The 63,900-nt window shown below is 47.9% G+C and overlaps 4 protein-coding genes across 6 annotated transcripts; 3 read left to right on the top strand and 1 right to left on the bottom strand.

Moving 5' to 3' along the window:
• The first annotated feature begins 17,438 nt into the window (after positions 1-17,438).
• LOC102568960 (olfactory receptor 52K2) lies at positions 17,439-23,989 on the top strand. The gene is made up of 2 exons (XM_006274197.3): positions 17,439-18,367; positions 23,866-23,989. The coding sequence occupies exons 1-2, from the start codon at positions 17,445-17,447 to the stop codon at positions 23,987-23,989; spliced, it is 1,047 nt and encodes a 348-aa protein (XP_006274259.3). The 5' UTR covers positions 17,439-17,444.
• A 3,749-nt stretch (positions 23,990-27,738) lies between these two features.
• On the top strand, positions 27,739-34,879 carry LOC102569188 (olfactory receptor 52K1). 2 transcript variants are annotated; one of them, XM_059726965.1, is made up of 3 exons: positions 27,739-27,770; positions 31,576-31,587; positions 33,973-34,879. In XM_059726965.1, exon 3 carries the CDS (start codon positions 34,040-34,042, stop codon positions 34,877-34,879), a length of 840 nt encoding a protein of 279 aa, XP_059582948.1. In that variant the 5' UTR covers positions 27,739-27,770; positions 31,576-31,587; positions 33,973-34,039. The 2 variants fall into 2 exon arrangements, with proteins under 2 accessions (XP_059582948.1, XP_006274260.3); XM_006274198.3 differs by lacking the exons at positions 27,739-27,770; positions 31,576-31,587 and having other exon boundaries at positions 33,941-34,879.
• A 13,674-nt stretch (positions 34,880-48,553) lies between these two features.
• On the top strand, positions 48,554-51,680 carry LOC102567554 (olfactory receptor 52K1). 2 transcript variants are annotated; one of them, XM_059726967.1, is made up of 2 exons: positions 48,554-48,717; positions 50,764-51,680. In XM_059726967.1, the coding sequence occupies exons 1-2, from the start codon at positions 48,624-48,626 to the stop codon at positions 51,678-51,680; spliced, it is 1,011 nt and encodes a 336-aa protein (XP_059582950.1). In that variant the 5' UTR covers positions 48,554-48,623. The 2 variants fall into 2 exon arrangements, with proteins under 2 accessions (XP_059582950.1, XP_006271529.3); XM_006271467.3 differs by lacking the exon at positions 48,554-48,717 and having other exon boundaries at positions 50,742-51,680.
• Positions 51,681-55,054: 3,374 nt separating this feature from the next.
• Positions 55,055-56,137, bottom strand: LOC102567787 (olfactory receptor 52K1). The gene has a single exon (XM_006271468.3). The coding sequence runs from the start codon at positions 56,107-56,109 to the stop codon at positions 55,159-55,161; it is 951 nt and encodes a 316-aa protein (XP_006271530.3). The 5' UTR covers positions 56,110-56,137; the 3' UTR covers positions 55,055-55,158.
• Between the last annotated feature and the right edge of the window lie 7,763 nt (positions 56,138-63,900).

A 63,900-nucleotide genomic window follows, 5' to 3' on the forward strand; every position in this document is an offset into this window, starting at 1 on the left:
GCTGTTCTCTTTTATTATTTTGGAAACCTTTCTCATGCCCCGCCTCAAGTGTTTCTTTTCTAAACTGGACAAGCCTGGCCTCTTCAATCTCTCCTCATATGAAAGCCCCTCCAGACCACTCAGCATCCTTGTTCCCCTTCTCTGCCCCTTCTCGAGTTCTTTTATATCCTTTCTGAGGTGTGGATACCGCAACTGGGCACAAGATTTAAGCTGTGGATGTACTGTGGAGTTATAAAGGGGCATCATGATACTTTCTGTTCTGTCCACAGTTCCTTTCCTAATCATCCCTTACACGTTGGTTGCCTTTCTGACAGCTGCTGAGCTGATGTTTTTAGCAAAATGTCCACAACAACATCCCAGGTCTCTTCACTGTGTGGTAAGAGCGAATGTAGAGCCCAGCACAGTGCAGGTAGAGTTTGGGTTGCTTTTGCCCATGTGTGTCACCTGACACCTGCAGTCTCAGTGTCTCAGCAACACTACACATAGAAGTGAAATCATCGCCTGTCTCATGCCCCTTGGCTTCTACATACCAGGATCATGTCAGCCCTTTGTGCCACGGCATCACAGGGGAGCCCGTCTCAACCTGCATGCCCATGAAGGCCCCTCCACTCTTTCCAGAGTCCCTGCTTCCCCGATACAGACTTCTGCTCTGTAGCTCTGCCCTGATCTCCCTGTTCCTACATGCAAAGCCTTGCATTTTGTCTGAATTAGCCAGTCACCAAGAGATCCAGATCACCCTGTAGGTCTCCCTTGTCCTCATAGTTGCTTGTCCCTCTGCCAATTCTATTTAATACCTGCAAATTTTTCCAGCAGTGCTTTTTTATTTGATGACAGGTTGCCGATAAAAACTTAGGATAAGGCCCATCCTAGATGTGATCTCTGCCTGTGAAATCCCAATAGATGCTTGCACTTTCCAACTACTTTTGGAGATTTGTCAATTAGCCACTTCCTAAACCATTTAGCAGATGCCTATATAGTGCCTGTTGTAATCAGAAAGCTATGCAGCAGACCCAAAAGTCTACTTATACTGCTCATTTGAATGAATCAAGGTTGGTTTGACAGGATTTATTTCCTAAAACACTGCATTAATTGGCATGAATGTGACCTCCTGTCCTTTAATTATGTATTGAATAATATCAACTTGATTCCAGTCAGTGTCTCCTCCACCCGTTTACTAGTTTTAAACAGGTTTTAATGATTACTTCTAAATTCCAGGAAGATTAATTCCACCAAGTTTCAGAAATATGAGTCTGGCTAATTTTTAAATCATTATGAGAATTTCTAGATTTCATTCCAGACTTCTAGCATTGGTACAGAGGAATAAAAACCATCCATCCATCCATCCATCCATCCATCCATCCATCCATCCCCAGAACATATTTACATCCATCCATCCATGATGGGTTTAGGTTAGATATTAGGAAGAACTTTCTGACTAGGAGGATAGTAAAGCACTGGGTCAGGCTACCCAGAGAGGTGGGGGAATCTCCATCCTTGGAGGTGTTTAAGACCTGGCTAGACAAAGCCTTGGCTGGGATGATGTAGTTGGGGCTGGTCCTGCTTGGAGCAGGGGGTTGGACTAGGTGTGACCTCCTGAGGTCCCTTCCATCCCTTGTTTTCTATGATTTTATGACCTTGAAGCTCATCACCATAGTATTAGTACATTCCCCATGTACAATATGTTGCCTATAGACAAATGCCTAGTATATTTAGAGTCTCTGACTTTTCGCACTTCATGGAAAGTGTTGACATTGCTCCAAGTCAAGTCAAACCAAAACAAGTCAAGTCAGTGCTGAGGCCTCTGCAACCATTGGGGCACCTTAGATGCTGTAACAACTTTCCTCCGCTCAGTCCTATGTGCTTAGAGGAGCATTTACTGTGTTGTTGTTTTTTTTAATTAACGTTGTTGTGCTTTGTTTTGGGGGCTATCAGATAATGATCATCATCATTATAATGCTTTTCTAAACTTGGTAATCTGGTTCCCTTAATTATGAAAACTTTATTTTAATTTCGCGTTACATATTTTAATACTATTTCTTTGCTATTTTTCAAGTCACCTCTTAACTACACCACTTATTTTAGATCTCTTATGAGCCATGTACGATGGCATTTCTCCCAGGGCAGGCAGCACTTTTCCTATATGTTGTGAGTACAACTGGTGAATTCCTTTGTCAAAACATGTTTTTCCCAATGAAGAATGCCCTCTCAGCCAATGTGAACATTTCTGCAGATAATGCCCATCCTGCTCCAAATTCTGATGTGTTTTGATGAAAAGCAGAAGTATTTTTTTCCGTTTAAATGTCAAATGTGGTAAAAAAATGATTTTTTTTATTGTTATTGGCTGTGGCTTTTTAACTGAAATCAAACAGTTAACTGAGATGGATTTTGAAAACTGAGGTTTTTTTTCCATGGGATTTTTCATGGAGGGTGGGGGGAAGCTTTCACTGCAGCTTTTGAGGAAACAACCATTTTTTTTGCGATTAAATTTTCCAGCAAAGCTATAATTGGCATTGCTTGTTTTAGCCTGATGCTCATTCCTCCCAAAATACAACCCTCTGCAATGATCTGCTTAAACCATCCCCTGCATTCACTGACCTTGCAGCTCTCCGCACTGGCTCTCCTTCGGTCTTTGAGGGCGTTAGTTCTGCATGGTGTCTGCATCTCTCTCTTGATATAGCAGTCCAGCCTTGCAGGAGACTTTATAAATCATGCCAGTGAGCTCCCCTGGGATGTCCCCATGAGCTGGGAGTCCCTGGTGAGGGCTGTCTCTGCAAACAAGCAGTACCATGGTTTAGGGGACTGAGGGGTAGATGCCAAGAGCCCCAGATTAATTCATACCTACCTGCTTCTGCTCTCTAATGCTCTGAACTCTATAAGCCACCAGCTTGTAGAGATGCAAAGAGCAACTTTACCCTCTTATCTCGTAGCAAACCCCCCGAATTTTTCTTTTTTTTTTTAAATGCATTCCCTCCCCTTCCCTAACCATTTCCAACTTTCTTTCTGATCTCTCTACCCCTTACAAATAGTTATTAGTAGTATTAGGTAAGTTAAATTCTTATATTCCCTTATGACAAGACCCCACCCCCCATTTTTTTATATTGTAAATAATGTTTTGTTAGGTTTGTATTGATTTTTACTGTTGTATATTGTATTATTATCATTTTTGTAATTGATGTTTATTGTTTCATATGGATATTGTATGGTTTAGGCCTGTGTTTGTAAGTGAACCAAAGTAATGTCAAGTTTCTATTTTGTATGTCAAGCCTCCATCTTATGTCCTCTGTCTGGGCATCCCTCGTGTTGTAACTGTGTGACTCATGTACCCCTCCCCTGTCAATTGGTTCCCGGATGAATGGGAGCGATTGGGAATGATTGAAATACAATGGTAGCAGGCCTCTACTGAATGGCCTGCAAAGACCGAGCCATCACCTCGCATTGATTCATCCAGGAACCACGGACCTCATCCAGGAACAGAGACAAGAACCCAGCATTTGAAAGACAAAAGATCCTGCAGAACCAGCAACACTACCATTGTACCCCACCATTACAGACACCCGAAACTGCACATCCTGGCATGGAGCACACATGCTCAGTATGCCAGGGGCAGACCCTTGCCTGGGCATGCCTCCTGTCACTGGGGTCACACAAGGTCTTCCCCTATAAAAAGGGGCAGTGAAGACAGACCCAGTGGGAGCACCATTTCTATCTGAACCAGATCAGCTCCACATCACGCTGCCTATCCACCCCAGAGGCCTTGCTGGCAACCCCCTCTGGACAACACCGAGCTGAAGGAGACCCCCGACTGGCCATCGAGGACCAACTTTCAGCCTGGGATAGGTAGACATCACCTGCACATTTCCTCCTCCAATTTGGACTCTTTCTCTCTCCTCCCGGACTTCGGCCCCTACACCAAGCCTCTTTAACCCCTGCTGCCATTGTGTGTGTACGTGTGTGTGTATGCACGTGCAAAGGAATCAATAAGATATTGTGTCACCATCTCCCCTGTTCAATAAAACCACTGTCATTTGTAACCCCAAGTTGGGTTGTATTTTACTGAGCCCCAGTCCCTTCCCCATCTTAAATTCCGATCTTTGTCTCTCTCTCAGCTTTCCTCACCTTTTCCCTGCCACCTCTCAGCTCCTCCTCCATTCCCCTGGTGCAGCCTCTTGGCCCTGTTGCTGTCTGCTGTCTCTCAGCCCCGCTCCTGCTGCTTTTTGCCTTCTCTCTGTCCCTTCTCCATTCCCCTGCTGCAGCCTCTTGGCCCTGTTGCTTTCTGCCATCTCTCAGTCCCATTACTGCCATCCACTGCTTGCTTCCCATGTCTTCCACAGCCCTTACTGCCATTTCTGATGCTTCTAGCCTCCTGGCCCCATTACTGCTGTCCACCGCCTCCTTCTCGTGTTTTTCTGCAGTCCTTCCTGCCACTTTTAGCCTTTCAGCCCTGTTCATTTCTGCCTCCTGCTGCCTCTCCCTATCTTTCTCTCTGCCTTCTGTTCCCAATCTTTCCTGCCCCACCTGTGTTCTCCTGCTTTCCCCCACACCCTCTCTAGCCACCTCCTCTCCCTCCCTCCACAGTCCTGTGGTCTGCCACCAACTTTCCTGCAGCTTCTTCGGGCTGCTCCACAGGTTTCCTGGCAGCCAGAGCCCTTCTTCAGCTCCTGGCACTGGCAGCCCCTCTCCCTGTAACTTCCTGAGATCCCCAGCAGTCGCTCTCCAGCACCCTTGGTTCCCAGAGCCAGCCCTCAGTTTCCTCTGCACCCTCTCTAGCTCCCCTGCACCCTCTGTCCCAGTTTCCCTCTCCTTCTACCTTTTGGCTCCCCTGTAGTTCCGACTTCTGTCCCAGCCTCTGTGTTGGCTTCTCTCCGGCATCACTCCCCTGTTCTGCAGGCTTTGGGCATTGTCCTTTAATCAGTTAAGGTCAATTAACCTAAAGTAACCCCCAAGCCTCAGTTCTTTAGCCCAGCTCTCTCTGGTCTACTGGTTCTAATCCTAGTCCTGGTAACTTTCACTCCCTACACTTCTACTTTCTTACCTTAACCTTTCCCCAGGTATCCCAAGTACACCAAGCACATACATACATACACATCACAACACCCTAGTTAAGAACTCACCTGTGTGTGCGTGTACGTGAGTGGTATATATGTGAACTGATATTCATATATGTCACTGTGTGCATGATATATGAATTAGTGATCTGTGTGTGTGTATTGGGTGTGCAGGTATTGATAGTTGATTCTGGTCTAATTTTTGGTCTGTATAGTGTGTGTAGGTGTTTGAACTGGCAACAGGTGTGCATCTGCCTTGGCTAATTGACTGTGTGTGTGTGTATGTACCTAATTGATTTCTGTGTTTGTGTATGTGCAATTATACACTGCACCCTCCTGTCTAGCAGTGCAATTTTTAGATCCTGGGAGTTGGCCTGACCCCATAGGGCAACATTTTCATCTGGTCTCATCTCTCTAGGCCTTGTTGCCTTCACTACCTGAGCCTAAGTGTATGGGACTATTGATATTGCTCTCATCCTGGAGTTTGAAACTGCCTCAAAAATACTGCCCAAGGCATTCGGCTGTGCCCCAAACTGGAACATGCAGTAGGTTTCTTGTCTCAATTGTGCCCACCAGGTATGAGGTGCCAATGAGAACTGAGGTCTGTGTTTCAGTTAGAAACTTATTAGACTCTGCTGGGCAAAGGGGCTCCTGAAGTGAATCAGTTCTCTTTCCAGGGCAGGCCTGGAATAACCCATCTCAGTTTCTTATAAGCCCTGGTGTTGCCTTTCGCACATGAAGGAACAGAGCCCCTGATAATCATAGAAACCTAGAAAATGAAGGTTGAAGGGACCTCAGGAGGTCACATCTAGTCGAACCCGCTGCTGAAAGCAAGACCAGCCCCAACTACATCATCCCAGCCAAGGCTATGTCCACCTGGGTCTTCAATACTTTGAAGGATGGAACTTCTATCACCTCTCTGGGTAGCCTGTTCTAGTGCTTTACTACCCTCCTTGGGAGAAAGATTTTCCTAATATCCAACCTCAACTCCCCTTGCTGCAACTTGAGCCCATTGCTCCTTCTTCTGTCATTTTTCCTGGTATTCAGCCTGAAGCAGCACTCCAGGAGTTGGTATTCATTGGTCCTGGTCTTCCCCTTTTCAACATGTTCATCAATTATTTGGTTTCAGGTGTTAAAAGCATACTGGTAAATGTCACAACCCAAAGTTGTGATTTTTGTTTGTGTGTGTGCTTCGGCACCGCTAAATTATTTCCCGCTATTTGTCGCTTTCTTTGCACGGTAGAGTTCTCTGCTGCAAGAGAGAGCTCTGGTGCAACGGGGGATTTCCCGCCAAATTACAGCTTCTTTGCAGGGTGCATTTCTTTTGCATCATAGTGATACACGCTGCAAAGGAGTTCCCGCCATTCGTATTCGGATTCGCGCCATATTATTGGCCCATTCCTAATATAGGCACACGTGGCGGCTAGCGATTGGCTTGCTAGCCGTACAAAAGGCTTGGGTAGTTTCCACCCAAGCCAGAGGAGGGAGGACGAGAGAGATTCCGTGTGAAGATCTCCAAGCGCTGCGGACCCTCGCGGACCCAACGCGCCTCCCCTAAGCAGGCAATAGAGACAATAGAACCGAGTCTACGGAGCTTTCGCTTCTTGCCTCTCCCCGTCGCCGAGTGCAATCCCAGACATATCCCTTTCCTGTAACTTCAGACCCGCGGAGCCTAAGTAACTCCGGGGAAACTTTTCGAACCTAACCGAACAGGACCCACGGAGCCTGAACAACTCCGTGGGAGCAATCGATTTGTCGTGTTCCTCTAGCGAGGATCTAAGCGGGAGCTGTGCCCGGAAACCTGTCCAGCCTACACCAATACCGTCTTTGGGTGTAAGTAAACAATCTTTTCAATCAACCATTATGCCTCCGTAACTAATTCTAACTCGCATGCGCTAAACTGCCCTGCTGTTCTCTCCAGCCCCGAGTGCCCGGGCTGCCGGCCACAGCCTGCGTGCGATGAAGACGGGCCCGGCTCACCCCCGGCTCACACATGGCAACGAGAATGGGATCGGAATCGCTGCCGTACATGGCGACAAAGGTGGGATCAGGGCTCGGCCCGCACATGGCGACGAGGATGGGATCGGGAGAGAATGCACACGTAGCGACCTGGACGGGATTAAGAGAGAATACGCTAGAGTTAGAATTGGTTAGGAACTGCCCTTGGCGCAATAACCAACGCCAAGTGAAAAGCTTTGAAGAATTAGAGATACATATCGCTTACCACTGGGTGGGCGGAATGGGTGAAAGATTTGTAAGCGGCCGTCTGTCGCTAAAGGGAGAAGAGGGAATCTCCGAAGACAGAGCCCCGAGAGAAAGGGAAGTGTACTTGCTCCCTGCGGCGTTTGGGTGTATAATGAGAGATGAGCGGGTCCTGTTTAGGCCCCTCGATACTGTGTCCCTCGCCGAACCCAACCCGGCGGGCGAAATGAACTTGACTTTCACCCGGGAGTGTGCCCGATGCCTACGATATGCTCGGGAGAGTGAAGAACCAGAGCCAATCGGCCCGTTCTCCCCATGTATGGTAATGTCTAGATTACGGGGTCGCGAGCTTCCATCTGAGCGAAGATCTGGAGACGGAGGAGCGCCCCGCGAATGAAAGAGTGGCCTTGTGGTATGACAAGGGGGGAGAAGGTAGTGCAACTATTCATATTATAATGAATCTAATGCAGAAAAATTTAAGTTTGAAAACCCAGCTGCAGATGGCGATCCGATCAGTCAAAGAAGCGGCTGAGAAAAAGGAGCCTGAAACGCCAGTTCAAGATGGCGCCAAGCAAGAGGGAGACCGCGTGGAAGAACCGGAAAAGAAGGGTGGAGCTTCTAACGAACCGTTAGAAAACGTTGCCGGCAACCCCGCCTAGCGACGCAGTGATGCCTCTACCGACCACGCCTTCCTGCCGATGAAGGAGAGAGTCAAGTGGAGGAGAGCATCCGCCCTTCCTGCCTGAAGCAACGACAGCAGCAGTAACCCCCGCGGCAGCAGTTCAGCCTATGACAGCATCGACTCCCGAAGGGGCAGCTTGTTCTACAACAACAACTAACCGAGTTGCTACTACTTATTATGCTCGCACCAGAACTGAGTTGCAGGATCTATGTAGAGCATCAAAAATTCAACCTGAAGAGACTCTAGCTGTATGGTTAGGACGTTTAGTCATAGAACTTGGATCCGACCTGCTGAACCAAGAAGAAGCAAGCTTCCTAGTTAGACAAGCTTTGTGGAGTAGAGGACATGTCACCAACAACGACATGATAAAATGTAATACTCACTGGCCTATTCCACTGCCAGCGCTTGTCTCAGGACTGATTAGTCAAAAAGCCCACGTGTGGCATGCAGGACGGCCAGAATATATCGGCGCAGATCACCTTATGCTGGCAATGATTGATGTCTCGTATTGTGCTTGGAACCCGAGATCATGTGCGCTAGGACTAACATCACTCCAGCAAATAAAACCATGGCCTCACCATCATTTGCGAGATCCTGGGACCGTTCCACTAACCTCTCACAGCCTAGGCAGTTGTCTCGAGATCTATGGACAAAAGAACATCTGCACAAGGCGGGCGTGCAGCAGTAACCAGAAGGAGCCTCCAGCAAGAGAAAGTGGGAGATGCACAGCTCCATGGACATGGTAAGGATGTGGAGTGCAGTTGCTAAGGCTCCCTACCCAATGGTGCCACCTACCCTGAGCTCCTCTGAGGCCTCTACGCAGATGGAGCTCATGGTGGGGTCAGTGGCCCCCTGCCCCCCTGTCTGTGGGGATGGCCTGGTGGGGACCCAGAGGCCAGTGGTGGGAGAGGGGTCTGGTGGCTCCCTCATCTGCCCCTCCTGTGCTCGACTTTGAGTCCTGGAGTTGCAGGTGGGGGAGCTCCAGGCTGAGGTAAGCAGGCTATGGGGGATCAGGGCTGCAAAGGATGAGATTGACGCCTATTTGTGTTCACTGCAGGACCAGTTTTCCTGTGTACAGACCCCCCAGGAGAGACACACAACAGAGGAGTGGCAGAAGGTGCCCACCAGAACCAGGGCTGCTCGGGCTAGTGTGGTGAAGGCTCCCCAGGTACAACTCAGGAACAGATAGGAGGCCCTGGCAGCCTTGGAGGAGAAGGATGAAGAAGATGTCTCCTGGGGGGACGGTGCCACTCCATGCATGACACAGATGGCGCAGAGAGGGAGCACCAGGAGGAAGAAACGCTGAGTCCTCACCATCGGAGATTCCATCCTGGGGGGAATGGAGGGTCCCATCTGCCAACCCAACCCCATGGCTTAGGTCTCCTACATGCCTGGGGCTTGGATTCAGGATATCACAGAGAGGATCCCATTCAACACTCGGACCAGTACCCCATGGTCCTAATCCACATGGGAATGAATGACATGGCCAGGGGCAACACAGACTGCATCATGAAGGACTACAAGGCCTTGTGGGACAAGCTTAAGGAGATGGGGGCACAGGTGGTATTCTCCTCTATTCTTCCAGTAAGTAGACGTGGATGGTGACATGAGGCCTGCATCAATGAGGTCAACTGGAAGCTTTGGAGTTGGTGCTACCAGGCAGGCCTCAGGTTCCTGGACAACGACCCACATTTTCGTACGAGGGCATGCTCGGGTGGGATGGGCTTTACCTCTTCCCTAAAGGCAAGTGTGTCTTTTCTTCCAGGCTGGCTGATCTTGTACGGCATACTTTAAACTAGCTTCACCAGCGGATGGGGCCACAGGAGGACACAAGGACACCTCCCATCCAAGACAAGTGATGAGCACAAGAAGTACCCAGGTAAGTGACAAGGGCCCAGATAATCCTAGGAATCAGTGGGGGGTGCATGCACTGATAGGAGGCCTTAAATGCCTTTACACTAATGCTCAAAGTATGGGAAATAAGCAGGAGGCACTCGCCCTTTGGATAGCTAGTACAAACCCAGACATAGCTGGGCTCACTGAAACCTGGTGGGATTAAACCTATGATTGGGCAGTAAACATTAGGGGCTACAGACTATACAGGTGGGACAGAATGGGGAGGAAAGGTGGGGGTCTGGCACTTTACATCAAAGAGCAATATACATCCTCAACTAACAGGATGGGGTCAGAGGAGGGGCAGACTGAAGTGCTCTGGGTCAGAATACAAGGGGGTCATGGGGAAAAGGACGTAACGGTGGGGGTCTACTACAGACCACCCAACCAGGGGGAAGATCTGGACCGGGAATTCTCAGGTCAGCTTGTGGAGGCAGTTAAGTCAAGGGTGGTAGTCATGGGTGATATAAACTACCTGAACATTTGCTGGGAGGAGCAGTCAGCCAGGTCTGACCACTCACGTAGGTTCCTAGCTGAGATACAGAACCTCCACCTAACCCAGGAGGTGCACAGTCCCACCAGGGGAATTCCCTCCTGGACCTGGTCCTGGTCCTGGTCTCAGGCAATGACCTGGTGAGGGGACTGTGGGTTCTCTACCACATGGGTGATAGCGTTCATCGCCTGCTGGAATTCACCATCCAGTGCAGGGTGTCAAGGGCCTGCAGCAAGGCAGTAGCCCTTGACTCCAGGAGGGCTGACTTCAATGTGTTGAGGAGATTGGTGTGTGGGCTGGGGGCGAGCCGGGTCCGTCTTTGCGCACGCGGGCTGTGGCCAGCAGCCCAGGCATGCGGGGCCGGAGAAAACCACGCGGCGGCAAGGCACGCGTGGGCTAGAATTAGTCACAGAGGCGTAATGGTTGATTGAAAGATTATTTACTTACACCCAAGATGGTCGTGGTGTAGGCTGGACAGTTTCCAGGTGCAGCTCCGCTTAAATACTCGTTGGAGGACTACGACAAATTCGGTTCTTTGGCCCCGGAGTTGTTTAGGCTCCGCGGGTTTGGCAATTCTTTCCCACGGAGTTGTCGAAGCTCCGTGGGCTATGTTTGGTTCCCAGGCCCCGGAGTTGTTAAGGCTCCATGGGTTCGAAAATTGGGTATATAGGAAAGGGATACGTCTAGGATTGTGCTCGGCGACGGGGAGAGGCCAGAGGCTGATCAGACCTCTGTTGCCTGCTTGAAATGCGTTGGGTCTGTAAGGATCTGCAGCGCTTAGAGATCTTTACACAGGATGAAGTCTCCTCCTCCTGATGTTCGTGAAGTCCTCCAACTTGGGCGGAAACCACTAAGCTTTTTATCCGGCTAGCAAGCCAATCATTAGCCGCCACGTGTGCATATTTTAGAACTAGCCAATAATGGGGCTTGAATTATAATACGAATGGCGGGAACTCTTTGCAACAAGCACTTCTCTGCAGCAGAGAAATGCACCTTGCAAAGAAAGCTACAAATTGGCGGGAAATTCCCCATTGCACCGGAGTTCTCTCCTGCAGCAGAGAACTCCACCATGCAAGGAAGCTGCAATTTTAGTGGGAACATAATTTAGCATTGCCGAAGCACACACAAACAACAAATCACAACTTTGGGTTGTGACAATTGGTAGGAGAGGCGTTGTGGTCCCAGAGTGTAAAGGAACTAGGTGTCCAAGACGAGTGGTCATTCCTTAAGGAGATGATCCTCTGAGCCCAAAGGGTGACAGTCCCAATGCGAGTCAAAGGGGGCAAGAGTGCTCAAAAGCTCTCTTGGCTTGCCAAAGGCATTCAGGAACACCTGGAAGCCAAAAAGGAAGTGTAGATCCAGTGGAAGTGAGGGGCTATCACCAAAGAGGATTATATCTCCATCGCTCAGGTCTGTAGGAGGGCTGTTAGGAAGGCTAAGGCAGAGACGGAACTAGGGCTAGCAACAAGGATCAAGGACAACAAAAAGTCCTTTTTTAAATACATAGGGAGTAAAAAGAAGGCACCAGACAATGTGGGGCCCCTGCAGGATATGCTTGGCAATCTGGTAGTTGCACCAGATGAAAAAGCAGATCTTTTAAAGACATTCTTTTCCTCCATTTTTCTGGGCAGGGACCAGGACATCTCCCACACTGGGATTCAGGATGGTCTCAGGAGAGACTCTGCCAGGTCTCAGGTCAGGGAGGACTGAGTTAGGGAACTTCTGGAGCATGTTCAAATCAGCAGGTCCAGATGCTCTCCACCCCAGGGGGCCGAGGGAATTGGCAGGGTTCATCACGGGGCCCCTGGCATGGCTTTATGAGCACTTGTGGTGCTCTGGCCAAGTGCCAGAAGACTGGAAGAAGGCCAATGTGGTTCCCATTTTCAAAAAAGGGAGGAGGGAGGACCCAGGCAACTATAGGCCTGCTAGTCTTACCTCAGTCCTTGGGAAGCTGTTTGAGAAAATTATCCAGGAGCACATCTGTGAGGGACCAGCAGGGGGGATGATGCTCAAGGGCAACCAGCATGGGTTCATTAGGGACAGGTCATGTCAGACCAACCTGATTGCCTTCTACAGTCATGTCACAAAATCTTTGGATGCAGGTGTCGTGGTGGATTTAGTCTTTCTGAACTTCAGGAAGGCCTTTGACACTGTCTCCCACCCCATTCTCATTAAAAAGCTAGGCGACTGTGACATTGATGCCTACACAGTCAGATGGGTCACAAATTGGCTAGGGGGCTGCACCCAGAGAGTGGTGGTGGATGGGTCATATTCAACTGGAGGGATGTGGGCAGCGGAGTCCCCCAGGGCTTGGTCCTTGGGCCTGTGCTGTTCAATTTATTTATTAGCGACTTGGACGAGGGGGTGAAAAGCAACCTGTTCAAATTCACTGATGACACCAAAATTTGGGGCAAGGTGGGCACACTAGAATGTAGAGACAGGATACAACTGGACCTGACAGGTTAAAGGGGTAGGCAAATGTGAATAGGATAGGATTCAATACTGACAAGTGCAGGGTACTTTACTTGGTCAGGAAGAACCAGCAGCACACCTACAGGCTGGGGAACTCCCTTCTCATCAGCACAGTGGCAGAAAGAGATCTTGGAGTCATTATCAATTCTAAAATGAACATGGGCCGCCAATGTGAGGACGCGGTCAGTAAGGCTAACTGCAACTTGTCATGAATCCACAGTTGCATCACAAGCAGGGCCATGGAAGTGATCCTCCCCCTCTATGCAACACTGGTCAGGCCACAGTTGGAGTACTCCATCCAGTTCTGGGCACCGCACTTCAGGAGGGATGTGGCCAATATGGAGAGGGTCCAGAGGAGGGCCACTCACATGATCAGGGACAGCAGGGCAGGCCCTATGAAGAGAGGCTATGGGACCTGAACCTGTTCAGCCTTCACAAGAGAAGGCTGAGAGGGTATCTAGTGGCCATCTATAAACTTACCGGGGGGATCAGCAGGGAATTTAAGGCAGGGTGGCTAGGATCTGGAACCAGCTTCCAAGGGAAGTGGTGTTGGCTCCTACCTTAGGGGTCTTTAAAAGGAGACTTGATAATTACCTAGCTGGGATCAGATGAGCTTAAACTTACCAGGGGTCAGTATTCATTCCTGCCCAGGGCAGGGGGTCAGACTTGATGATCTGCTCAGGTCCTTTCTGACCCTACATCTATGAACCTATGAACCTATGGCCCTAAGGAAGCATGCCCTGACAGAAAAGCATGAGGTTTGGACAATAACATGGAGGCTAGGGGTCCAAGTTTGGGCCAGAGGCTGAGTGCAGCCTAGCAATGGGGTCAGGGAAGTAATAGGGGATAATTTGGACCAGTGGTCTGTTGCAACCCAGCAATGGAGCCCAGAGGGCTAGGAGTGATCTGGATGGCATCTGAGAGGTATGGGACATGGCAAAGGGAGGGTTGGAGCCATGTATTGCACCCTTGACATCAGGGCATTAAATGGGCAACCACCTGCATTTGTCCATCAGTTTATTTGAATGCATCAAGGCATGGCAGGAAAGGCAAAGAGGACTGCCCTGTGACCAGCCCCTGGGACAGCCCCCTGCCACAGAAGATTTGGACAGTACTTGAAAACCCAGAAAGTTTCAGCTAGATAGTTTCACTCTTCTCCTCAGAATTGGGGTTGGGAAAGAATTTACCCCCTGGGTCAGATTGGCACAAACTGTAAGTTGTTTTGCCTTGCACTGGCTGCATCTACATAAGATGCTGACTGCACAGTTGTTACCGTGCAGTCATTTAGGACTTGCATACCCAAGTCCTAAATGACTGTGTAGTAGTCAGAGTTATGGCACAGTCACATCCCAGAATGGTTGTATCATAACTCTTAATGCAGAGTAGCTCGTTACTACTGCACAGTAGCATGATGTCATGGGTCATGCCACACAATGCTACTGTGCAGTAGTAACAAGCTACTACACAGTAGTAATGAGCTACTGCACAGTCAGTATGTGATGTAGACACGGGCTCTGTAATGTTGGGTCCAAGTGTTTTCTTAGGATTTTCTAAGCACCAATTAACCAAGCACTTCTTTGTCATTGCAGTGACAGGGCAAAAAAGTTGCAGCAAGGGAGGTTTAGGTTGGATATTAGGAAAAACCTTCTCACTAGGTTGGTAAAGCACCAGATCAGGCTGCCCAGAGAGGTGGTAGGGTCTCCATCCTTGGAGATCTTTAAGCCCCAGCTAGACAAAGCCTTGTCTGGGATGATGTAGTTGGGGCTCGTCATGGTTGGAGCAGGGGGTTGGACTAGATGTGACCTGAGCTCTCTTCCAACCCTCATTTTTTATGATTCTATGATTCTAAGCCCTCATTTCCCTTGCTTTTACATATGGTAGTTTCTAGGTCTTCTTTGTGAGTTGGATTTGGTGTCTTGTGGTTCTGTACAAGGGTTTAACATGGTGATTTTAGTGGTTCCTTAGGTTAATGACTGCCTATGAACCCAAGATGATGGAACTGATGCCTATTCCAATCCTACATCCCTAGAATATGAAGTTCTTGGGTGACTTTTAGGACAGGAGGGATCAGGGTAGATTGGTGATACCATGCACCTTTCACTTATACGTCTCAAATGTGAAATGAATTCCCATGTGAAATGCTATGCAAAGGAGGGGGTGTCTGCCAGGGGGCTCTGCCTCTTTTTGGCTCTGAGTGGGCCTCAGGCTGCAGGATTTATTGGCCTCAAAATCTCAGAGGGAAAATAAAGAGAAATGGAAACTTCTCTTGGCTTCTTCCATGTATGCCATTACTCCTGCGGGTTATAGGTACTTGCTGTATAGGAAAGTTATTCCTCAGTTATCCAATCTGGGGCTTTTCGCCCCAGATTCTTCTGACAAATTTAAAGCTGCTTGGTAGCTGAAGGAACGATGCAAAAGTAGACATAGCATGGGTCCAAAAGTCTCTGGGGATGCCTGTCTTTCTGGGCCTCACATTTTAAGAAGGTGCAGAGACAGCTGGCAAGAGTGATAAAGGTGTTTGAAAGCAAGTGGTCTGATGAAAGGTTGAGAGAATGTGGCATACTTAGCTTGAAGAAGAAGAAAAAATGATTAAGAGATGACATGATATTAGTTTTCAAATATTTGAAAGGTTGCCATAAAGAAAAGGGAGACCCATTGTTCACCCTTGTCATGCAGGGTAGGACATGAGACAATAACTTAAAATAGGAGCAAGATTTAGATTACATCACAAGAATAACTTCCTTCCTGTTAGAGCAGGGAGGCAGTGAAATAGACTGCCCAGGGGAAGTTCTGAAATCTCCTTTACTGGAGATTTTCAAAGAGGAGGCTGCATAAGCATTGGTCAGGGTGATTTAGGAGTAGCTTTCTGCATTTGTGGAAGGGTTAACCAGATGTAGAAGGGATAGCCAGATGTAGAAGGGATAACAATATGTAGAAGGGATAGCCAGATGAACCTTGAGGTCCCTTCGAACTCTATGATAATATGATTTTATGAAAATAAATGGAAACTAATAATTTCATATGGAAGTGATATCTATGCATGGCTCTTTGGAGATATTATATACCTAAATAGCTGTCCTGCCTCCCTACCAGCCAATGATAGCCCCTTTCTTGGGTGATATGTGGGTGTTTTCAATCATAAACCTTGAAGTTGGACCAAAAGTAAAAACAGATGAGTTTAGTGTACGTTAGGTAGGGAAGAATGTATCATTGGTTGGGGATGGACCTTTCTTTCATCTAAGACCTGCAATTCTGATGAGAAGAGTGGGAAGAGGAAAAGCAGGATCTGGCCTGTAGTTAACAGACACTTGCTTAACTGAGTGTTAAGACTGTCCTGCAAAAGTTTGTTCCCTATTGTGTATGTGTGTGTGCACATATGCGTGTGTGTCTATGCCTTTGTTGCTCTCCTCTAGTCGAGGGACCCCTTGGGGACTGCATCATCATGAACTATAAATGCTTGCACAGTGCCAAGCCAGGCAGATTGGAGATGCATAGACAGTGAGCCCAGCTCTGGGTTCAGAACCAGGGGAGAAGAAGAGCCAGTCAAGGCCACCCCTGCAGGGGCCGGGGCTGGGTGAGGTGTGTGTGCACAGAGGGGTATGGAGTGAATCAGAGGCAGTGATCCAGGTGTATCATTCACTGAGATGGCACTGTAAGTAGAAGAGACATTGTTGTACTGTGCTTCTGGGTAGAGCAGCTTGATGCTTTGCAAGTGTGTGTTTTCAACATATATATGGGAAAATAATGCTGTCATGCCCTTGTGGGCAGATTGTCCTTGCTAGGCTCTGAATATTTCCTCTTCCTGCTTACTGCCTTGGCCTTTCAAACAGGAGCAATCATTGCTGCCATGTCCCAGTGATATCTAGACAAAGAAGCCAGAAAAACAACAGAGTTAGAAACAACAGAGAAGAAAGGAAGAAGAAAGAATGCTACAGTTGTTTGTAGGATGGCTCTGAGCCACCAGTGTAACACACCATGAAAAAAACCTTATTGTCATCCTAGGATGAGCCAGGTGAGGTATCCAGCAGAGAAAGAGAAGTGTTTGCACTCCTGTACAAGGAATCAGTGAGACCTCTTAACGCACTGCTGGTGCCTACGCTTAAAACAGATGAATTCAGGTAAGAAGAAAGGTAGCAAGGGCAACTAGAATAAGCAGAAGAAGAATGCATCTATTTTCCAGAAGACCAAATGATCTTGGCTTATTTAGCTTAGCAAAATGATGTGGTTGGCCATGATAACAGGGGGTGGGATCTGATGATCCGTGGGGTCCCTCAGAGTCCTATGGGTGTGTGTGTGTGTGTGTGTGTGTGTGTGTAAAAGATGCGCAGAGATGGGAAGAGAGAAAAAAGAGAAAGTGGGTGGAAGGGCTATTGCTGCATGTGGTAGTGATCAAACTGGCCTGCAGGGACATGGCTTTCAGCACCGCTGACAGCATCTCAATCTCCACCTATGTGGGTGGAAGTGACGCCTTGCTCATGTGGATTGGATGGGTGGATGGATGGGTGAGTGGATGGGTGGGTGGCTGTGCAGATGGATGGCTGGCTGACTAGATCATTCACCCTTAGACCTGGAATACAGTTTCCACCTTGCAAGTTCTATCATTTGTATGTCTCAATGCAGAGAGAGCAGCCTTGGCTGATGGGTGCTGGCTCCCACTATGCCCAGTTCCAACCACACCAATGTCACGCTGTCAGAACTGCACCTGATTGGCATCCCAGGGCTGGAAGCCCTGCATGTCTGGATCTCCATCCCCTTCTGCTTCATGTACGTGGTCACGCTGGTGGGGAACTGCACCCTTTTGTGGGTGATCAAGAGAGAGCCCAGCCTCCACCTGCCCATGTACCTCTTCCTGTCCATGCTGGCTCTTGTTGACCTGGTGATGTCCACCTCCATCACTCCCAATATGCTGGGCATCTTCTGGCTCCACTCCACGGCCATCAGTGTGGATGCTTGCCTGGTCCAGATGTACTTTGTCCATGCCTTCTCAGTGATGGAGTCAGGTTTGCTGGTCGCCATGGCTTTTGACCGCTACGTGGCCATATGCCACCCTCTGAGGTACAAGGTCATCCTCACCGGCCCAGTCATCGCTGCCATTGGGCTGGTGATGCTGGGAAGAGGTCTGGCACTCATGACCCCACTGACCTGCATCCTCCGGGGCTACCCATTCTGCCAGGATTCAGCGATTTCCCACTCCTATTGTGAGCACATGGCAGTGATTAAGTTGGCCTGTGGGGACACGACACTTGGCACCACCTACAGCATTTTGGTCTCCACCTATGTGGGTGGTGTTGACTCCCTGCTCATTGCCCTGTCCTACGGGTTGATCCTCAAAGCCGTGCTAGGCCTCTCCTCTGCTGAGGCACGCCACAAGACCTTCAGCACCTGTGCTTCCCATGTCTGTGTCATAGCTCTGTTCTACATCCCAGGGCTGCTCTCCATGTACATCGAGAGGTATGGGCAGGACATTCCACCCCATGTCCAGGTTTTGATGGCTGATCTGTACCTCCTGATACCACCCATGTTCAACCCTATCATCTATGGCATGAAAATGAAACAAATCCGTGACAAAGTGGTTCAGATGTGCTGTCGCCCACGGAGCTGAGCCCTGTAGGGCACAGAGAGGAGAAACCAGAATTTTGTGCTTTGCTGCAATTCAGGCAATCCCACACAGCCTTGGGCAAGTCACGTAAGGTCCAGACACATGGCATATTTGTGCCAGTGTAATTTGCCTTGACCTTGTACTCTCATGAAAAGTACCACAAGGTCTAGAGTGGACACATGACCATCTATACCAGGGCAGCTGCATGCAGAGGGTGCTATTAAAACACCTTAACACTAGGCAGTGGGGAGCATGCCACCTTTTTTCCTGGAGCAGACAGCTACAAGAGGGTAAGCTGAGGACACACGACTTCTACACTGGTGTAATTTACACTGTCACAGTGTGACCACTGATTTTGCCCAGGGTAATTCTACACCAGATCCAAGTGAGTTAAACCAGGGTAAAGGCCGGTTATGCACAGGTAGACATGTTAGGCCACATCCTATTTCATCTAATGAGGTGCCTAAGTTTGATCCTATTCCACCCTGTTCAAGTCCCTGCAAAACAGTGTATTGCAGTTGGAGCCTACAGTAAATGTCTGTCAGGCTAATTACTGTCTCGGAGGTTCATATATTCATAGACTGTAGAGTCGGAAGGGACCACAAAGGATCATCATGTCCGACCCCCTGTACCTGGCAGGAAAGAGGACCGAGGTCAGATGATCCCAGCCAGGTGACTAACAAGCCTCCTCTTGAAGACCTCCAAGTTAGGTGATAGCACCACCTCTCTTGGAAGCCCATTCCAGATTCTGGCCACCCTTACTATAAAAAAATTCTTCCTAATATCTAACCTAAATCTGCTCTCCACTAGTTTGCACCCATTATTCCTACTTACTCTTAGAGACAGTCTGGAAAATAGCGTATCTCCAATTTCCTGTTGTCTTCCCTTAATAAACTTATGGGCGGCTACAAGGTCTCCCCTCAGAAGTCTCTTGTGAAGGCTGAATAGATCCAGATCTCTCAACCTCCCCCCATAGGGTCTATCACTAAGGCCACTAATCATGTGAGTGTCCCTCCTCTGGACCCTCTCCAGATTCTCTGTATCCCCCTTGAAGTGTGGCACCCAAAACTGGACACAGTACTCCAACTACAGCCTGACCAATGCTGCATAGAGGGGTAGCATCACCTCCCTTGATCTGTTGGTCATGCATCTGGTAATACATGACAAGTTGCGATTGGCCTTGTTGATGGCCTCATATTGCCAGCTCATGTTCATCTTGGAGTCAACTATGACTCCAAGATCCCTCTCAGCTGCTGAGATGCTGAGGAGGTCATCCCCCATCCTATAGGTGTGCTGGGGATTCCTCCTCCCTAGGTGGAGTACCTTGCATTTATCTTTGTTGAATTGCATCCTATTACATTCTGCCCATTGATTCAACCTGTCCAGATTGGCCTATATCTACTCCCTGCTCTCTGGTGTGTTAACTTTGCCCCATAACTTGGTGTCATCTGTGAACTTGAAGAAGGTGCTCTCCACACCCTTGTCCAAATCGCTGATGAAGATATTAAATAACACCGGTCCAAGGACCGACCCCTGTGGGACACCACTGCCCACCTGCTTCCAGGCCCAGAACAACGCATCCACCACCACTCTCTGGGTGTGGTCCCTAAGCCAGCTGGTCGCCCACCTCACTGTATAGGCATCCACTCCACAGCCTGCTAGCTTCCTTATGAGAATAGGATACAAAACTGTGTTGAAGATCTTCCTAAAATCTAGGTAGATGACATCAGCCTCAGCTTCTGTGTCAAGCATTGTGTGATCTGGTCATAAAAGGCTATAAGGTTTGTCAGGCAGGATCTACCTGTGATGAACCCATGTTGGTTTCCTTTCAGCATCATTTCCCTTGCTGGGCCTTCACAAATGCACTCTTTGATGATTTTTTCCAGTATTTTCCCAGGGATAGAGGTAAGACTGACTGGCCTAAAGGTACCCAGCTCATCCCTTCTCCCCTTCTTAAAAATGGGCACCGCATTGGCCCTTTTTCAGTCCTCAGTGACCTCACTGGAGCACCATGAGTGCTCAAACAGCTGTGCCAGTGGCTCAGCTATGACACTGGCCAATTCCTTCAGTACCCTTGGATGGAGGTCATCGGGGCTGGCTGACTTGTATCCGTGCAGCCCTTCCAACTGCTCCTTAACTAAGTCAGCTCTAACCTTTGGAAGTCTGGTGCCTCTTGAGGTCTGTGCTCAAGGTGGGGGAATTGTCTTGGTCAGTACTTAGGAATACTGAGGCAAAGAACTCATTAAAGAGCACCACCTTTTTCCTTGCATCAACCATGAGCTGTCCTGATTTGTCCTGCAGGGGCCCTATGTTACTCTGCACTTTCCTTTTGCTTGCTATGTATCTGTAGAAGGACTTTTTATTGTCCTTAATTGTTGTAGCCAGCCTAAGCTCCAGTCCTGCCTTGGCCTGCCTAACTGATACCCTGCAATAGCATGCCAGGGAGGTGTATTCCTCCTTGGGGGCTGCCCCCCACTTCGACTGCCTATAAATTTATTTCTTTGCCCCCAGGGTTTCCTGGAGTTCCCTGTTCAGCCAAGGGGGCTTTTTTTATCCCCTTACCCCCTTTTCAACATAAGGGGATAGACTCCTTTTGTGACCCAAGGATCACCCCCTTGGGAAACCTCCAACCCTCCTGGACCCCCATTTGCTCGATGCTCTTGAGTTCTGCCACCTCACTAACTAGCCTTCTATGTTTACTAAAGTTGGCCCTTCTGAAGTCTAACACTTTAGCCTCACTGGATATTTTTCCCACCCTTCACTGGATAGTAAACGCTACAAAGTGATGGTCACTATCTCCCAGGTTACTGAGTACTCGCAGGTTCCCCACAAGGTCATCCCCTGTTGCTAAGACCAGGTCTAGCAAGGCGTTGCCCCTGGTGGGACAGGCCACCAGCTGGGTGAGGTGGAGGTCCTGCACGCAATGTAAGAACCTACATGAGCAGCTTGTTTTGGCTGTCTGCTCCTCCCAGCAGATGTCCAGGTAATGTAGATCCCTCATGACCACTGCCTCCCTTGCCTGAATGGCATCTGAGAGTGATTGTCAGATCACAGAATCATAGAAAATGAGGGTTGAAGGGACCTCAGGAGGTCAGATCTAGTTCAACCACATACTCAAAGCAGGACCAGCCCCAACTACATCATCCCATCCAAGGCTTTGTCTACCCGGGTCTTCAAAACCCCTGAAGATGGAGACTCCACTACCTCTCTGGGTAACCTGTTCCAGTGCTCCACCACCCTCCTTGTGGGAAAGTTTTTTTTCTAATATCTAACTTCAACTTCCCTTGCTGCAGCTCGAGTCCATTGCTCCTTGTTCCGTGATGTGCCCCCACTGAGAACAGCCCAGCTCCATCCTCTTTGCAACCCCCTGCAGGAAGTTGAAGGCTGCTATCAAATCCCCTTCAGTCTTCTCTTCTGCAGACTGAATCAGGTCAGTTCCCTTAGTCTCTCCTCACAAGTCATGTCCTCCAGCCCACCAACCATTTCTGTTGTCCTCTGCTAGACTCTCTCCAATGTGTCCACATCCTTTCTGTAGCAGGGGGCCCACAACTGGACACAGGATTCCAGATGTGGCCTTCCCAGTGCTGAACAGAGGGGAAGAATCACTTCCCTCCATCTGCTGGCAATGCTTCTACCAATGCAGCCCAGGATGCCGTTAGCTTTCTTGGCAACAAGGGCACATTGCTGGCTCCTATTCAGCTTATTGTCCATCGCAATGCTTAGGTTTTTTTCTACAGATCTGCTCCCCAGCCAGTCAGCTCCCAGGTTGTATCAGTGCACACAGGGCTGGATTAACACAGTGGGCCATAGGAAAACAAAATCCTGGGCCCTGGGCTGGTTGAGACTCCCCTCCTCTCCCTGGTGCTGCCACCCATGGGGAGTAGGGCTCAAAACCACTGCTAGGAAGCAGCTAATGCCACGGTGAGACCAACAGAGGAGAGGGGAAGGAAGGGAAAGCAAGGGAAGGGAAGGGAGGTGGATGGGGCCATTCGAGCTACCCCCATTGAGGGAAGGACTGGGGCCCCCACAGCTCAGGACCCTAGCCATGTGTCTAGTTTGTCTGTGCATTAATCTGGCCCTGGCTGCATGGGCTTGTTCCATCCTCAGTGCAGGACTTTGCACCTGTCTTTGTTGAACCTCATGAGATTTCTTTTGCCCAATCCTCCAGTTTGTTAAGGTCTATCTGAATCTTAGCCCTTCCCTCCAGCATATCTACTCCTCCCCACAGCTTGGTGTCACTTACAAACTTGCTGAGGTTGCACTGCATCTTATCTTCTAGGTTGTTGATGAAGATATTGAACAAAACCAGCCCCAGGACCTAACTCTGGGGCACTCCATTTGATACTGGCTGCCATCTTGCCATCAAGTCATTGTTTACTGCCCTGTGAACCCAACAGTGCAATGGCTGGAGTAGGTATGTGGCTGGGGTGATAGACTAGGGAGTTAGAGAGATCAGACTGGGTTTCATTCCTTGCCCATTCCTTGCCTCCCCCAACCAGCAAATGAGTTAGCATGTGTAAGCATGCCTCCTTCATGGGACACAGTCTCTGATTTCTCAGTCAAGCCTGACATTGGTTCCTATTTCTCTGACACCCAGCAGAGGCTCCTGCCTGTCAGGCTGACCCCTGATGTGGTCCCTGCCTGCCTGTCAGTCCCCATCTACAGTCTTTTTGTCTTTGATGGGAAGGACCTCAGGGCAGGGACTGTCACTTTCTCTATGTTCGAGTCTCCTGCAGCCTTGGCACCCGGCTGGGTACTGAGAGGCCTTAGCATAACTGTAGTGCGAATCAAACTCAATGGGAATCAAGAGCCCTGTCATTATTCTTCATTTTTGAGGCCTCCAAAGTGCTGATGGGGTGTGCACAGGATCCCAGACCATGAGCAACTTGAGGTAAAGACCAGCACTCTCGCAAATGGTTGCAAAATTGCTGGAACATGGAGGGTCCCACCACAAGCAAATGAACAATGGGAATAAACAGGGAGCCTGTGTGTGCCAAGGCTGTTTGGAGCTGAACACAAACTCCCTTCCCCAGTGAGCAGCCACTTTGGTTACAGCTGCATTCAGAGGTGGATTGGGGTGGGGGGGGAAGGTGCAGTGATACAGTTGCACCCCTATTTGATTCCTGCACCACCTGAACTTTAAAATTATCTGCCTGGGAGGGGCAAAGGGATTTCTTCTCAGACAGCCCTGAGGGAGTCAGCTGACTTCATGGCTCACTGTAATCTCCCTGCTAATCTCTCTTCACTCTACATGTGTTAAAAACCCTCTCTCTTTCGTGGGCTTGATGTTTCATTAACCAACCTATGCTTTCTTTGCTAATGTTGCTATCTTCTTTGCCATTCCTGGCCCCCTCCCCAACACATCCAGGTGCCACAACAAAAGGAAGGGGGTAAACTCAGGCAAGGAGCCAATGGGAGCTGGGTATCTGGAAATTGCTCCTTTAGCTGAATTGGCAGGCAGCTGCTATTTGGGGCTGAGGCCCAGGATTCAAATCCCAACCAGGACACCCAATCCTCTTCTCCTCAAAATCCTTCCATGGCCTACCCCACCCCTCCACAACTGCCCTCACCTGAACCTCTGCCCTGTGCTTTCCCCTGACTAGTTATGCTGGGAGTTTGCTCTGTGTATGCCCTGCACCAGGAAAACCCTGAAGCACTGCATGATGGCCTTAAGTTAATCAAAGCTAAGAGACAGGGATCGAGCCTGCTTCATACATGGCAGTGTACCAGGCACTGTCTGATAAGACCATCTTGTGCAATCATGATGTGTAATGAAGGAGGGAGGATGGATGACATCCTGCCTCTTTTGGATTTCTGGGAGTTGCCTGAGGGCCTATTCATTAACCCAGCAGAGGCAGCCTGGTGACTTCTTCTTTGTCATGTCTCCAGTCCAACCTTACTATATGGCCTGCTCCCAATATTCTGCACAAGCCACTTCTTTTATTGTTGGTGTTGCCAGATCTTGTGGGGTGCATTGTGGTGCTTCAGAGCATCTCAGGAGATGATCCATAGTTTGCTTCTCCTGACAAACACATTGCTTCATTGCATAGAGGCCCCATGGCTTCATGAGAAAGTTGACTGTGCTGTGAGACCCACTCTCAATCTGTTCAGGCTCCACCACATGTGCCATTTGTAATTGGAGCCGGATGCCAACTCCTCACTGGGGGTAATTCCTCACCAGATCCATTCAACAGCTTTGTCACCTAGTTTTTCCCATGACTTTTGCCAAAGTGTAGTTCTGGCTCATTCTGGTGATGTGGTTAATAGTGTGGTAGCTATTTCTTGATGAGAGATGATGGTGCGCTGGTTGATGTCCATATAGCGGGGTTGCGGTCACTTGAGTCTTGTAGCTTCCGGTCAATGTTGCCTGCTACTTTCCTCCTGATATAAGGTGACATACATCTGAGTGACCAACTCTGTGAGTCACATCCTTTCAGTTACTCACCACTCTCCAAGCAGCAAACAAGCTCCTGGGAGTATGACCTCATATCACTTGGAGATGGGAGGTATCCAAACAAATGGGAGCATCTGAGCACTCACCTCATGGCCCAGGATATCCCATAGCATGCAGTTTGGAGTTTCTCATGGGCTTGGTAGGGAGGCCTTAAATGCTCCTAATTTGCAAAGGCTGGCAAATCAGGGGTTCACAGAGACAGAACATGACCTGAGCACCCACTGGGACAAAAGCAATACAGGTGAGTGAGAAGAGATCACTCAGATTAGACTGTGACTCAGAACAGGAGCCTTGACTGTTAAGGGGACTGCCCCTTTGCTCAGACCAGGAGCCTTGACTGATAAGCATGGACTGCCCCTTTGCTTTGTGCCAGGACACAGCTCACTGGCACTACTACAATAGGGCTAACAACCTCCTGTAATGCAACTCCCAGCACTGAAGCAGCAATAAGTGATCATGCCCTCACCCCCCTGTTTTACCTATGGCAGGCTTGGACCTCACAATTGGAGGTTTGGGGCGACTGGCCTCATAGTTTTGCAATAAGATCATTGCTACTGTTTTAGGAATAGGTTAGATAACCTCTTGTAGGGGGTAGTTTGGATAGGGATGATCCTGCCTCAGGCAGGGGATTGGACTAGTTGTGACCTCCAGGTCCCTTCCAGCCCTGCTTTACTAGGATAACTTAAGTTCGTTCCTTGTTAAGCTCCCTTTGCTTCCGTGGGTAATATTCATTACAGCTCTTCTCTGTATGGGACAGAGTCTCCTCTGCTCACCCTGGACACTGCTCCTCCCCATGCAAACTTGCAGCACAGAAGTAGGGCACCAATTCAGTCCCAGTAGAAACAGGGCTTCTGAGGGAGCTATCAGGTCCTGGATTCTAAATCCAAAAGGACTGTTGTGCACATCAAGCCTGTCCTACCTCCTGCCAGAGACCATGGAATAACACACAGGGGTTCCTGCAACAGGCCAGGAATTTGCAGTTAAACTGCAGAGTATCCCTGGCAGAGAGAGACAGCCATTCTCCATTTTAAAACTTCAAGGCATGTGCCCAAGGTTTAATCACCATCTTGTTAAGAATGTCACCTAATTCTAATCCTATGCAAGATCACCTCCCTGATCAACAGATCACCATCTATCCTGTCTCATGTTCTTTGTCCTTTCCCATCTGTCTGTTGGTACCTCTTGTTCCTTACTTAGACTTGGATTGGAAGCTCTCTGAGGCAGGGATACTGATTTTGTTCTGGGTTTCTACAACACTAAGGAAGCATGGATTGGACTGTGAGATGGATAGAAAACTGGCTGGATCATTGGTCAGAGGGTAGTAGTCAATAGTTTGATGTCTAGTTGGTAGCTGGTATCAAGTAGAGCACCTCAGGGGTTGGTCCTCGGACCAGTTTTATCAATATATTCATTAATGACCTGGAAGATGGGATCTAATGGACCCACACCTAGTTCTCAAATGACATCAGGCTGGGGGAAGTAGTAGATACAATGGAGGGAAAGGCTAGGATTCCAAGTGACCTAGACAAATTGGAGCATTGGACAAAAGAAACCTCATGACATTCAATAAGGAGAAGTGCAAAGTCTGTCACATAGGATGGAAAAATCCCATTCACCGGTGCAGGCTGGGCAGCAGATCTGTGGAAAAGGACCTGAAGTTATGGTGGACAAGAAGTGCAATATGAGCCAACAGTGTGCCTTTGTTGCCAATAAGGCTAGCAACATCTTGGGCTGCATTGGCAGGGACATTGCCAGCAGATAGAGCACAGTGATTCTTCCCCTCTATTCAGCACTGGGGAGGCCACATCTGGAGTCCTGTGTCCAGTTTTGGGCTCCTCATTACAGAAAGGATGTGGACAAGTTGAGGAGAGTCCAGTGGAGGGCAATGAAAATGGTTGGTGGGCTGGGGGGCATGACTTGTGAGGAGAGGCTAGGGGAACTGGGATGACTTAATCTTCAGAAGAGAAGACTGATGGGGGATTTTATAGCAGCCTTCACCTCCCTGCAGGGGGTTGCAAAGAAGATGGAGGTGGACTGTTCTCAGTGGGGGCAGATGACAGAACAAGGAGCAATGGGCTCAAGCTGCAGCAAGGGAGGGTTAGGTTAGATATTAAGAAAACCTTTCTTACAAGGAGGGAGGTGAAGCACTGGAACAGGTCACCCAGAGCGGTGGTGGAGTCTCCATCCTTGCAGGTTTTGAAGACCCAGCTTCCAAAAAGTTGGGTATTGTTTTATTGATATATTTATAATGTTGAAGCAATTTGGAAGCCTACCAGTGTCTCTATCATCATAATAAAATAAATTCTAAATATATATATGTTTTGATGTTTGCTTTTGGTTTTCTTATCATAGAACAACTAGAGCTCCCCCTGACCCCTTCACTAACTAGGATGTGGGGACAACTGCCCCTGCAGCCACAGCTCCTGCCAGTGGGTCTTATCCTGCCTGGCAGCTGGGCACAATGTGTGTGTGATGGAAGGATGTGAGATTTGCAGGAGGGGGATGGGAAGGAGGCATGGGGGAATGTGGGGGAATGTGGGTGGGTGTGGAGGGATTGTGGGTGGACTGTGGGTGTGGAGGGACTGTGTGAGTGGGGCTGCTCAGGAGGGGTGGGTCCACTTCCCCCACACAGTACAGGACTCCCCACAGTACATGGATTGCCCCCCTGCTACAGGGTCACATGCCCCCAACTGGGGCTACAGCCACCCCATATGGCTCACCCGTCCCTAAAAGGACCCACAACTCACCTCCTCTGCAGCAGTGGCCATGGGGCACTCAGGACCCACTGCAGCTAGAGCCTCCAGTGGTGCTGTGCATCCTCAGTGCCTGACAGCTCTGCTGCTCATCCTGGGGCTGTGCTGGTTCACCGCAGCACTGCACAGGGCCATGCCACTTTAGGTAATACTGATAGCACACGGCACATGGGGCCTGTGGTGGCAGGACCCAGCTTGGTGTGACACATGTTCCCTTCATAAGGGACTGGTCCCCAGCTGACATCCCGAGTGGCCCCAGTGCTGCCCTAAGTGACATGGTCCCGCACAGTGCTGTGGCAAGCCCAGCCAGTCCTGTGACAGGAGGCACAAGTGGCACCAGCTCTGAGCCAATCAAGGCCATGCCATGCTGCTGCAGGGTTCCATGTGGGGCTGTGCTGCTTTAAGGGGGCTGGAACACTTTGGGGAGGGGCTGTGGGCCCTGTGGGGGACCCATGCCTCCTGACCATCCCCCCATCCCTGCCCAACCCCCCACAAAGGACCCCACCTCCCCTGCAATTTTCCCTACCCTCAAGTCCCTACTTACCAGGAACAGCTCTGCAGCAGGGGGTACCATACAGATGGTCTGGCTGTATGCCAGAGTGTCTCTTGAGGTCTGAGCCCTGGCTTGCCTCAGGTCACGGTGGGGAACCATGCCCTGTGCCACTTTTCTCGGTGGTGTTCTGTGCTGCAAATATGCAGCGCAGGGAACATTTTTTCATTCTCAATGTGCCTTTTGTGGTGTCTCAGATTGGTTTGAGATGCCACAAGAGGCATGTGTGCACTCATCTGGATGCACCCTAAGAAGCAGTTGGCCACATATCTAGTTTCCTTTAGGTCACAGGCTTTCTTCTTGCTCTGTGCCTCACAACTACAGCTCCCAATCTTACAGGGACAGGGTTGCCAATAGACATATCAAGATATGCCCATTAGTCCAAGGGCCAGTGCTTTGCCAAAGTTTCTCAGCATTTACACTGCATTTTAGAGGGATTAATGATTCAAGCCCACCAGGACCTTTACTACAGAAAGGATGTGGATAAACTGGAAACAGTCCAGCAGAGGGCAATGCAAGTGGTTTTGGGGTTTGGGGCATGTGGCAGGGCACTGGTGGTGCCTGCCACTTTAAAGGCTGAGCCAAACAGCCAGCAGGCGCTTGATTACAGTGGCCATTTTAGAACTCTGGCCACCTATATGAACACAGGAGTTCAATGCTGCCAGGCCAGGCAGAAACATTTCCTGGCTGTAAAGCTGAATGCAACATCCTTGGAGGTAAGGGCAGGAGCTTACAGGGGTGGTTTGGAGGCTCCTGGTCCTAGGCATGACCTAAAACTGCACCTTGCTGGGGTTGTGTGGCCTGGTGGGGCTTCTAGTGGTGTGGGAGCCTCCAGGAAATGCCAAGACAGTTACCATACCAGTAAAAGGCGGGTAGGGGTACCTTAACCCCAGCCCCAACATCCTAGTGGGTAACCCGGCAAGGAGGTAGGCAGGAGCAAAGGGGGTCCAGAGGGGGGCAAGACACCCAGAGCAAATGAGGGTCAAGGAGCCCAGAGTTTGGGTAGGAGCGTGGGGCCCAGCAAGGAGTGTAGAGCCTAGTGAGAGACAAGGAGCTCAGAGGTAAGGAGCCCCGACTGTGTGTGTATGTTGGGGCCCAATGAGAGAGGCTGGAGTTAGGGGCCAGGACATGGTTATATCTGAGAGGCTTGGGCTGCGGTGTAGGGGAGGAATGGAGCTGCAGATACCGCCCTGTGGCATCAGGGCAAGAATGGGCAGCCTCCCACCTAATTAACACCATAATTATTTATCATCAAGGTGTGGCAGGAGAGGAGGCAGGCAGTTGGCCCAGAAATAGGTGGGTGGGTCAATGACAGACTGGCCCCGAGAAAGCCCCCTGTTAAAGGGCATCTAAATGACATCAGTCTCATTTCCCTTAATCTTTCCTGGACTCAACTGGTGACATGACAAGGAAGATTCCTGAAGCCTGGGATTATCAGACTTCTACACTACAAGTACTAGCTCTATATCTTAAGAAGAGGACACCAAATACATGGCTCTACATATCATACATGCCGTGTGTTGAGTCATAATTCCCTTCCCATGGCTGGGATGATGCAGTTGGGGATGATCCTGCTTTGAGCAGGGGTTGGACTAGATGTGACCTCCTTAGCTCCCTTCTAACACTCATTTTCTATGATTCAATGATAATTGCCAAACACAATCTATCTATTGCCAGTTTGTAGTCATTTCTCTTTGTTCCAGTGTTGTTTTTCAGCCTAAAAGTCTTGTCTCCTTCATCAATATTTTCCCTATGTATGGAGTGATCTTTTTTTAATAGTCTTTCATAAGAAAAGATCTCAATTCCCTTAACTGTCTTAGTGGATCTTCTATGAACTCTTTCCAGTTTAAGTTAATCTTTTATAAATGCTACTGACCAGAACCACTATTTTTGTTAAATGGGGTCTTACCCATCGCTTCTATCATGGTATTAGTACCTCCCTGGACATCTCACCCAATATATCTGGCATATACAGGGATACATATTCAGTAGGACATGGAAACTTTTTGAGGTTCACCCCTTAGCTGTGCTAATCCTGTTAAGCAATCATGCCTGATAAGGTTTTTCCATACTTTGAACACACTCTTTAATTAATGCAGGCATCTCTCAAAAGGAATGGACTGATTTACAAACAGTTAGTATTCATGGCTATTCCCTTGCCTGCACAACTATCAAAGTCCCACCTAGGGATATGATCCATGAAGCCACAGGGGCTCCAGTAAGATGTATAAATATCTGCACCCCATACCTTCTGCTAAACTAGAAAGTTATACAGTGTGTATGTGACTACAGCATTTGCTGATGGCGAGGACCCAGCCAGGGTCACACCTGTAGGTTGCAGGTGAGTTAGGTGGAACATATTGAATTTAACCTGGTTTTATTAACATATGACTTGTAAAGGCAATGGGAAACTTTGGTGCAAATTTTGTTCTCAGTCAAACTGGTATTGATCTAAGTAATGCTACAGATTTCTATTCTGGATTCACACAGGTGCATTTGAAATCTGTTAGTTCAGTGTGTCAGTGAATTGTTTGAAACCTGAATTGTGAGACTTGTGGCAGCCATGACATTCTCATTAGTAAGCAGAGACATACAGTCTAGATGAAATTACTGTAAGGAAGGTATCTAACTTGTTTAAGATAGTTTATGTAGGCGTGTTCCTGCCCTGAGAAGGGCGGTTGGAGTAGATGACCAATTGAGGTCTCTCTCAGGCCTGCATTTCTATGACTATAATCATCCCTAATTATATGCCTGCACTTATTCCATAATACTATAAATAGCAATATTTTCTCTGCTATCTGATACACAAGAACTGTAACACTCTGTTCATTCATGTATTCTTGTGCTATATTCATCACCATATGAATCCAGTCTGCATCTCTGTTGATTTATTCTTGTTCCATGATAAATTCATCTGCCATTAAAGTTTCTGCAGCTTTCATTGATTCACAGAGCAAGGAGCAAGCCTGTGACCTAAAGGAAACTAGATATCTGGTCAACTGCCTCGTAGAGGGCAAAGATAGCAGACCAAATCCCAGCCTGGCACAGGCAGTGACTGAGACTAAAGGAACCAAAGATATGGACTGCTGCCACCCCTTTGCTTTCCAACAAAATGGACTTTGCTTATATTTGTGTGTATTCCATCAGCCAGATGGATGGAAGATAATTTGAGTTGAATCACGGTAGAAGAAGGCGTGGCAGCCAATACTAGGGCAAACTGAAGGTCTGATAGGTTCTGTTACACATTATCATGTATAGGCAATGCATTTGAAAATACTTCATTATTACAGGACGAGCTATGATACAAATGATGCAAAACAGCACCAGGGGCACCTTGCAAGGGCAGTCAGTCCATTGTTCAGCCCCAAGGCAGCGTCAGCTCCTACCAGATGCATTTTGACCTGTTTGTAAGATCTTTCCATGAGGGGGGAGTTCACAGCCTTCATAGGCAATGTGGTCTGAATGCTTTTCTCCTAAAGGACAGAGACAGAACCAGTGTGGAGTATGAGAAGAGTTTCTTGGCTGGGGAGATTAGCATGTTCTCACATGAACTGAAGGAAGAAAAGGAATAATTTTAGTGCTGTAAAGAAAAAGTGGTCCTACATGCAATATGTATCATAGACTCATAGAACCAGGGAGAACTTCTAGAGGTGACATCTAGTCCAACCCCCTGACAAAGGCTGGATCAGCCCTATCCAAACCATCCCAGAAACATCCATAATCTTTGTAAAATTACTGTCATCCTTGACACAGCACCAGGCATCACATCCGACCCCGCTACAGGGAAAGATGGTGGTCCACAGCAGCTAATGCATTCCTGCTACTGGAAAAGAACACTCAACTACTCAAGAAATACCAGGTAGAGGTCATTCCCCCACTACAGAGGGAGACAGAAGCCTCCCCAGTCTGTACCAGTCTGAATATAGGGTAACATTCTTTCCTGACCCCAAATATGATGTTGGTCTGGCTTTGAGCAGAGGAGGAAGACCCTTTAACCCTCTGCTTATTGCACATGAGGAGCAGCAGAGATGTCATGTCTTTCTGTCCTGAGACTGGAAATTTGGTGATCTGTTCTCTATTCCTACTTAAGCTGTTCACTTTAAGCACATCCATTTACTTCCCTGGGCTTCTTCTTCATTTTACCCTTTCCAAATTAGGGATAATTACAAATACTTCCCCTCCTTTCTCAAGGGCTTTGAGGTATCGGGGTGAATTATGATGTACCAAACTTCTCATCAGTGCTATTATCATTAACAACACTGTAATGTGGATCTAAACACATTGAACTTAGTAAACCTTTGGGCAACTCAGGCTTTCTTGGTGTAGCATAAGAAAAAGGGTTCCCATTGGTGGAAAGTCCATGTGTAGCAGAAAGCCCCCTTTTCCTCTTGCCTGCATTTGCTCTCCCCTCTTTGGATGTTTCTCTTTTTCTACCTTTTCTTCCTTCCTCTCTCTTTCACTTTAAGATAAGGAATTGTGTTTTAAAATTTATGTGTGTGCATTTTGTATCTCCCCTTGTAGTTTGGTATTTTTATCTATTTGTGTGCCATGGCATTTGAAGCTTATATTTTATACTCCTCACCTTTCAACTTTCAACTAAATGTGTTTTAGTTTCATAAGTAAGTTATACATTGTAACAATGTTAACAAGGGCAGGAATCAAACTGCCCTTCCCTGTATCAGGCTGGCCCCTGAAAGAGCGAGTGAATCAGTGATTGAATGTATAACACTGTAGCAGCAGACAGCAATTAACACCTGGGACACTGCAGATCAACCAATGGAAGAATTCAATAGAAGACAATGTAACAACCGGGAAATTTCTAAACCTCACTGATCAAAGGCTAGAAGCCCTGGCCTGAGTTAGTCAATGCCGGGGACCGACTTTTGGGCTGAATATCTCCAGATCACTCCCAGGGCCCTATTCAAAATTCATCAACGGACTCCCAAACCTGCACGTACGTGCGGACAACCCCTGGGGCTGACAGATGCTGTCCAGTAGTCACCAAGGGGGGGAAGTGCCACGAGGGTCAACGACCCCTGGATTGGGCAAACCTGAAAACTGGGGATTCACCAAAGTCTGCCAGGGATAGATAAAAGGCAGTGAAAAGTGACCCTCAGTGGCACCCTCTTGATCTCCAACTTGACCAGACCTGTCCAGCCAGAAGGATCAGCCGGTGACCCCCTTCTGGAGGATAACACCATGCTGAAAGAAGCCTCAACTGGCCATCGATGGCAGACTCCAGCGCTTGTAGGATAGGTATACCTGACTCTGTAGCTTGCTACTGTGTGTGTGTATTTGTGTGCATGTGTGTGTGTGTGTGGGCACCAGCCCCAAGGTTTATGATTTAACTCATTACAGTGTTTCAATCCACCTAATAAACCAGAATTTTAAGGATCCCTAGTTGGACATTTGTAGCCAACACATGCAACAGGATGTTACAGCCCATAAGGCCAGGCCTCTTTCCCATATCAGGGGACATCACCACAGCTAGTGAGCAATATCCCAAAAGTGAGGGGTGTCCCAGGGAATGAGATGTTTGAGCATTGCTCCATGATGAGTAACTGCCTGGGAACACTGAGGCCAACTCCAGCTGGGTTCTTCACAATGACTCCTGCTGAGATAGAAGAGTAAACTGAAGCCTTTGGGATGGCATCTCAGAGGGGCACAAGACAGGAAGGGACTACTCATACCATTGTGTCTATTCTGTAGCATTTTTAGGTTGTTCTTTGTTGATCCTAATTGGTCAGGTGGTTTCCATTGCAGCTTCTGAGATGGTCTGGGAGATCAGGCGGGCACCATGTCCCATTACAACCACTCCAACCCCTCCACCTTCATCCTGAAGGGCATCCCTGGGCTGGAGGCCAGCCACTTCTGGATCGCCTTCCCATTCTGCATCATGTACTGCATAGCACTGCTGGGGAATCTCACCATCCTCCTGGTGATCAAGTGTGAGCCCAGCTTGCACCTGCCCATGTACTACTTTCTATGCATGTTGGCCATTATTGACATGGTTCTCACCACCACAACTGTGCCCAAAGCCCTGAACATCTTCTGGTTCCAGTCCCATGAAATCTGCTTCCACTGCTGCCTGGTTCAGATATTCTTCATCCATGGCTTCTCCATCCTTGAATCTGGCGTGATGCTGGCCATGGCTTTTGACCGCTATGTGGCCATCTGCAAGCCCTTGCACTACACTACCATCTTGACTAACCCAGTCATTGCCAAGATTGGGTTGGCCATCCTTGTGCGTGGCATTGGGCTGATGACTCCCTTGATGTGCATGGTGAGCAGCTTGAACTTCTGTGGGACCAACATCGTCTCCCACTCCTACTGTGAGCATATGGCAGTGGCAAAGTTGGGGTGTGGTGACATCATAACCAACAACATCTATGGCTTATCAATTGCCATTGTTGTTGTGTTCTTAGATAGCATATTCATTGCCATCTCCTATGTCCAGATCCTGAGGGCTGTCATGGGTCTGTCTTCCAAGGAGGCACGGCTGAAGTCCTTCAGCACTTGTGGCTCACACATATGCATTATCCTGATGTTCTACATCCCAGCTTCCTTCTCTTTCTATGCCGAGCGCTGGAGTCAGCACATACCCACCCATCTCCACATCCTGATGGCAGACCTTTACCTGCTGGTGCCACCCATGCTCAACCCCATCATCTACGGGATGAAAACTAAGGCAATCAGGGAGCAGGTGCCCAAGCTGTTCTGTCAAAAGGGAACATAGGCCGGGTCCTGATCCCAGCTCAGGCTTGATGCCAAATCCCTTGTTCTTTTGCAGGCTTGGCCAAGCTGAAGAAATTTGTCTGAAGCAGAAGGCCCAAAAGCCTGTTTCTGAGTGATCTGTATTGAACTGTCTATGGACAGGACAACCAGTCTGGTCAACAAAGGACAGAAAGCAATCAACATGTTCAGCTAAGCAGAGATGCACAATTAAACAGAGCAGAAGGTCTGAAAAGAGACATTATAAAAGAAGTCCTTAAAATACATTCACCAAACATACCATATCCTAGCTTTAGCTTATATATATATTAATAGTAGTAAATGATGTAAGCAAATGTATTACATATAGCTTTCCTGTAAAAGGGATGTTTGTGTTCAAGTTTCTTAAATATGTTGTAAAATCAGAGTAGCCTTATTAGTGAAGGTGAAGGAAGGAGATAATAAATCTTTCCAGGACTGTAACTTTCCCAAGGACATAAATCCCAACTCATTGACACCTGCCAAGGCCATAAGAGAACTGGTTCAGTTGAATTACAAAATTTTCAGTGAAGCAAAGGTATTTAAAATAAAACTGACCAAAGAGCATTTATTAGAATATTAGAGCAAGCCATTTATTAATATAGGGCATACACTGGGAGTGTCATGGATCAGGGGAAGTTCCATCACAAAAAGGGTGTGATTCATCTCCTTCCCAGAGGACTCCTGGCAGTCATCCCTGATGTGACCACTTCAGGCGTATACCTGTAGCTTCAAGCCCTTGGTTCTTTTCTTTCCTGGCTTCCTTAATGATCTGTAGCATCTCCAACCTCCAAAAGCTCTTTTTTTGGTCAGATCCTGGGAAGACGGAGGGAGGGTTCTTCTTTAAAGTAGGGGTCACAGTGTCAGAATCCCAAGTAGCATGGCAAATACTCTTGCTTTGAAGAAAAAGTCTTTGCTGGGCCACTGAAGAGTCCTCTGTCTTCTCTTGGACTCCAGCTCCCTAAGAGCCTCCTCTTCTCCTCAACCACACTGTGACACATTTACAAAACTTTTACAAAGCTATAATCTTAATTCAGGGACTAACACTTGTTAGGGTGATGCTATCCAGATTTTGGGGAGCACTGGATTTGCAGCTGAATACAAGACTTTAATCTGTGTCTCAGCAAAAGCTGTTGGTCACAAGGCTGGATGATATATTAAGACTAACCTTGCAAATGCTTAGGCAAGCAGTTTTCTAAACAAAGTTGTAGTGTTAGAGCCCATTGTGTATCATCAGGAGATAAAGCAGAAGCAAAACCTTGGAGATGGTGCTGAAGTCAGCAAGAAACCAGAAAGAACCAGCAAGTGACCAAAAGAAGCGGCGGTCAAAGTCTTACACATGCACTCTTAGCAGAGAGGCATGTAAATGAGGAAATACATAGGCAATTCCATGCTAATGAAGTAAACAGTAAATAGAGGCAGAGCTTGAGATAGGAGGAGGTACGGGTGGAGCCTGAGAAGGGACATAGGTGGAATGAATATTAATGAGTATGAACCAAGGTGTATAAAATGTGAAAAGAATTAATGTTCACTGCTGCTCCCCTGGTTTCACGGGCTGCGTGTCTGTGAGGGAGCTCACCTGAAGTTGTCTCTATTCTGAATAAAGCTGCTGTGAACAATGTGTGCTGGTGTTTGCTCCCTGCTTGTTCTGGCTAATAAGTAACAGCATCCATGAGCAATTGCATTGTTGTCTCCCTAGTCATTGGCCACTGCATGGAGTTGGGTTCTAATAACACTCACCCAATCCAAAAAGACCTAACTGTTAGACCCCGACTCCATGCGACACCCAACAGTTAGGGAGACAATGAATTGATGTCATCATGCATTACCAGCTTTATTCAAAATGGAGACAGCTTCAGGCAAGCTCCAACAAACCGTGGAGCAGTCACGAACATTAGTTCTTTCTACATTTATACACCTTGGTTCATACTCATTAACATTTACTCCACCTTTGTCCCTCATTTGGTCCACCCATATTCCCTCCTATCTTAAGGTCTACCTTTGTTTACTGTTTATTTCATTAGCGTGGAATTACCCATGCATTTTACTTATTTACATGTCTTTTTGCTATGAGTGTATGCCTAAAACCATGACCCTGGCTTCTTTCGGTTATTTGCGGTTTCTTGCTGATTTTTTCACCATCTCCAAGGTCTTGCTTCTGCTTTATCCCTAATGATAGCTGGTGGTCTGCATCCTGTACTCCTTCCACAATGAGCTATATATCTTACAACACAACTATATTGTTAGGAAAATGCTTGCCTAAGCGTCTTGCAATGTTACTTTTAATAAATCATTCTACCTTGTGGTTAGCAGCTTTGCTAGGGCACAGGTTATACCCTTCTATTCAGCTGCAAATCCAATGCTCCCCAAGATCCAAATACAGTCACCCTAACACTAACAGTATGGGAAACCAGCCAGGGAGCAGTCTTTAAGGCCAGCTTCCAGGCCCAGCCTGCTATCTGTCCTTGGGTTGAGAAGGGCATCTAGATGTTCTACATATGACCACATCTACAGTAAAGTCTGCCCATAATAAGCCCTCCAAAATGTTCCCCACTAGAAATGCAGGTCATTTCTTAACCCACTGTATCACAGGGGTTTTCAGTGACGTTTGCAAAGAGCTTTGAGACCTGTAACTGAAAGGTGCATGGTATCACAAATCCACCTTTATCCCTCCTGCCCTAAAGTCACCTAAGGACTTCATATTATAGGGATACAGGATTGGAAGAGGCATCAGTTGCATCATCTTGGGTTCACAGGCAGTCGTTAACCTAAGGAATCCTCAAAATCACCATGTCAAACCCTTGTACAAAGACACAAGGCACCATATTCAACTCACAAAGAAGACCTAAAACTACCATATGTAAGAGCGATGAAAATGAGGGCTTAGAATAATAGAATCACAGATAATGAGGGTTGGGAGGGACCTCAGGAGGACACATTTGTCCAACCCCCTGCTCAAAGCAGCACCAGCCCCAACTACATCATCCCAGCCAAGGCTTTGTCTGTCCAGGTCTTAAACAACTCCCAGGATGGAGACTCTACCACCTCTCTGGGGAGCCTGTTCTAGTGCTTCACCACCCTTCTAGTGATAGTTTTTCCTAATATCCAAACTAAACCTCCCTTGCTGCAACTTTTCTTCCCTGTCACTGCAATGAAAAAGAAGTGTTTGGTGAATTTATGCTCAGAAGATCCTAAGAAACGACTTGGACCCCACATTACAGAGGTTGTGTCTACATGAGGTGCTGACTACGCAGGATCATTACTACAGCACAGTAGCTTGTTGCTACTACACAGTAGTGTTGCATGTCATGAAGCATGACATGAAGCTACTGTGTGGTAGGAACAAGCTACTGTGCAGTCAGCATCACCAGGAAACTGTGGGAACACTACTGTGCAGTAATGCTAGTTACTGTGCAGGCATTTAGTTCTTGGGTATGCAAGACCTAAATGGATGTGCAGTAACAATTGGCAGCATCACATGTAGATGCAGCCAGTGAAAGGCAAAAAACCCCACACTTTGTGCCAACCTGACCCAGGGAGAAAATTCTTTCCCAACCCCAAACCTGGTATGACCCTGAGGAGAAAAGTAAAACTATGTAGCTGAGACTCTCTAGGTTTTCTAAGTACTGTCCAAATCCTCAATCAGAACTCCCCAGCTGTACTGTGGCTGATGTCCTGGTGCCTCAGAGGGAAAAGAGGAAAAACTTATAGGTCACAGTGCTTGTGAGAGAAAAATAAATCCTTCCTGGTCCAGTATTTCACTACCCTACCCATAAGAAATGTGGGTCCAACCTAAGCCTCCCTTCCTGCAACTTGAGTCTATTGCTCCTTGTCCTGTCATCTGCCACTACTGAGAACTCTAGCTCCATCCTCTTTCAAACCCCACTTCAGGTAGATGCTGCTGCTATTAAATCTCCTCTCCAGGCTGAAGAGTCCCATGGCTCTCAGACTCTCCTCATAAGACCTGATCTTTTGTCCTCTAATTATGTGTGTGGCTCTCCTATTGACTCTCTCAAGCTTCTCCACAGGCTTTCTAAAGTGTGAAGCCCAGAATTGGATGCAGTACTCCACTCACCAAGGCTGAGTGAAGTGGAAGGATAGCTTCCTGGGTCTTGCTTGAGACGCATTGGTAGATGTAAGCCAGAATTGTGTTTGCTTTGCTGGATGAGACATTGCATTGGTGGCTCATGTTCATCTTGTGGTCAGTCATGACCCCCAAGTCTCTCTCAGTCATGGTGCTGGGAAGCCTGTAAGCATGATGTGGGTTTTTTCTCCTGTGGTGGAGCACCTTGCATTTCTCTGTATTGAGTCCTATCACGTTTTGATCCTTGCACCTTGTGAGCCTGTTGAGGTCAGCCTGAATCACCAGCCTATCCTCTAGTGTGACCACACTTCTCCATAATTCAGTGCTGTCAGAGAACTTAGGCAGGCTGCTTCTGACACCAGAGTCCAAATCATTTATAAATACATTAAAGAGTACTGGTCCAAGTATTGAACCTTGGGGGATGCCACAGGTCACTATCCATCATATTGATTTGGTTCCATCAACTACCACTTTCTGGGTCTGACCACAGAGCCAGTCCCCAGCCATCAGACCATAAGGTTGTTGAGGCCACAGTTCCCCAATTTTACTATGAGGACATCATGGGAAACTGGGTCAAAGGCTTTTCTGAAGTCCAAATGAATGCTATCAACCTCTTCTCCTTTGTCCAGGTGATGTGTCTGCTGGTCATAGAAGGAGGTGGTGTTCTCGCCGATCCTCCCAGTCTCAGGCTATGGGCTGAGAAGGGACAGGAGGATCTATGTGGTCAACCAAAGACTGCGGCGCTGGTGTCGTCAGGAAGGCTTTAGCTTTTGTGACCACAGCCCGCTCTTTGGTGAGAGAGGCAGCGAGCTGCTGGGAAGAGATCGCCTCCACCTCTCTCCCCTTGGGAGGAGGCTCTTCTCAGCCAGACTGGCTGACCTGCTCCACAGGGCTATAAACTAAGCCCGTTGGGGGACAGGGGGAATACCGCCACTGCTGGCCCGCTGAGCAATCCTTGCAAAGCCAGCGGATCACGGTGCTTCAGGGAGCCCACCCCTGCCCCAGCCCTGGTAAAATCTGTGGGCAAGGAAGGAGCCCCCCAGGGGGCACTTGCCTGCCTGTACACTAATGCCAGGAGCTTGGGGAATAAGCAGGAGGAGCTCATCCTCCTGCTCAGTGCAAACAATTATGATGTCATAGGGATAACGGAGACCTGGTGGGACTCCACCCATGACTGGACCACGGGGATAGATGGCTATACCCTGTACAGGAAGGATCGTGTAGAGAAAAGGGGCAGGGGTGTAGCTCTCTATGTTAAGGAAAGCTACACGTCCCTGCAAGCCGATATTGGCGACCAGGGTGGACGGCTGGAGACCCTCTGGGTTAAAATCCGTGGGGAACACGGCACAGGGGACACAATGGTGGGAGTATACTACAGACCTCCCACCCAAAGTCCTGAGCTTGACCAGGAGTTTGCCCAGGAACTGGCTGAGGCAGCTTGCTCCAGGACCATGGTTGTCATGGGTGACTTCAATTACCCGGACATCTTGTGGGAGGATCGCTCAGCAAAATCTGAGTGGTCGCAGAGCTTCCTCTCGTGCGTGGATGACCTCTACCTGACTCAAGAAGTCAATGGGCCAAAGAGAGGCAAAGTGCTGCTTGACCTGGAACTGGCTACTGGGGATGACCTAGTCGGCGACCTAGTGATCGATGGGAAGCTGGGTGACAGCGACCACGAGCTGATCACCTTCACCATCTGCCGAAAAGCTGGCAAGTCAGTCAGCAACACGCAAGTCCTTGACTTCAGGAAAGCCGACTTTGACAAGCTCAGGAGGCTTGTCAGTGAGGCCCTAAGGGACCGTGACCACAGGGAGAGGGGAGTTCAAGAAGAGTGGTCGCTCCTCAAGGGAGCGATCCTCAATGCACAAACTAAGTCTATTCCATCTCGGAGGAAAGGCAGCAAGAGGGCACAGCAGCCCCCCTGGCTCTCCAGGGACCTAGCAGACCTCCTGAGGCTAAAAAGAAAGGCCTACAAAGGATGGAGGATGGGAGTCACCTCCAAGGAGGATTATTCTGCACTGGTCCGGTCCTGTAGGGAGCAGACCAGGAAAGCCAAGGCTGCAACTGAACTCCAGCTAGCTTTGAGCATCAAGGACAATAAAAAGTCCTTTTTCAGATATGTGGGGAGCTGGAGGAAAAGCAGGGGCAACGTTGGACCCCTGCTGAACTAGATGGGGCAACTGACAACTGATGCCCAGGAAAAAGCCAACCTATTAAATAGGTACTTTGCGTCAGTCTTTCATCAGCCCCATGGGACGCCCATGCCCGCTACGGGACAGGGAAGTCCAGGTGAGGGTGATCCCCTGCCCTCCATTGATGCTGACTTCATGAAGGAACATCTTGAGAAGCTGGATACCTTCAAGTCAGCCGGCCCTGACAATCTTCACCCCAGGGTACTCAAGGAGCTGGCGAGCATCATAGCCCAGCCTCTAGCGCGGATCTTTGAAAACTCTTGGCACTCTGGTGTAGTGCCCAAAGACTGGAAGAAGGCCAATGTGGTACCTATCTTCAAGAAAGGGAGGAAAGTGGATCCAGCTAACTATAGGCCCATCAGCCTGACTTCTATACCGGGGAAGATCTTAGAAAAGTTTATTAAGGAGGCCATCCTTAATGGACTGGCCGACGCCAACATCTTAAAGGATAGCCAGCACGGGTTTGTTGCAGGTAGGTCTTGCTTGACCAATCTCATTTCCTTCTATGACCAGGTGACCTATCACCTGGACAAGCGAGAAGAGATTGATGTCATATATCTTGACTTCAAAAAAGCCTTTCATCTGGTGTTCCATGATTGCCTCATGGAGAACCTGGCCACTTGTCGCCTTGGGTCCTCCATGATCCACTGGCTGGAAAATTGGCTCCGGGGTCGGACCCAGAGGGTAGTAATTGATGGAAGTCACTCATCGTGGTGTCCTGTGACCAGTGGGGTCCCCCAAGGCTCTGTCCTTGGACCCATACTGTTCAACATCTTCATTAATGATGTGGACACTGGAGTCAGAAGCGGACTGGCCAAGTTCGCCGATGACACCAAACTTTGGGGCAAAGCATCCACACCAGAAGACAGGCGGGTGATCCAGGCTGACCTGGACAGGCTCAGAAAGTGGGCGGATGAGAATCTGATGGTGTTCAACGTCGATAAATGCAAGGTTCTCCACCTTGGGAAGAAAAACCCGCAGCATCCTTATAGGCTCGGCAGTGCTATGTTGGCTAGCACTATGGAAGAAAGAGACTTGGGGGTCATCATTGACCACAAGATGAACATGAGCCTGCAGTGCGATGCTGCAGCTAGTAAAGCGACCAAAACGCTGGCTTGCATCCATAGATGCTTCTCAAGCAAATCCCGGGACGTCATTCTCCCCCTGTACTCGGCCTTAGTGAGGCCGCAGCTGGAGTACTGCGTCCAGTTTTGGGCTCCACAATCCAAAAAGGATGTGGCGAAGCTTGAGAGAGTCCAGAGAAGAGCCACGCGCGTGATCAGAGGTCAGGGAAGCAGACCCTACGACGACAGGCTGAGAGCCCTGGGGCTCTTTAGCCTGGAAAAGCGCAGGCTCAGGGGTGATCTGATGGCCACCTACAAGTTTATCAGGGGTGACCACCAGTATCTGGGGGAATGTTTGTTCACCAGAGCGCCCCAAGGGATGACGAGGTCGAATGGTCACAAACTACTACAAGACCGTTTCAGGCTGGACATAAGGAAGAATTTCTTTCTGTCCGAGCCCCCAAGGTCTGGAACAGCCTGCCACCGGAGGTGGTTCAAGCGCCTTCATTGAACACCTTCAAGATGAAACTGGATGCTTATCTTGCTGGGATCCTATGACCACAGCTGACTTCCTGCCCTTTGGGCAAGGGGCTGGACTCGATGATCTTCCGAGGTCCCTTCCAGCCCTAATGTCTATGAAATCTATGAAATGAGGTTGGTCAGGCAAGACCTACCTGCAATGAAGCCATGTTGGCTATCTCTCAGAAAGTTGCTTTCTGCTAACCTGTTGTTAATGCTTTCTTTGATGATTTTTTCCTCACAAGTCATGTGCCCTAGCCCCTGAACCATTTTTATTTCTCTCTGCTGGACTTTCTCCAATTTGTTCACATCCTTTCTGTAGTGGGGGGCCCAAAACTGGACACCAGACTCCAGATGTGGCCTCACCAGTGCTGAATAGAAGGGAAGAGTAACTTAGGGGTTCATTAGAGGCAGGTCCTGTCAGACGAACCTGGTGGCCTTCTATGACCAGGTCACAAAATCCTTGGATGCAGGGGTAGCAGTAGACGAAGTCTTTCTGGACTTCAGGAAGGCCTTCGACACTGTCTCTCACCTCATTCTCATTAAAAAACTAGGGGACTGTGGCATCAACACCTACACAGTCAAATGGGTCGCTATAACTGGCTGGAGGGCTGCACACAGAGAGTGGTGGTGGATGGGTCATTTTCGACCTGGAGGGATATGGGCAGTGGGGTCCCCCAGGGCTCGGTCCTTGGACCTGCACTGTTCAACATCTTCATCAGTGACTTGGACGAGGGGGTGAAAAGCACCTTATTCAAATTTGCTGATGACACTAAGATGCGGGGGGATGTGGGCAAGCTAGAAGGGAGGAATAGGCTGCAATCAGACCTAGACAGGCTACAGGGGTGATCAGATGAGAACAGGATGGGTTTCAGCACTGACGAGTGCAAGGTGCTGCGCCTGGGGAGGAAGAATCAGCAGCATACCTAGAGGCTGGGGAACTCCCTTCTCACCAGTGCAGAGGCAGAAAAGGATCTTGGAATCATTATTGATGCCAAAATGAACATGGGCTGACAGTGTGGGGACGCAGTCAGGAAGGCCAACCACACCTTGTCATGCATCCACAGATGCATCTGAAGCAGGTCCAAGGAGGTGATCCTTCCCCTCTATGAGGCACTGGTCAGGCCGCAGTTGGAGTACTGCATCCAGTTCTGAGTGCCACACTTCAGGAGGGATGTGGCCAGCATGGAGAGGGTTCAGAGGAAGACCACTCACATGATCGGGGGCAGCAGGGCAGGCCCTATGAGGAGAGGCTATGGGACCTGAACCTGTTCAGCCTCCACAAGAGAAGGCTGAGGGGGGATCTAGTGGCCATTTACAAACTAGTCAGGGGGACCAGCAGGCATTGGGGGAGTCCCTGTTCCCCCAAGCACTACCAGGAGTGACTAGAAATAACGGTCACAAGCTGGCAGAGGGTAGATTCAGGCTAGACATCAGGAGGTGCTACTCCACAGTCAGGGCGGCTAGGATCTGGAACCAACTTCCAAGAGAATTGGTGCTGGCTCCTACCCTGGGGGTCTTTAAGAGGAGGTTAGATGAACACCTTGCTGGGGTTGTTTGACCCCAGTACTTTTTCCTGCCATGGCAGGGGGTCAGACGTGATGATCTGCTCAGGTCCAATCTGACCCTACCAACTATGAAACTATGAAACTAAAATGACAACACACCTGCCAATGCAGCCTAGGATGCCAAGAAGGCTAAAAGCAACAAGGGCACACTGCTGGCTCATATTCAGCTTCTTGTCCACTGTCAGTCCCAGGTCCTTTTCTGCAGAGCTGCTTTCCAGCCTGCACTGGTGCATGGGATTGTTCCCTCCTAAGTGCAGGACTTTGCATTTGTTATTGTTGAACCTCATGAGACTTCTTTTGGCCCAATGCTCCAGTTTCTCTAGGCCACTCTTGATCCTAGTCCTGGATCCATCATATCTACTCCTCCCCGCAGCTTGGTGTCATCTGCAAACTTGCTGGGTGTGCACTCTATGCCATCTTCCAAGTCATTGATGAAAACAGTGAACAAAAATAGCCTCAGTACCAACCCCTGGGGCACTCCATTTGATACCGGCTGCCTACTAGACAACAAACCATTGATTACTACTCTCTGAGCCCAATGCTCCAGCAAGTTTTCTATCCACCTTACAGTCCATTCATCCAGCACAGACTTCCTTAGCTTGCCTGAGAGAATGTTGTAGGAGACCGTACCAAAAACTTTCCTAAAATCTATGTACACCACATCCACTGCCACCCTGCCCCGTATCCACAGAGCCAGTCATCTCATCATAGAAGGCAATCAGGTTGGTCAGGCATGACTTGCCCCTGGTGAATCCATGCTGACTCTTCCTAATCACTTTCTTCTACCCCAAGTGCTTAGAAATGGATTCCTTAAGGATCTGCTCCAGGGTTTTTCCAGGATTTAAGTGATACTGACTGGTCTGTAGTTTCCTGAATCTTCTTTATTCCCTTTCTTATATATAGGCACTATACTGATCTTTTCCAATCATATGAGACCTCTCCTGATAGCCATAAGTTTTCAAAGATGATGGCAAGTGGCTCTACACTACAAGCACTACCTCTATATCCTAAGGCAAGGACAGCAAATACATGGTTCTGCATATCTCACATGCTGCATCTTGAGTCATAACTCCCTGCCCTTTCATGCCATCCCTTCCACACCCTTAGCCATCTCAATCTGAAAGAAATACAGTCTCCTAATGCTATCATGGTCCTCAGATGTTATTCCAAAACTCCACTCTTCTGAGAAAAACCTTCCTCTAATCCTAATATAAGATCTAGCTAGACAAACCCTTGCCTGGGATGATCTCAATTCTGTTAAATGTCTTAGTGGCCCTTCTACGAACTCTTTCCAGTATAAGTTGATCTTGTTTGAACGCTGGTGACCAGAACTGCACTATTTTTGTTAAATGGGGTCTTACCCATGTCTTTTACTATGAATATCTCACCTAATATACCTTGCATATACGTGAACAAGTCTTCAGTGAGGCATGGGCACTTTGCAGGTTTACCCCTTAGTTGTGCTAATCCTGTTAAGTAGTCATGCCTGATGAGATTTTTCCATACTTTGAACACACTCTTTAATTAATGCAGGCGTCTATCTAAAGGAATGGATTGATTTACAAACAGTTAATGTTCATGGCTGTTCCCTTTCCTTACAATTATCGAAGTCCCATCTAGGGACAGGACCGATGAAGCCACTAGGGTCTCTAGTAAAATGTATAAATACTTCCATCCCGTCCCTCCTACTAAACTGGAAAATGATACAGTGTGTATGTGACTTCAGCATTTGCTGATGGCCTGGACCCAGCCAGGGTCACATCTGTAGGTTCCAGGTGAGTTGGGTGGAACATATTGAATTTAACCTGAAGTTTTGTTAACATATGACTTGTAAAGGCAGTGGGAAACTTTGGTGCAAATTTTGTTCTTAATCAAACTGGTGTTGATATAAATTCTGCTACAGATTTCAGCAGAGCTATTCTGGATTCACAGAGATGCAACTGAAAATCAGTTGGTTCAGTGTGAGTCAGTGAATTGTGAGACTTGTGGCAGCCATTACATTCTCATTAGGAAGCAGAGAAATTCAGTCTAGATGAAATTACCATAAGGAAGATATCTAACTGGTTGGATTGTCACTGGTAATGAATAGTTATCAATGGCTCAATTTCTAATTGGGGCAGGTATGGAATGGGGTCCCCTAGTGGTCTCTCCTGGGTCCAGAATTATTTAATATCTTTATTAATGAATAGGAAGATGGAATTGAGAGCTCACTTAGCATATTTGCAGATGACCCTAAGCTAGGTAGATCTGAGCACTGCAGAGAAGGACCTGGGGGTTATAGTGAACTGTACACTGATTCTGAGCCAAGAGTGTGCTCTTGTTGCAAAAAAGACAAGAGCATACTGGGCAGTAATAATAGACGTTCCACTTGCTGATTAAGGAAATTGCTTGTTTGCTCCCTTCAGCACTGAAAAGTACTCATCTGGAGTACTCTATCCAGTTTGGGGCCCAACATTTCAACAAGGTTGTGGAAAAATTGAACAGAGTCCAGAATAGAATGACAAAAATGATTAGACATCTGGGAAGCATGATGTAGAAGAAAAGCATTTAGTTTGGAGAAGAGAAGAGAAGACCAAGGTGGGATTTGATAACAGCCTTCAAATACCTGAAGGGTGGCTATACAGAGAAGAGCAATTGCCTAATTTCTGTGGGTATAGTGTGTAGGAGAACGATTTGCAGTCTTAAATAGATGAACAGGAGATTTAAGTTGGATATTAGGAGGCGTTTTACCACTAGGAGGATGGTGAAGCACTGAAGCAGGCTACCTAGAGAGCTTGTCGAATCTCCATCCTTGGAACTTTCTAAGACCATGTTAGACAGGCCCTCGGTTGAGATAGTTAATGTAGGGGTGTTCTTGCCCCAAGCAGGGAGATTGGATTAGATGTCCAGTTGAGGTCTCTCTCAAACCCTGCATTTCTATGATTATGGTCATCCTTAATTATATGCCTGCACTTATTCCATAATACTACAAATAGTAATATTTTCCCTGCTACATAGCCTTCCTGAGGCAGGATCAGCCCTATCCAAACCATATCAGACAGATCCATTTGCCAGGCTCCTTATAAAACTACCATCAACCCTGACACAACAAAAGAAATCACACCCAAACCTGCCACAGGGAAAGCTGGGCATCCATGGTAGCTAATGCCCTGGCTACTTCAAATAGTTTTCTGACACACTACAAGACATTCCAGATAGAGATCACTCCCCCCATTACAGAGGGAGGCAGAAACCCCCTCAGCCCATACCAATATTAACATAGGGTAAAATACCTTCCTGACCTCAAGTATGATGTTGGTTTCACTCTGAGCAGAGAGGGAAGTCCCTTTAACTCTCTGCTTATTGTACGAGAGGCAGAGATGTTATGTCCTTCTGTCCTAAGACTGGAAATTAGGTGATCTGTTCTCTATTCCTATCTGTTGTTCACTTTGAGCACATGCATTTACGTTACTGGACTTCTGCTTTGTTTGCGCCTTTCCATACTAGGGATATTTATTAGTACTTCTCCTTTCTCAAAGGCCCTGAGTTACTGGGGTAAATTATGCTGTATCAAACTTATCAGCATTATTATCATTAACAACAACACTATAGTGTGGATCTAGGCATGTTGATCTCAGTAAACTTTGCCTTCGACAGCACTGTATGAGACAAAGGGTCCCCACTGGTGGAAAGTCCATGCAACAAGATGTTACAGCCCATAAGGCCAGGCCTTTTTCCTCCATAGATTCATAGATTCATAGATGTTAGGGTCGGAAGGGACCTCAATAGATCATCAAGTCCGACCCCCTGCATAAGCAGGAAAGAGTGCTGGGTCTAGATGACCCCAGCTAGATACTCGTCTAACCTCCTCTTGAAGACCCCCAGGGTAGGGGAGAGCACCACCTCCCTTGGGAGCCCGTTCCAGACCTTGGCCACTCGAACTGGGAAGAAGTTCTTCCTAATGTCCAGTCTAAATCTGCTCTCTGCTAGCTTGTGGCCATTATTTCTTGTAACTCCCGGGGGCGCCTTGGTGAATAAATCCTCACCTATTCCCTTCTGTGCCCCCGCGATGAACTTATAGGCAGCCACAAGGTCGCCTCTCAACCTTCTCTTGCGGAGGCTGAAAAGGTCCAGTTTCTCTAGTCTCTCCTCGTAGGGCTTGGTCTGCAGGCCCTTGACCATACGAGTTGCCCTTCGCTGTACCCTCTCCAGGTTATCCGCATCCTTCTTGAAGTGTGGTGCCCAGAATTGCACGCAGTACTCCAACTGCGGTCTGACCAACGCCCTATAGAGGGGAAGTATCATCTCCTTGGACCTATTTGTCATGCATCTGCTGATGCACGATAAAGTGCCATTGGCTTTTCTGATGGCTTCGTCACACTGCCGGCTCATGTTCATCTTGGAGTCCACTAGGACTCCAAGATCCCTTTCCACCTCCGTGCCACCCAGCAGGTCATTCCCTAGGCTGTAGGTGTGCTGGACATTTTTCCTCCCTAGGTGCAGCACTTTGCATTTCTCCTTGTTGAACTGCATCCTGTTGTTTTCTGCCCACTTGTCCAACCTGTCCAGGTCTGCCTGCAGTTGTTCCCTGCCCTCCGGCATGTCCACTTCTCCCCATAGCTTTGTGTCATCTGCAAACTTGGACAGAGTGCATTTCACTCCCTTGTCCAAGTCGCTGATGAAGACATTAAAGAGTATCAGTCCAAGGACCGAACCCTGCGGGACCCCACTGCCCACACCCTTCCAGGTCGAGACCGACCCATCCACCACGACTCTTTGGGTGCGACCCTCTAACCAATTCGCCACCCACCGGACTGTGCAGTCATCCACATTACAGCCTCTTAGCTTGTTCACCAGTATGGGGTGGGATACCGTATCGAAGGCCTTCCTGAAGTCTAAGTAAATGACATCCACCCCTCCTCCTGTGTCCAGGCGTTTCGTAACCTGGTCATAGAAAGAGACTAGGTTGGTCAGGCACGATCTGCCCGCCACAAACCCATGCTGGTTTCCCCTCAACATAATTTGCCCTGCTGGGTTGTCACAAATGTGAGCCTTGATAATTTTTTCAAAGACTTTACCAAGGATGGAGGTGAGACTGACTGGCCTATAGTTGCCCGGGTCCTCCTTCCTCCCCTTTTTGAAAATGGGGACCACGTTAGCCCTTTTCCAGTCCTCTCGGACTTGGCCCGTGTGCCACGAGCGTTCGAATATTCCCGCCAGTGGCTCTGCAATGATGTTGGCCAGTGCCTTCAGCACCCTCGGATGGAGCCAATCCGGGCCTGCCGACTTAAAGGCATCCAGTTCTTCCAAGTGACTCTGCACCACCTCAGGATCTATGTATGGAAGTCCGGCGCCTTGCTGCTGCCTCTCTACAACCCCAGTGAGAGACTTGTCGTGCCCCTCACTTAGGAACACTAAGGCAAAGAACTCATTGAGGAGTTCAGCCTTGTCCCCCCTATCTGTCACCAATTGTTTCTGCCCATTTAGCAGCGGTCCTATTCCTCCCTGGGCCTTCCTTTTACTCCCAATATATCTAAAAAACAATTTCTTGTTGTCCTTTACTTGGGATGCCATCCTCAGCTCCATGGTAGCTTTGGCCCGCCTAACTGCCTCCCTACAAGCATGAGCAGAGGAGGTATATTCATCTTTAGTGATCTCACCCTGTTTCCACTTTTTATGTGCTCCCCTTTTGGCCCTTAGGCTGCCCTGGATTTCTCTGGTCAGCCATGGAAGCCTCCTGGCCCCTTTCCCTCTTTTGCCTCGCTTGGGGATCATCTTGCTTTGTGCCTGAAGGATCGTTTCCTTAAGGTACAGCCACCCTTCTTGGGCTCCCATCCCATCAAAACTCCTACTCTGCAGTGCGTCCTTGACTAATCGCCTGAGTGCATTGAGATCAGCTTTCCTAAAGTCTAGCACTTTCACCCTACTAGTTACCTTACCCACTCGCCATCTTATGTTGAATTCTATTATAAGGTGATCACTGTCTCCCAAATGGCTATCGATCTGGAGGTCCCCTATCATGTCATCTCCCGTTGCCAATACCAGATCCAGTATGGCATTCCCCCTAGTGGGACCATGCACCTCCTGTGTCAGGTGGAGGTCCTGTTCACAGGTTAGAAACCTGTGTGAGCTGGTTTCTAACCTGATATTTTTGGGATATTGCTCACAGCTGGTGAGCAATATCCCAAAAATGAGGGGTGTCCAAGAGAATGAGCTGATTGGGCATTGCTACATGATGGGTAAGTACCTGGGAACATGTGATGCCAACTCCAGGGAGCTGAATCTTTTGGGATGGCATCTCAGAGGGGCACAGGACTAGAAAGGACTAACCATGCCATTGAGTCTATTCTGTGGCATTTTTAGGTTGTTCTTTCTTGATCCTAATTGGTCATGTGGTTTCCATTGCAGCCTCTGACATAGTGCGGGATACCAGCTGGGCACCATGTCCCATTACAACCACTCCAACCCTTCCACCTTCATCCTGAAGGGCATCCCTGGGCTGGAGACCAGCCACTTCTGGATCGCCTTCCCATTCTGCATCATGTACTGCATAGCACTGCTGGGGAATCTCACCATCCTCCTGGTCATCAAGTCTGAGCCCAGCTTGCATTTGCCCATGTATTACTTTCTCTGCATGTTGGCCATCATTGACATGGTCCTCACCACCACAACTGTGCCCAAGGCCCTGAGTATCTTCTGGTTCCAGTCCCATGAAATCTGCTTCCACTGCTGCCTGGTTCAGATATTCTTCATCCATGGCTTCTCCATCCTTGAGTCCGGGGTGCTGCTGGCCATGGCTTTTGACCGCTACGTGGCCATCTGCAAGCCCTTGCACTACACTACCATCTTGACTAACTCAGTCATTGCCAAGATTGGATTGGCCATCCTTGTGCGTGGCATTGGGATGATGACCCCCTTGATGTGCATGTTGGGCAACTTGCACTTTTGTGGGACAAACATTGTCAGCCACTCCTATTGTGAGCACATGGCGGTGGCAAAGCTGGCATGTGGCTACATCATAACCAACAACATCTATGGCTTAACAGTTGCCATTGTTGTTGTGTTCTCAGACTGCATGTTCATCATCATTTCCTACGTCCTGATCCTGAGGGTTGTTATTGGTCTGTCTTCCAAGCAGGCACTGCTGAAGTCCTTTGGCACCTGTGGCTCCCACATCTGCATCATCCTGATGTTCTTTACCCCAGCGCTGTTCTCTTTTTATGCCGAACGCTGGGGTCAGCACATTCCCATCCACCTCCACATCCTGATAGCAGACCTCTACCTGCTGGTGCCACCCATGCTCAACCCCATTATCTACGGGATGAAAACCAAGCAGATCAGGGAGCAGGTGCTCAGGCTGTTCTGTCAAAAGGGAACATAAGCGAGGTCCTGATCCCAGCTCAGGCTTCATGCCAAACTCCTCAATCATTCTGAGGCTTGGCGAAGCTGAAGAAATTTGACTAAAGCAGAAAGGCTGAAAGCCTGTTTCTGAATGACCCGTACTGAATTGTGTCTAGACAGGACAACCAGCCTGGTCAAAAGGGATAGGAAGCAATCAACAGGCCCAGTTAAGCAGAGATGCACAGTTAAACAGAGCACAAGGTCTGAAAAGAGACATTATAAAAGAAGGCCTTAAAATAGATCTGCCAAACATACTGTATCCTACCTTTAGCTTAAATATATTAATAACTAGCAAAATACCCATCATGAATGATGGGGAGGGGGATGGGAGTGGGTACAGAGACCAGCATCTGGCCCCGCACCATAGCACCACCACTTCAGGTCCATCCCCAAACCCCTCCCCGCAACTCTGGGTCCTACCCTGCTCCCTCTCTGCCACCACTCTGGGTTGTGCTCTGCTCCACTCCCCCTCCCTGCTGTTCCACACGTGAGGGAGTGCGGTGCAGTTGTGCAGGGTAGTGTGGAGCTGCAGGGCAGCTGACTAGATCTTTCAGCAGCCCATTTACACAGTTCATAATGAGGGACTGATAAAGCATTTATGTGACTTGGTGTGTATTTGCTGGACCACTCTAAATTCGTTCTGCTCTTCCTTACCAGGGAGGTCCCAAAGGGTCATGATGTGGGGGGTGCTTTTTTTTTCCTTGGGACATTCCCTGTGGTGTTGGGATCCCCCTTTCTGCTCTCCCCACTGCATTATAGCCTTGCCATTTCAAGGTTCCAGTCTGGTGCAGGGGCTGGGACTGGCCCCTATGCAGTGCAGGAGCTGGGACTGACTCCAGTGTTGTTCTCGGGTCAGTCCCACCTCCCGCACCACTCAGTCACCTTGCACTGACTTTGGAGCCATCCCAGGGCTATGAAATAGAATCAACAGATTTTTTATTTCAGCCCTGAGACTGCATCTGAGTCTTGAACCAGCTCTGGTGGGATCTCAGGCCTGAGACCTAAAAATAGTTGATTTTTGGTCTTAGCCCTGGAGCTGGTTCAAGACTCCAAAGTGGTACTACAGTCCATGCATAGATTGTAGTAAGCATTAACATGTCACTGGTGAGAAGAATGCTTCCTACAGTCTAAATGTAACACGTACTAATGTAAGGTGCAACAAGACTCTCTATTTTTGCATAAGGTACATGCAGATCTCTGGTTCCTGGCTGATTCTTTCTGAATAATTTAAGTGATTACAGAACCAGCCCCACAAGCCCTTTCCCCTCCAAGGAGAGTTGATAATGTTCCATGCATGAAAATATCTGAATCATGTGTTTTCATGAAATAATAAATCTTATAAAGATTCCTCCTAGACCTTCTTTCCCCACTCTAGGCAGCTATTTCAAGCTGCCAGTTTCAAGGCATATCAGATAGAGAAAAGGGTCTCCAATCACTCTCTGATTCATCCTTTTCACTTCCATTCTGAGCTGTACTGAGATACCCTGAATAATTAACAGTATTAAGGCATGATGATAATGGCAATGGATGCAGTAGAGGGAGGTGGTGAAGATCATAAGTTTTAATCACAGCAAACAAGAGGGCCCGACACCTCAGATCATGGAAGCCTCAAGACAAAGATAACGAGTGAGGTTTTCACAGCCCTGGGCTTGAAATTCAACTGATGCAGTAAAGTTTTCAAAAGATCCAAGTCTGAATTCAAACTGGTTCTTTAAACACAAAAATGTTTAAACTTTGGTCATCTAAGCAGAGTTTGGGCATCAAAGAGGGTTTGAAATAGGACCTGCACTAGCAGATGAAACAGTCATAATGGGCCTTCACTTTGGCCTGCAAAGTCCCCTAGGGATCTACATGAAAGGGGGTTAAACAGAGGGTCCATATGATATGGGGGTATGAGTGCAGGGGGAAGGGAGGTGTTCCCATGAGAGGAGGGCACATGGTGCAGTGTGTGGCTGACACAACATGCAGCCTGGGGGTGTACAGCCCATGGTATAGACAGCCCTAGTCTAAGGTCAAATGTTTAAACCATCTTAGCAACAGAGACTAGGACATTTCGCCTATGGAATAGTTGGTGATCAGGGTACTCTCCTGGGTTGTGGGAAATGTAGGTTCCAATTTCCTCAGTTTCAGGAGAGTTGATAACCCAGTTCTCCCATCTCTCAGGAAAGTCCTGAAACTCCTAGTCCCACAACTACCCTGAACTTCTGCTTACAAATGCTTTGGCATCTACCCTCAAAAATGGGATGGGAGTGTTGTGAATCATTAGTGAGGAGAGACACCTGTGGTGAGTTTCTTAAGACACTCAGTGACTGAAAAGCACATTTCCCAAATGTCAGCATTCAAGTTTGAAAATCAGTCCCAAACTCTTCAGCACTGCCATTATACTGAGGATCACTGACATAATAAATAATGGGCTTGACCACAGAGCAGGAGTTTCCTCAACTTTCAAAGTTTGTGCTTTAATCATTTATTAAATGTTTCAACTTGTGGAAAAGTTCAAACCATGTCCCACATTTTTGACTTGTGTCCATTTACAGTGATACTTGATGGCTGTCAAGCTCTTGATACTGGTGATGACATTGCCTTAAGATGGATGAAACAATATGCCAAAACCGCATATACTAACTAAATAAAATAATTTATTCATCATTCCTCCCACAATTGTGTATATTTAGTATTGCAAAATTTAAAAAAAATATATATGTGTAATACTGAAATATTATTACATGTATAAAGGAGAGGAAGAGAAAAAATACAGACAGTCAAGGAAAAGAAAAATCAACTTGAAACACAGTGGTATTAGTAAGGAAGGAGAGTGTCTACCTGTTACTATGTCTTACAGTAATCTCAGATTCTTTAACAATAACCTTAACGAGCATAGAAGAGATCGTCAAGGTTGTTCTAGAGTCTGCCTGAGGTTAACTTGATGGCTCAAATAAAGTTATGAGGTATGGTTGCAAGATCAAATAAACATTTAGGACCAGGTTTCATGCTGACTCTAGCTGAAGTCAGGAGGAACCAAGCTGGGCAGAAGTTCAAATAGAGAAAGGGAGATGTCTGAGTAGATGTTGATGGAGAGAGGGATGGACACCAGGTGAGTACAGTTGAGCTTCCAAGAGGGTAACAGTCTTCTCTCAAGTGCTACATGGAAGAAGACAAGCTTCTTTGTGTAGCTGTTATATCTTTTAGTAGACCAACTAAATCATTGGAAAAATTGGTCTTTCAAGCTCTTGGGCACAAACACCTTTCTTCAGGGTTTGTGCCTGAAGGCTTACAAAGGCCGATTTTTCCATCAACTTAGTTGGTCAAATAAAAGATATCACTTCTACCCAAAGAACCTTGTCTGCCTACGCTTTTAGATTAACATAGCTACACCCAACAACCCTAAAACTTCTGTAGTCATACCAGAGGCACCACTAAGGAAGAGCAAGGGGTTTGGCATTCAGAGTGAGCTTCAGTCAGGACCCAGTCTCAAATCTCTTTTGACAGAACAGCCTGGGCACATGCTCCCAAATCTGCTTGGTTTTCATCCCGTAGATGATGGGGTTGAGCATAGGTGGTACCAGCAGGTAGAGGTCCGCCAGCAGGATATGGAGGTAGGTAGGGATGTGCTGGCCCCAACGTTGCGTGTAGAAGGAGAAGAGTCCTGGGATGAAGAAGACCAGGATGACACAGACATGGGAACCACAGGTGCCAAAGGACTTCAGCCGTGCCTCCTTGGAGGAAAGGTTCATGACGGCCCTCAGGATCAGGATGTAGGAAACTGTGATGAAGATGGAGTCTGAGCCCACCACAAAGGTAGCAGCTGTGATGCCGTAGATGTTGTTAGGTGTGGTGTCACCACATGCCAGCTTCACCACTGCCATGTGCTCGCAGTAGGAGTGGGAGATGATGTTGCTCCCACAGTAATGCAGACTGCTCACCAAGCATGTCAGGGGGGTCATCAGGCCGATGCCACGCACAACAGCAGCCAACCCAATCTTGGCAATGACTGAGTTAGTCAACATGTTGGTGTAGTGCAAGGGCTTGGAGATAGCCACATAGCGGTCAAAAGCCATGGCCAAGAGCACCCCAGACTCCACGGCGGAGAAGCCATGAATGAAGAACATTTGAACAACGTAGCAGTGGAAGCAGATCCTATGAGATTGGAACCAGAAGATGCTCAGGATCTTGGGCACGGTGGCGGTGGTGAGGACCAGGTCAATGCCAGCCAGCATGCAGAGAAAGTAGTACATGGGCAGGTGCAGGCTGGGCTCAGACTTGATGACCAGGAGGATGGTGAGATTCCCCAGCAGTGCTATGCAGTACATGATGCAGAATGGGAAGGCGATCCAGAAGTGGCTGGTCTCCAGCCCAGGGATGCCCTTCAGGATGAAGGTGGAGGGGTTGGAGTGGTTGTAATGGGACATGGTGCCTGGTTGGTCTCCTGCACCATGTCAGAGGCTGCAATGGAAACAACACGACCAGTTAGGGCCACCAGTCAGTGGGACATGTGTGAGCAGTTGAAGGGGACAACTTTCTAGGTTCTTTGGGTGAAGAGTTGCTTTCCTCTGCCCAGTCTGCTGCCCTGCTTTCTGCTCCCTACTCTGTGATCCCTGAATGATCTCCTCAGCTTTCTGCTTCCTGCCCTTTATGCTGCTGGGCTGCCTCTTCTTTCCTAGATCTGCCACGTGGCACACACAGAGGATTCTTGTGCCATTTGGGGTACCCATGCTGCCCGTTGGCCACCCCTGCTTTAGGAGATGAGGATAGTGCAGCACAGGGTGCCTATGAGACTATGGGCTCTCCATCACTGGAGGACATAACAAAAAAGTCACATAAGCATCGATCAGGAACAGTTTGGAGCGATCTGACCCTGCAAGGCCACGGCAAAAATCCATCCTATCCCTCTCAACCCTCTGGTTTCAGTCACTGCCCAGTGCCAGGCTAGGATTGGAAACCTTCACGCTTAACCCTGGTCTTTGCCATCTGCACATTCTGCCTAGGAGGCAGTCAGCTTTGCTCCTTGTTCTGTGCTTTGCAGCTGCAGCCCCCAGCCTTACAGAAGCAGGGCATGAAATGCATGCACCGGGACATGGATGTCAGTCCTTGGGCCAGTGCTTTACTAAAGGTTCTCAATCATTTACATGGCATCTCAGAGAGATCGCTGAATCCTCTTGCCCCTTGTATCCCAACGCATCCCTGCAGCAGCTGCAGCAATTGCTTGCATGGAAATGCAGCAGTAGGAAATATCCATGTTTCCTGCATCCAAATAGGAGATTGGGCCTTTGCAGTCCATTCTGACCCTGGGATTAGAATCATGGAAAATGAGGGCTGGAAAGGACCTCAGGAGGTTACATCTAGTCCAACCCCCTGCTCAAAGCAGGACCAGCCTCAACTGCATCATCCCAGCCAAGGCTTTGTTGAGCTGGGTCTTCAAAACCTCTAAGGGTGAAGATTTCACAACCTTTATGGGTAGTCTGTTCCAGTGCTTTACTACCCTTCTTGTGAGAAAGTTTTTCCTAATATTCAATTTTGGAACTACGCTTCAGGGAGTTGAAGGCTGCTATCAAATCCCCACTCAGTCTTATCTTCTCCAAGCTAAATCAGCCCAGTTCCCTCAGCCTCTCCTCACAAGTCATATGTATCAACCCCCAAACCATTTTCATTACCCTCCACTGGACTCTCCCAAGTTTTCCATAAATTGCAGAAACTATCATAGCTCTTTCAGTCCCATTGCTAAATCAAACACCACTTATCCAGTTCGGAGTCTTTAAGACCCATATGTAGCTAATTGCATCTCAGAATTGTTCTTGTAATTGCAATTTCTTTTTGTACACAGCAAGCTGAAGGTTTTAAAATGTCCCTAGAAAATGACCTGAATAGATTGACAGATATTAAGGTCAGAAGGGACCTCAGTAGGTCATTGGGTCCGACTCCTTGCTCTGGGCAGGAAAGAGCACTGCGGTCAGATGACCCCAGCTAGATGCTTGTCCAGTCTCCTCTTGAAGACCCCCAGGGTACGGGAGAGCACCACCTCCCTTGGAAGCCTATTCCAGATTCTGCTAACCCTCACTGTAAATAAGTTCTTTCTAATGTCTAACCTAAATCTGCTGTCTGTCAGTGTGTGGCCATTGTTCCTAGTAAATACAACATCTCCTATTCCCTGCTGCCCTCCCCTGATGAATTTATAGGCAAGATCACCTCTCAGCCTTCTCTTGAGGAGGCTGAAGTGATGTAGGTCCCTCACTTTCTCCTTGTAGGGCCTTACCTGCAGGCCTCTGACCATAGGAATGGCCTTCTCTGAACCCTCCCAAGATTCTCTGCATCCTTCTTCAAGTGTGGCACCCAAAACTGGATGCAAACCTGATCTCTTCAATGAATATGCTCACAATGTGCTTTCCAAATACAAGAGCGCATTGTGTTCCAAAGCTTGTCTAACATCTCTTCCAACTAGATGTCTGTCCCCAAAAATAGATCACCCAAACCCTCCTTGCTTCTTGTGTTTCCTCAATCACCACATAGACAACAACACTGCATGCTGATACCAGAAAAATGAAAGCTGTTTGGTAACAAATAAAGGGCCATCGAACCCAGGGCAAGCGGGGCTGCAGTGTTTGACCAACAGTGGCAGAACAAGGATTGAACCTCAGCTGGAGTGAATCACAGTTGAGTTTTTCCCTCTCTGGCTCTTGTCAGCATCTGCCTTGATGCTGTGGCCTAGGGTGCAATGTCTTTCAGTGTGCTTAGAGCACTGATGTGATACCTTGACCTAGCAAGTGTAGCCAGCCATATGTATCAATGCTACTAATCTGCCTTCAGAGATGGGGAAGTGAGACAATGGGTGTCTACACATTCATTAATACACTTTAGGAAATGCACATTAGATCTAGTACCTCCATTGTGGGGTACTAGAAAAATGTACATTAGCCTATTTTAATACTCATGTAATGCACATTAAAATAAGCTAATGCATATTAAAATGGATGTGCAGATATGCCATTTACATTAATATTACATCCAGGCTGGCTCTGTTGATGTAGGTGGTATTATTTATATTTACACCATTTTGACAGAGAACAAGATTTGTCTCAAAGTTTCCTGCCTTTCCAAATCCTATATCAACAGAACTTCAGGTTAAATTAAATACGTTCCACCCCAACTCACCTGGAGCCTACAGGTGTGACCTTGGCTGGGTTGTCTTTGCCTTCCGTAAATGCTGTGATCACATACAAACTGGAGGACTATTTAGTTTACCAGGACAGACTGGGTGGAAGTGTTTATACATGTTAAGGAATCCCCCAGAGTTTATGGCCCTTGTGCTCAGCCGGGACTTCAGGAACTGCAATAATTGCACAGGACAATCTTTTATCCAGTCTCGGGAATACCCATGAATAGTAAATCTAGCCATTCCTTGTTATAGCTGCCTGCATTAATTTTTTTTTTGGATATTTTGTGTACAAGGTATATCAGAATCTGGACAAAGAGTGCAAATACCCCATCAGGCATGTCTGTATGGCAGGGTTTGCACACCTAAGGAACAAATGTGCAAAAGTGCACACACCCCACTGAAAACTTGTCTCTGTATAGGATGGGTGTATTAGGTGGGTTATATGCACAAGGACAAGGACAAGGACAAGGAGGTACTAATACCACGCTACTAGATATGGGCAAAATCGTGTCTGCAATTCTGTGTCCAGTTTTGGTCACCAGTGAAGAAAGAAGATGAACTTTAAGTGGAAAGAGCTCAGTGAAGGGTCACTAACATGGTTAAGGGAGTGAGATCTTTTCTCATAGAAGAGGTAAAAGGAGCCTGGGTGGGTTAGTTTAGCAAAGCACAATTTGAGAGAGGGTGTGGCGGCCCAGTAGGGGGTGCTCCTGCACCAAGACACGCACCTCACTGCACCCCACCAAAACCCCAGCTTCAGATGCCTCCCCAGGGGCACCAACTTCTGGTTAACCCCTTCCTGGAGCACACCCACAAGCCTGGGGTACCGCTGCCACCACCTGGATGCAGGCCTTTATCTGGGCCGTGCTGCCCAGGATACACAGGTCCTGCAGACCTTGGGATCTTGGAGTGCTTCTAGTAACCTGAAGTATAGAAAGTAACCTCCCTTAGTCAACTGAGCCAAGAGAATAGAAAAGGCATGCCCAATCCCTCTCATGCAGGTACCACAACGCTTGTTATAGTGAACAGCTTTATTGGGTAGAGAGGGTAGGCAAGGGGAGAAGTACAGGCTAGAGAAGCATCGAAGAATAACCCAGAGAAAACAATATGGCTTGGTAACCTTTTGACACACTTCTGCGTTATAGTAAGCTATATTTCTACATAAGTTTCAGGTAAGTTACTCACAAATAACATCCAGAGGCTGATTGAGCTTTCCTTGGAGGCAGGCAGTTCATGGTATGTCAGTGAGTTTCAAGATGCCTCTTCCTCCCTTCTCCCAGTATATAACCTTTCTGACCTCATTCCTTGGACCAACCATAAACCAGCATTCTCACACCATGGCTGAAACTGGTTGGTCAGATTAAAAATGTAAGCGCCCTCAGGTGAGAGTTTAGGGTTACACAGGACAGAGTATGAGAAAGTTCTCCCCTCTCCCTCAGGAATTTTCAGCACTCTTACCATGGAGACCAGGTGCCTCCTGCAGCCAGAGTCGGTAACCAGAGTGGGAGGTTTGAGGCTGTATCCCTACATCAGTGAGACAGGCAGGCAGAAAAGTTTATTCCTCCGCAGGGGGTATGTTCACTAAATGCAAATATCTACATATGGCAAATTTTCGGGGAAGAGAAGAGTTTTTTTAGGGTGAAAACCAGCACTGGAATAAGGTCAAGTGGCTACACATGGGCTATTGATACAATGAATTTGGGAATTTGAAGATCTCTCTCAGAAGACTGAAGTTTTGGAATGGTGGCCTGAGCCCAGTGGTGGATTTAAGGAGACTGAACTGGATTACGATCCAGATTGAGTTGGATGAGGGTATAGAAGAGATACTGTGATAGGACAGGGAGTTCTGGCTGAACAGTGTATAAGATACATGGACCACAAGGTTGTACCTGAGCTGGGGAATAGAGGTAGGTCTTCATTGTGGAAGGTGTCTGTTATTCCTAGGCTGCAGGGATCTTGCTGGTCACCAGCTGAGGCAAGAAAAGATTTTTCCCCACCTTGTGTCTAATGGATTTTTCTTTTCACCTTCCTCCGAGGCACTGGGATGTTGGCTACAGCTAAGCCTGATGTACCTACCAGTACTTAGAAAACCCAGAAGTTTCAGGCTAGGCTACAACAATCTGCCCAATCTACAACAGCCCTGGCCATTCCTCCGCTGCTATGCTTTATTAGGATCATCACTCTTTGGGTGAATTTGAGTTTGGGTTATTACAGCCCACCAGTCCAAATTCTCTCATTGGAGCACATGACACACTTCAACATTTCCTGTTCCAAGATGCTGTTGCCCCTCGACTGCCCTTTTGTCATGAGCCTAAGCCTAGCTAAGAAAGAGCCCCTACCAGGCCCCAGCTGGAACTAATCAAGGGCTGGGATGAGTCTTCTCCCACTCCCTAGGCCTTGATCAGGCTAAAGCAGACAGCAACAAGCTGTCTGGGCAACCCAACCCCTTGCTGTGCATCTAGCTTGCTTGAAACACTTGCACTTGATTTTGGTGTTTTATCTTGGCTTTGCCATTGGCTCTGTAAGTCTGACTGACTCCATGCTCTGAGCTCTTGCCTTGTGACCTCTGGCTCTTGGACTTCTAGTCTGTGCCCCTGCCACAAAAGTGACCTGCTCTGACCACTCACGTTCCAGTCTCTTACACTTTTCAGTAGTGGATGATGCACCATGACCTGTTTCTTGTATACAGGGGCAGATCCAGGGGGGTACAGCAAGGGCAGCTGCACTCCTCTTTGATTCCTGCTCCACCCAAAGTTTAAAGCATACTGGCTGGCAGAGGCAGCAGCATTTTTAGTCGGACAGCATTGAGGGAGTCATTTGACTTCATAGCTTATTGTAATCTACTTGCTTCCTCCTAAAGTCTTCACTCTACATATGTTAATGAACCTTTTTTAAAAATAGTCTTAATGTTCCACTAACTAAGTTAGCCTTTCTTCTGCAATGCTGATGCCTGTTCACTGCTCCTGGCAAAGTACCTCCTAGCCCTGAAGACTGTTTTTAACTCTAGCTAAAAACATGAACTCAGATGAACATTGAGGCTAGGTCCAGACAGTCAAAAAGCCCAAGGGTGAACCGATTCAGTCTTTGCAGGTTAGTCTAAGTTGCACAGACTAAATTGAATAAAAAATGAACAGACATTTACCTTTGATTCAGGAAATACAGCCACATGCCTGCAATGACTCAAGCCACTACCAGGGGATGCTAAAGCACATCTCTTTGACTGTGTGTTCACTTCTTCTTCCTGCTGCCCCTGAGATCTCTGGGATTTTTCAGTCCAGTATTACAGCAGCAGGACTCTGTAGGGTTGCTCATCACTTCCTCTTCCTGCTTCCAGATGCCTCTGGGATTTGTAGTTCACCGTGGCAGCCAGCAGTAAGTTTGAGTGGGGGAAGGGGTGTTTAACCCCCCTCCCTGGCCCCAGACCCCTGCTGGGCTTTGCCTGGGGCAACAATTCCTCCCACCCCAGACTGGGATATATCCCCAGTGGGGCTTTTCCCCTCTGCCCCCCTTGTCAGCCAGTCAGCCCTCACTCTTCCCACTAGGAAGCAGGGGTGGAGCCAACCCTGCTTTCTGGAGTAGACAGCCCAGAGATGCAAGACATGCTGGGATGCTGGGGGATTTAACTTGAACCAGGAAGGGGTCTGGGACACAAGTTTCATAAACCAGTTTGACCCAAATCCGTTAAGTCTGATACTACATTCAACCAGGTTTATCTTAAATCAATTTCAGCCATTTTGAAACTGGTTTATGTGCACTGAGCTTCTGTTCTGTTACAGGTTTAAACCAGTTTCTGATCACTTAAATCCATTTATGCGTAACTTCTGTCCCTAGGCCAAATAGCTTTCAGGGAAGCACTGGATGCTCTGTCAAGATGCGCAAGGGGGCTTGATTTTGTTTTATGCATCTGAAAGAGCTGTCCACTTTATTCTGACTACAGGACTAAGAAACATGTTTTGGTTATTTTTGCTTAGTTTATTGTGCTTTTAATGCATAATGATATAGCAAATATGAGTCCCCTGTGATTCAGTGGTAGGCTCTTTTTCTGCTGCCCAGAAGACCTGGATTCGATTTCTGGATGCTTATATAACTACAGCCATGGAGACACCAAATGTCTGAACTTGGTTTGGCCTTCAGATTCTGTCTCAATGGCCTAAAGAGGGGTGGAAGGTTTTGGGAGCCTCCACTCCTCCATATTTCTGCCTAGACAGGCACTGAAGGTCTGGGTGACTTCTCACACATACACAATGATCAGGAAGGACTGATGGTTGCCACAGATAGAGCAAATTAATACACATTCCAATTAAATTATGTTTGTTTTTGCTTTTATCTAAACTGAATAATATAGCCCTAGGCCCCTAGCATATTAGTGATGTTTCTAGTTTCTTTGCTTGGAGATAAGTATGTGTTGTGTTATATGTGAGGATGCACCACACTATCTGTACACCCTTTTCAAAATCCTAGATCCACCCATTCTTGTATAAACATAAGCAATACAGGAGGAGATATACAGTGTGAATCTGGTATATGACATTTCTGCTGGATAGTATTGGGGAAAATGTTCAATTTGTTCCAGCTGGCAACTCAGATCATTAAGAAAGCAAAGGTCTACAGGTCACATCATCAGCAATTTCTTGCAGTCAAGGATGATTGTCTTCCATGATTGTCTTATCTATGGGTATAAGGATGGCTGATGAAGCTGATCAAGGATCAACAGACTCTGCTGCAGCTTGGACATGTGTTACCATGTGGGGTGGGTGGCTCTGGGATCATGGTTCAGTCTGGAACATGCTATTTCTGGTGCTCTTGCTTTTCCATCTCCTGTTGTCATCATCATAAGGTTTTGAAGTACATAGTTCCTTGCAGTAGACTACTACTCTGTTTGGGGTGATCCTAGGTGATAGTCCTGGGTGATAGTAGTCTGGGGTGGTCTTGGGGTGGTCCTGGGTGATAGTCTCTCATGAGTTGATGTTGATGTTGCATTTTTTTCAAGTTGGCCTTAAGGACATCCTTGAAGCACTTTTTCTGCTTTCCTCTTAAGTGTACACATTGACTG

Source organism: Alligator mississippiensis, chromosome 1, assembly GCF_030867095.1.
Source record: "Alligator mississippiensis isolate rAllMis1 chromosome 1, rAllMis1, whole genome shotgun sequence".
In the NCBI taxonomy this organism is placed as follows: Eukaryota; Metazoa; Chordata; order Crocodylia; family Alligatoridae; genus Alligator; species Alligator mississippiensis.

What these genes read in the sequence shown, in the direction of transcription:
- LOC102568960 (XM_006274197.3), top strand. Translation starts at nt 17,445, where the DNA reads ATGCCCAGTTCCAACCACACCAATGTCACGCTGTCAGAACTGCACCTG. An exon ending in CGTGACAAAGTGGTTCAGAT is followed by an intron (nt 18,368 to 23,865) that starts GTGCTGTCGCCC and finishes TTTGGGGCTGAG; the next exon opens with GCCCAGGATTCAAATCCCAA.
- LOC102569188 (XM_006274198.3), top strand. Translation starts at nt 33,941, where the DNA reads ATGTCCCATTACAACCACTCCAACCCCTCCACCTTCATCCTGAAGGGC.
- LOC102567554 (XM_059726967.1), top strand. Translation starts at nt 48,624, where the DNA reads ATGCATCTGCTGATGCACGATAAAGTGCCATTGGCTTTTCTGATGGCT. An exon ending in CTTGGAGTCCACTAGGACTC is followed by an intron (nt 48,718 to 50,763) that starts CAAGATCCCTTT and finishes ACAACCACTCCA; the next exon opens with ACCCTTCCACCTTCATCCTG.
- LOC102567787 (XM_006271468.3), bottom strand. Translation starts at nt 56,109, where the DNA reads ATGTCCCATTACAACCACTCCAACCCCTCCACCTTCATCCTGAAGGGC.